Source organism: Mytilus californianus, unplaced genomic scaffold (genome assembly GCF_021869535.1).
Source record: "Mytilus californianus isolate M0D057914Y unplaced genomic scaffold, xbMytCali1.0.p SCAF_7, whole genome shotgun sequence".
Taxonomy (NCBI): Eukaryota; Metazoa; Mollusca; class Bivalvia; order Mytilida; family Mytilidae; genus Mytilus; species Mytilus californianus.
This window is the reverse complement of record NW_026262723.1, coordinates 79,851,123-79,923,211: the sequence shown is the minus strand read 5'-3', so window position 1 is coordinate 79,923,211 and position 72,089 is coordinate 79,851,123. Positions and strand designations below refer to the sequence as shown.

At 32.7% G+C, this 72,089-nt stretch overlaps 1 protein-coding gene across 2 annotated transcripts; it reads right to left on the bottom strand.

Annotated features, from left to right (window-relative positions):
• Positions 1 to 15,686: 15,686 nt before the first annotated feature.
• LOC127708775 (choline O-acetyltransferase-like) lies at positions 15,687 to 70,559 on the bottom strand. Of its 2 annotated transcripts, none has more exons than XM_052213893.1 (14): positions 70,433 to 70,559; positions 66,854 to 67,022; positions 53,399 to 53,593; positions 47,352 to 47,470; positions 40,483 to 40,536; positions 31,320 to 31,500; positions 29,445 to 29,622; positions 26,392 to 26,704; positions 25,048 to 25,179; positions 24,151 to 24,273; positions 23,260 to 23,398; positions 21,644 to 21,706; positions 19,633 to 19,770; positions 15,687 to 18,034 (listed from the first exon to the last, which is right to left on the bottom strand). In XM_052213893.1, the coding sequence occupies exons 2-14, from the start codon at positions 66,932 to 66,934 to the stop codon at positions 17,642 to 17,644; spliced, it is 2,109 nt and encodes a 702-aa protein (XP_052069853.1). In that variant the 5' UTR covers positions 66,935 to 67,022; positions 70,433 to 70,559; the 3' UTR covers positions 15,687 to 17,641. The 2 variants fall into 2 exon arrangements, with proteins under 2 accessions (XP_052069853.1, XP_052069854.1); XM_052213894.1 differs by having other exon boundaries at positions 70,319 to 70,434.
• Between the last annotated feature and the right edge of the window lie 1,530 nt (positions 70,560 to 72,089).

The window sequence follows — 72,089 nt, the reverse complement described above, 5'->3', positions numbered from 1 at the left end:
CATTTTTGGGGGTGCAAAATATAGATGCAAGTTTCTGTTAAAATAATAATGTTGATTTAAGTTAACACCAATGGCATTGCTGAAGTCAATTGTCCGTTCAATGGCAAAAATAAAAAGATCACACCAAGCGAACACTTCCGTTTCTTTTTTTGAATTAGATATATACCACAACATAATTTGAAGAAGACAGGCTGTTATTACAACCAGGTTCAGGGTCAATTGTATATTGCACAGAAAGAATGTTGTTACTATGTTATTTACACATTTGTTGACTTATTTGTTCAAAAATTCAAAATAACAGAGAACTGTGAAAATTGTATTTTTTCCAAAGATTGAATTGTTTTATTCTAATCATTGAGACCAAATACCAGTTCTTTATTTATTGTAAGACAAATGTGCAAACAGTAACACTCCTGGAATTCTTGATAGTCTTAACCAAATTCAAATTCATTGAAACACAAATTTATAGCTATTAGAAAATCTAAGAATGTCATTCCATAAATAAAATAAGGAAAGATATTATTTTCCAAAACAAGAAAATGAAGCTATATTAAATGGCATAATAATTTATTGTGGTAAACAGTTTAAACTTTAAAATGCCGCTTAAATCATTTAACTTCTTCAATCCTGGAGTTTCTTTGATTGACCCGGCATTATTCCGATTTTATAAAAAAAATTTGTAATGTGATGTTTTTTTTTTCTATTAATAACTCTTAGTTAGTAAAGTTGTTTTAACATGAATTTTCATACGGTTGAGATTTCCGGTATTCCTAGGCGTGGATATGGGGAATGGCACAAGGACATCACTAAATCACCTTGTGTAACACGCAAATAAGACACCCAGAACCCACCAAATGATCTTCAAAATAGCAAGAACATTCCACAAGTAGTCAACAATGAGATGCCCCTCATTGATAAATGCAATCAAATCCAAGGACACAGCACAATTTCAAAATATCTAATAGAGAAGTACGACGGTTGCCACATGTGAAGCAGGATCTGCTTACCCTTCTGAAGCACTGAGATCACCCCCATGTTCTTAGTGGGGTTCGTGTTGCTCAGTCTTTAGTTTTCTATGTTGTGTTTTGTGTACTATTGTTTGTCTGTTGCTCTTTTCTTTTTTATCCATGGCGGTGTCAGCTTATTTTCGACTTGCGAGTTTGAGTGATCTCCCTATAAATGGCTTCTACCAGACAACACAAATTTTATACTGACAGGACACATCATTCACTGTCCAAAAACCAAAATCATTCCTCTTGCCATTCATTTTTTGTGCTGGTGCTTGGATAATGATAAATAGTTCTCTGTTCATGATTCGCCAACATCACCACTTTTGAATGCTAATTAGATTTGTAAGAAAGCCATTGCTGCGTTGAAGATCCATTGGTAATCTTGGGCTGTATTCTCTTCTCGGTTGTTTTCTCTTTCACACATTTCCCGTCTCATTCTCTTTTCTATATTGTATGGCGAATAAAGTATTTGTCTAAGTTTACTGTATATTCAGAAATTTTTGTGAGTATTTTTCATTTTGACTCTGCGATGACAGATCCAAATGCCAAATTAATTATTTGGATTTTAGTAAAACGTGCACAGACAATCAGATTTATAAATACAAGTTTTTATCATCTCAAATGAAACTTCAATTCAAGTTTGTGACAACATGCGTATACACATACAAATAAGCATTTACTATACAAGCAAAAACGTAATTTTGAAATATTTACCCAGTGGCATTATTCACAATTAAAAACACTCCACAGTAATTTCTGAATTAACAGTATACATTACTTATACCATGTGTATTTGTATGTTCCGCTACATTAAGTTTTAAATTGTCATCTTTTTGTAGTTTTGTTAGTAGCACATGTTTTGATTGCACATTTATGGCAACATCATTGTATTTTCAATCGCAGTTCATTCATTTTAAAAGTTGTCATTCATAGTGGACGATTTTTCCAGTTTTCAAAAGTTAGATTTTTTAAACTTGTATAATACAAGTTACTGGGTATGCGAGTTTGTTGCATTTCAAAAAGAAATACATCAAACTAACTGTTATTTACTTAATGTAAAATATGTCAGGAGAAAATGGAATTCATGTACTTTTTTACGGGAGAGAGGGGATGGGTAAAAAGTAAAATCACAAAAATACTGAACTCCGAGGAAAATTCAATCGGAAAGTCCCTAATCACATGGCAAAATCAAATGACAAAACACATCAAACGAATGGACAACAACTGTCATATTCCTGACTTGGTACAGGGATTTTCAAATGTAGAAAATGGTGGATTGAACCTGGTTTTATAGCGCTAAACCTCTCACTTGTACGACAGTCTTATCAAATTCCGTTACATTTACAACGATGCGTGAACAAAACAGACATTATAAATAAAATAGTCAAAATATGGGTACAGCAGTCATCACTGTGTTACAATATCAAAACAAACAATTATTTACAAAAAAGGACAAAAGCATCTATCAAATTAAAAACTACATTCATTGCTTTGCGTGTCTGACGTCAGAAAATGTAAACGTCACATAAGAAGAAATTTTGTCATTCAACGTTTATTCAAAACAATTTTATAATTTCACATGGGGAATGTTGGTATACAGGGTTAAAAAATCAAAAGTTATGTTAGAATTAATTTCAGAAATAGACCGAGATTTAAAATTGTCCAGAAGTTCTTTAGAATTTTTAAGAATGCACATATGGTTAATACAACTACGCGAGTAAAATAAATTTGTCGTTTGTCGTTCAAAGTATTTTCAAATTTATAATAGAACAATAACATAATGACATATAATAGAACAATAACATAATGACGGGATCTTTTAAAGTACAGAGTCACGTTATAAGAACCACAGAAACACAAAAAGTCGCATATACACCTTATCGCTATTCCCGCTTGACCCGAGAATCTGTCCCGCTCGAACTTTTGACGTCATACAACAATCATTTTTCCATTGTGGCGTCAGACATTTTCTATTATGACGTCAAAATTTTACGGGAACTTGTGTGATGTCCAGTAATGGCGGACAAATAGCGATAAGGTGTATACAAAACACACCAGCAAAAATGAAAGATAATACAAACACATTGACATTGACATTGACATGTATAAGTACCTAGCCACGTCAAATGGATATCACAGAAAACAAACCAAACAGTAAAAGTAATATTAATAATAGAACAAAGACAAATGAAAGAACAATATAACACGTTGTTAAGATGATAAACAACGTCAGTAATTGGCCGCAAGTTTTATTATCCTACATCGCTTTGATTCGCTGCACAAATAGGTGTCATACTTGGCTCACGATTGTTTTCCAAATAAAGTTAGGAGGGAGGTAGGTGGTCTTTACAAAAGATGCGAATTCAGTTTGTTTTATCCTACATCTAACTTTACGTGGTACCTACGGGAAATTGAAAAAAAAAGTTTTGGAAAAAACATTACCTCACTTGGATGTTAAATGGTTGTTCCCTAAAAGTGTCAATCCATTGTAAGGGGTTCAATAGTTATCAAAGGTACCAGGATTACAATTTAATACGCCAGACGCGCGTTTCGTCTACATAAGACTCATCAGTGACGCTCAGATCAAAATAGATATAAAGCCAAAAGTACAAAGTTGAAGAGCATTGAGGACCCAAAATTCCAAAAAAGTTGTGCCAAATACGGCTAAGGTAATCTATTCCTGGGATAAGAAAATCCTTAGTTTTTCGAAATATTCAAAGTTTTGTAACAGGAAATTTTTAAAAATGACCATATAATTGATATTCATGTCAACACCGAAGTGCTGACTACTGGGCTGGTGATACCCTCGGGGACGAAACGTCCACCAGCATTGGCATCGACCCAGTGGTGTAAATAGTAATCAAAGGTACCAGAATTATAATTTAATACGCCAGTCGCGCGTTTCGTCTACATAAGACTCATCAGTGACACTCAGATCAAAATAGATATAAAGCCAAACAAGTACAAAGTTGAAGAGCATTGAGGACCCAAAATTCCAAAAAGTTGTGCCAAATACGGCTAAGGTAATCTATTCCTGGGATAAGAAAATCAACATAGTGCATTGGTATCCAAGTCAATTGAATGAAAAATGTAAAATCGGTAAAGTGTAATTCTGGCTTTATATTTTATGTGCAAATACTTATATAATATATATTGATATATACATGTTGCTGTCTTATTTTTGGCATATATCCCATCACAATAAACACAATCCAATGCCAAAAACATGTAAAAAGCAAAATCACAAAAATACTGAACTCCGAGGAAAATTCTAAAAGGAAAGTCCCTAATCAAATGGCAAAATCAAAAGCTCAAACACATCAAACGAATGGATAACAACTGTCATATTCCTGACTTGGTACAGGCATTTTCTTATGTAGAAAATGGTGGATTGAACCTGGTTTTAAAGCTAGCTAAACCTCTCACTTGTATGACAGTCGCATCAAATTCAATTATATTGACAACAATGTATGAACAAAACAAACAAAAACAATAGGTAAAAATGTCACAAATAGGGGTAAATAATTCGGTAGGTCACATTCGTGAAAAGGGAACGGGATTGTAGTTACGACATAAGGAAAATATCTGATATCATCTGTGAAACGGATATTCCATAACGGTCAACCAACTCGTGATGGCGTCCGTAAAATTTAAAAAGTGATGATTAAAACTTCACCATTTGGAACTCTTGGTTTAAAAATGAAAATTCACAATTGGGAAGCTGGAATCATCTCTTTTGTCGTAAAGTTTTGTTTTCAACCGACCCTCGTAGTCAATTTCTAGATATAAGTCATAATCAAATGGCAAAATCAAAAGCTCAAACACATCAAACGAATGGATAACAACTGTCATATTCCTGACTTGGTACAGGCATTTTCTTATGTAGAAAATGGTGGATTAAACCTGGTTTTATAGCTAGCAAAACCTCTCACATGTATGACAGTCGCATAAAATTTCTTTATTTTGACAACAATGTGTGAACAAAACAAACAGACATAATAGGTAAAATGTCAAAAATAGGGGTACAGCAGTCAACATTATGTCATAATTTTAATCACTATAAAAACAAACAATTATGGCAAAAAGATAAACAAAAAGGCATATATACACAAGGCACATAAGCAAAAAGGAAAGACAAAAATACAAAAATTTACCATAGCACAATGACGGGTATAAGTACATTATTATCGAAAATAGACTAAACAGTAAAAGTAATAATTTAAAATCCCTCGATCCTTTATGGGTTGATTTGGCATACATAAATAAAATACAAAAAATAAGTAAGCAATGAACGAGGTTGTTAAATGTAATATATGCTTTTTTGTATTTCTTTGTTAAATATTTGTTTCTTTTTGTTGTGATTAAGATTGTGACACAGTGTTGACTGCTGTACCCCTATTTTGACATTTTTACCTTTTATGTCTGTTTGTTTTATTCACGCATCGTTGTCAATATAATGAAATTTGATGCGACTGTCATACAAGTGAGAGGTTTAGCGCTATAAAACCAGGTTCAATCCACCATTTTCTACATAAGAAAATGCCTGTACCAAGTCAGGAATATGACAGTTGATGTCCATTTGTTTGATTTTTTTGTGCTTTTGATTTTGCCATTTGATTAGGGACTTTCCGTTTTGAATTTTCCTCGGAGTTCAGTATTTTTGTGATTTAACTTTTTACAAAGACTAATAAAAACGACGTCATGTTTTCCAGGGTTCCTAATGCCTTTTGTTTTTCTGTCCTGTCGTTTCATCACCACTCTCCATTTCTGGCGGAGCTTGGGGAAATTTATGTCACAGTTTGAGCATCCAGGCATACAACAGCGTTGAGGCATAACGATATGAATTATAAGTCAATATATGGCGGTGTACACAAAGCGGTTACCAAGTGCAACGTGTAAACATGCGATACAAGCGCCTTGCTAACTACCGTTGGTAAACAAACTTCATCTGCCGCGCAAAACATGAGGGAAACCATTCACGAAAACAACTAATATAAAGATGAATAGATCTAGTACTATCTAAGAGTACTACCAGTTTCTGAAAGCTAGTTTATAATATAAATACAAGGTTGGGTACCAGGGTGAGATGGATGTATACTATACAAAAATTCTGTAACAAATCGTTTCATGAATGGGTACCGAAGAGGCATCGGAGACTATTAGCTTCTTTCTTTTGTCATAAACACTGAAAATATATATACAACTACTATCTGGTGAACTGTAGCAATATATTGATTTATTTCACATTTGAACATTGGAATTTATTTTAAATAAAATATATGTAGTTCATCCTGTTTGCCAAATCTTCACTCAAACTAGAGGCTCTCAAGAGCCTGTGTCGCTCACCTGATTCTACTTTGGTTTTGGAAATCATGTAAAAATAGATTAAAATCATAACAGATACCCTAATCATGAGTGAGGCCAAATTTGGTTTAATATTGGCCCTGTAATTTAATAAAAAAAATCCTGGTGGCCATCTTGAACAGTAAATCGGCCACAAAGTAGCAACACTTCATCAGCACCTCATAAGAAACATTTATGCCATGTTTAGTTTCATTCTATTCAGTGCACCTCTAGAAGAAGCATTTGTATGTATTTCCCTTAGGGTCTTATGTTAAAGGAAGTCCACCCACTGGCGACCATCGTGGATGAAGGAAAGGCTTCAAAGTAACAACACTTGGTCAGCACTTCATAAGGAACATTCATGCCATGTTTGGTTTCAATCCATTTAGTGGTTCTCTAAAAGAAGACAATTGTATGTATTGTCCATAGGGTCCTTTGTTGAACATTGTCCCAAGCTGGCGGCCATCTTGGATGATGGATCGGCTTCAAAATAACAACACTTGGTCAGCACCTCATAAGGAACATTCATACCATGTTTGGTTTCTTTCTATTCAGTGGTTCTTTTAAAGAAGACATTTGTAAATATTTCCCATAGGGTCCTATGTTAAACTAAGTCCCCCGCTGGCGGCCATCTTGGATAATGGATCGGCTTCAAAGTAACAACACTTGGTGAGCATCTCAAAAGGAACTTTCATGCAATTTCTGGTTTCATTCCATTAAGTGGTTCTCTAAAAGAAGACATTTGTAAATATTTCCCATAGGGTCCTATGTTAAACTAAGTCCCCCGCTTGCGGCCATCTTGGATTATGTATCGGCTTCAAAGTAACAACACTTGGTCAGCACCTCATAAGGAACATTCATCCTATGTTTGGTTTCATTCCATTCAGTGGTTCTCTAGAAGAAGTTCAAAATGTAAAAAGTTAACGACGACGACGACGGACGACGGACGCCAAGTGATGAGAAAAGCTCACTTGGCCCTTCGGGCTAGGTGAGCTAACAAGGATGCATTTAACAACACCGTCAAATCAATGCAATGTAATTTGCTTTAAAACTATTTATTATCATCTAGTAAGTCTAGTTTTGTACGTACATATATACATTCCCCCCAAAAAATTTGGACATACCTCATGTACATGGATATATATAACTAGAGGCTCTCAAAAGCCTGTGTCGCTCACCTGACTCTACTTTGGTTTGGGAAATCATGTAAAAATAGAAAAAAATCCAGATACCCAAATAACGATTGAGGCCAAATTTGGTTTAATATTGGCCCCGTAATTTAATAAAAAAAAATCCGTGTGGCCATCTTGAACAGTAAATCGGCAACAAAGTAGCAACACTTCATCAGCACCTCATAAGGAACATTTATGCCATGTTTGGTTTCATTCCCTTCAGTGGTTCTCTAAAAGAAGGCATGTGTATGTATTTCCCTTAGGGTCCTATGTTAAACTAAGTCCCCCGCTGGTGGCCATCTTGGATGATGAATCGGCTTTAAAGTAACAACAATTGGTCAATACCTCATAAGGAACATTCATGCCATGTTTAGTTTCATTTCATTTAGTGGTTCTCTAAAAGAAGACATTTGTATGTATTTCCCATAGGGTCCTATGTTAAGCTAAGTCCACCGCTGGTGACCATCTCGAGTATGGATCGGCTTACCGCATAGTCAGCTATGTATATATGCTTGCAAGAGAAAAGTAAATTTATCCTACATGTATATACATGATATAGCTACAAAATATCATTATAAATGACCTGAACAAATGTGCAAGTGAGATATTTAAATGACATGGTATCTATTCATCTGTAAACTTTATAAAATCTTCAGATTAATATATGTGCCTGTCCCAAGTCAGGAGCCTGTAATTCAGTGGATGTGTTACATATTTGTTTTTCGTTCATTTTACTTCGGGCCAAGTGAGCTTTTCTCATCACTTGGAGTCCGTCGTCCGTCGTCGTCGTCGTCAACTTTTTACATTTTGAACTTCTTCTAGAGAACCACTGAATGGTATGAAACCAAACATGGCATGAATGTTCCTTATTAGGTGCTGACCAAGTGTTGTTACTTTGAAGCCGATCAATCATCAAAGATGGCCGCAAGCGGGGGACTTAGTTTAACATATGTCCCTATGGGAAATACATACAAATGTCTTCTTTTAGAGAACCACTGAATGGAATGAACCCAAACATGGCATGTATGTTCCTTATTAGGTGCTGACCAAGTGTTGTTACTTTGAAGCCGATCCATAATCCAAGATGGCCGCCAGCGGGGGACTTAGTTTAACATAGGACCCTATGGGATACATACAAATGTCTTCTTTTAGAGAACCACAGAATGGGATGAAACCAAACATGGCATGAATGTTCCTTATGAAGTGCTGACCAATTGTTGTTACTTTGAAGTCGATCCATCATCCAAGATGGCCGCCATCTGGGGACAATAATGTTTAACAAAGGACCCTATGGACAATACATACAAATGTCTTCTTTTAGAGAACCACTGAATGGATTGAAACCAAACATGGCATGAATGTTCCTTATGAGGTGCTGACTAAGTGTTGTTTCTTTGAAGCTGATCCTTCTTCCACGATGGCCGCCTGCGGGGGGACTTCCTTTAACATAAGACCCTATGGGAAATACATACAAATGCTTCTTCTAGAGGTGCACTGAATGGAATGAAACTAAACATGGCATGAACGTTACATATGCTGTGCTGATGAAGTGTTGCTACTTTGTTGCTGATTTACTGTACAAGATGGCCACAAGGATTTTTTATTAAATTACAAGGCCAATATTAAACCAAATTTGGCCTCACTCATTAATAGGGTATCTGTTATGATTTTAATCTATTTTTACATGATTTCCAAAACCAAAGTAGAATCAGGTGAGATACACAGGCTTTTGAGAGCCTCTAGTTATATATATCCATGTACATGAGGTATGTCCAAAATTTACAGATCCATGTATTAGATACTAGAATGTGGGTTCTTATTATTGTGATAATAACCAAGTCGCATTATTTCCATTGATATAAAACTTTCTGAATATACAGTAAATAAAATAATATGTCAGGGAGCGTCAACCCAACAAGCCTGAGATGGACTTTGTTCCAGCCAAACAACAAATATAGCACTTAGCAAATATTGTGCATTTACATACTCAGCTATTTGTTTTATAGTTGCTTAATAAGTATTGACATTTGTTTTTTTTTTCCTAGACATAGTAAATTTCATTTGAATTGAAATAACAATTTTTTTCTCAATTTGTATTTCTTTTCAGACTTTTTAATATGTACAGGTAGTAAAATATATCACAGTAGTTATGTGATGGTTGTTTTCTCGTGATCTTAAGTTTCAGGGTGAAATATTTGTCACTGTGACATTGAGATGAAGAACTACAACAAAAGTACTATTTGTTGTCCTAAGGTTGTGTAAGGTGTGTCATGATGCAGTACATCACATCCCGCACTTTTTATTTTTCATAGCTCCTGCATTTTTTATGTGAGCAGTTTTCATCACTTGACTTCTGTTAGGTAATTGGAATAAGTTGGTCTTGGTGCTCTTTAAGCCCTGTCACTTATGGTCATCTACGTTAAACTGAATCAGCCTACAAACCTAGTTGGGGTCAGATTCCTGTCAGTGTAACTGTATAATGTTTCCCTAAAATAAATGTGTTGTTTCCTTTCCTTTCGGTCAATAGTTCGAGGACTTTAATACATCCATTGATTACAAATTTTTAGGTTTAAAATGTCCTTCAAAAATTCAGAAAAGTGCTTTTTTATAAATTGTATCAGCCATCCATGTGATAAAAGAATATTCCATTTACAACAAAAACACTGTTCCATGTATTTGCCATTATCAGGACATACTTAGATACAAATGTTAACTTTGATGATGTACAAGTCCAAAAGAGAATGTAGCCATTATTTTGTATGTATTATAGTATAGACTAAGTTATTTGCTTGAACGTCCAAGGGAGGGGGGAGAGCATTTGAAAAATCAGTTATGCTACCCCTTTTATACTCACTGGCTATGTCCAGAGTTAAATATAACAATAAATTGGTACATGTTGGCAATGTTTTTAATATTGAGAACATTTAAACCATTTAGGTTTCAACAATTTACATTTTCAATTGTTTTTTAGCATATTTTGTCATATTTGTGCGAAGTATACAATTTCCTATAAAATAAGGAGAATTTATACTCTTAAAAGTCAGCAATCGCGCACTGTAGTCATACTGCATAAAGAAACAATTTTAAGATTTTTTTCTAGGGTTCATTTTGTTGATTCTGTCGTGCTCAGCTGCTGAACTTCATTGTATGACCTGAAATTAAAAGGATACATACACGTTTCTGAACTGCTAGGTTAATATAAAATAAATACCAAGAACATACTTTCATGCACAGGAAAAGTGCAAATTATAATAAATATTTCATGTAATAAAAAAGACAAAATGTTACAATACAGTTATTTAACATTAAAATTAATGCCATATTAAAAAGTCTTCAATTATCATCACACTGTTGTATATTTGTCTAACGTCACAGTACCCAAATTGCACCGAGTACCCAAATTGCACCTATTCAACAAAAATAGCTGCGGAAATCTTACAAGTTTTCTTTGAGACTAAACAATTTGTATTTTTATGATTTGGCATTATACACGTGTTTGAACATAGGTTGACATATTTAAGTATACACAAAAAGTTCACAGTATATATATATCAACAGATGAAGCATTCCCTGGAAATTAAATCTACGGAAACGTCGCCATGCGACGTTCTCTAAATGTCATCTTTTAAAAATGAGCAAATTAAACATGTTAAAAGCATCCATTTCTTAAAAAATGAATAGTAAGCATGGAATAATATCAAATATTTCAAAATATTTGAAGAAATAAAACAAAACATCTGTTACTCGATTTTTAAGGATGTGAATTTAAACATGGATGCAATTTGGGTACTCCTCATTACAGAATCATGGATCGTTTGGGGGTCGGTTCAAACCCATTTTTCTATGATTCAATATGGATTCAAAATTAAATTAGTGTAACTATATAGTAAATAAGGATACATCTACAAAATAAACACAGAATGGAAATTTTTGTCTGGATCATAAAAAAACGTAGGTGAAAAATCTGTCAAAATCGTTGCAATTTGGGTACCCTCACGTTAGGGGCTGACAATTTTTTTTTTAATCATTTTTGTTTTAAACTGAAAATAAAGAAAATAGCCAAAGATATTTATTTAACTACGTCAAATTCGGTCTATATTGCATATTCCATACCTGTCTTAGGTCTATCAGCTTTGTAGCCAGAATTTACAGGAACATTCCTCATGTCTCTGGCAAGTCTTGACGATTGAAGCTGCTCAACGGTTTCCTCATCTAATTCTGCTCTCCAATTTTCCAGTTTAGTTGAGGCATCTCTAATCAGGATTTCAACTTCTTCGAAATTATTGAATAGAGCTGCCCCGTCAATGCTTAGCAAAATCTGATTCAGTTCATTCTTTCTTTCAGACATTTTTTTTTTAATTCCGTTTGTAAACAGGGAGGGGTTATTCAATATAAATAATAAAAATAAACATGTCAAAACTCGTTGGTGATGAAGATTTTAATTTTTAATATTAAAAAATGATTTTGTAATATTAGAAAATGATTTTGTAATATTAGAAAATGATTTCTTAATATTAAAAAATGAATTTCTAATATTAAAAAATCATTTATTAATATTAGAAAATGAATTTCGAATATAAGAAAATACTTTCAAATTTGTAATATTAAAAAAGGAATTTCTAATATTAAAAAAGGAATTTCTAATATTAAAAAAGGAATTTCTAATATTAAAAAGGGAATTTCTGATATTAATAAATGATTTTTTAATATTAGAAATTGATTTTTTAATATTAAAAATTCACATTTTTTTAATATAAGAAATTAGTTTTCTAATATTAGAAATTCAATCTCTAATACTAGAAATTCATTTTCTTAAATTAGAAATTCATTTTTTAATATTAGAAATTCATTTCTAATATTAAGAAATAGTGATTTTTTTTTTTTAATATTAAAAAATGATTTTCTTATATTAAAAAATGAATTCATAATATTAGAAAATGATTTTTTAATATTAAATGATTTTCTAATATTAGAAAATAGCTCTTTTTGTCCTCTTTGGCTTGCCATACATCAAAAAGCACCAGTACCATTAGGTACTAAACCACAGGTAAGCTGACGCGACAATTATTACACACCTATATCAAAAATATTTACTATTGGATATCCCTAATACAGGCAGACACACGACATGTTTCTTAAGATTGGTACCTTGAATATGTGTGTTGCAAAATATAGCTCTAGGTCCAGTAGTTCTGCTTAAACAGGAAGCGAAATGATTTAGCTGAAGTTGGTACCTTTTGCCTGTAAAACTGTGTTTGTTAAGTTATCTTTAATGTATAACGCTGTGACGTCATAAATTTATCATACTGAATTATGTTAATGAAAATGTAATTTTTAGGAAATATGAGCGACGAGAAGATAATTCATAAAGAAATTTACCTTACATCAACATAATGGCAAAACACGGCTCGTAGCAAAAACCTTTTTGTGTGCAATGAAATTCTGTTGCTCATAATCAAATTCTAAATTCACCACCAGATTTGGTTGGGTTCGTCTTGCTCGTTCTTTAGTTTTCTATGAAGTGTTTTGTGAACCTTTCGTCGTCCTTTGTTTTTTTTTGCGAGTGTTGTCAGTTTTTTTTTATTCCGCCTTTTTTTTGCAGAGTTATGAAGTTCGGCTACATGTCTGAACCGGTTTTTTTTTAAATATAAGCTGACTGACAACAAAAACCTATCATGATAAACCCGTGGATTTTAGTTTTCCTATTGTCAATTGCCCATTCTTGAGTAGTAACATAACCTCTGACCAAATCTATGTTGTTTACGCATCCTAAGATATGAACAAATAAATATACAAAACAACATGTTAAGCCTATCTTTGGGACAGCCTGCAAAGTTTGATATCAAGACCTTTGAATGGGTATGCAAAGTTTTTTTTTGCGAGTGTTGTCAGTTTTTTTGGATCCCGCCTTTTTTTTGCAGAGGTATGAAGTTCGGCTACATGTCTGAACCGGGTTTTTTTTTAAATATAAGCTGACTGACAACAAAAACCTATCATGATAAACCCGTGGATTTTAGTTTTCCTATTGTCAATTGCCCATTCTTGAGTAGTAACATAACCTCTGACCAAATCTATGTTGTTTACGCATCCTAAGATATGAACAAGTAAATATACAAAACAACATGTTAAGCCTATCTTTGGGACAGCCTGCAAAGTTTGATATCAAGACCTTTGAATGGGTATGCAAAGTTTTCCTTCTTTTGCAAATCATCTTCAGTTTGAGAGTAGGAAACAAAAGTGCAATATTCTCGCAAAATGTTGAAAAACATGTCTCTAGAAAAAAGTAAAATAACAAAAATACCGAACTCAAAGGAAATTCAAAACGGATAGTCTGTTATCAAATGGCAAAATCAAACCCTCAAACACATCAAACGAATGGAAAACAAAAGCCATATTCATATACTTAATACAGGTATTTTCCTATGTAGAAAATGGTGGAATAAACCTGGCTTTATAGCCATCTAAATCTCTCACTTATATGACAGTCGTATAGAATTCCATTATATTGACAACAAAGTGTGAGCAACACAAATAGACATAATTGGTACAAATGTCAAAAATTGAGGTACAGCAGTCAACATTGATAATCACTGTAAAAACACACAACAATGTCAACAAAGAAAAACAAAATGGCATATAGACACTCTATAGACAAAGCACATAATCAAAAATGAAAGACAAGAATACGAAAATGACCATAGCATAATAACACAAGTGCGGGATGTATATATACCGAGTCACGCCAAAACAATATTACCAAAAAATGGACTTGACAGTAAAGGTTAAAAATATGCAAAGACAAAAAAAAGAACACTTTAACACGTAATCAAGATGATAAACAATGTCAGTACCTAGAATCTATACTTCAAGCCCGTCATATTTATTTTTTTTACAATCTGAGTAGCAGCTGCTACCTCTTGAATACCGAATGAGTTTGGAAATGTATATCCCATATGCAGATGAAGTTGGTATATTTTTGCTAAGGTGGGGAAAATCATAATCTCAAAATTAAAATCGTCTCGTTTGTCGTAGATTCTGGTACTGAGATGACCGTTGATGTCAAATTCTAGATAAAAGTCCAAAATTAGGAGAAAGAAGTCGTGTTTGTTGTTTCTTAAATTTCCAGTTCTGGAGGATATATTAATGGAACCCCATCAGAAAAGTTTAAATTGTTAATGGAAAGAATATCAGCAATATATCTGAATGTTAAATTAAATGATCTGGTTTCTTTGGTTCTTTTGTTTTGACAAGTTTCTTAAGGGACACCGACACATGAAAATAAGAAGAGGTCGGCAATTGTTTTAGTGCAACTGTAGAATACAATATGAATGAATTTTGAAAAAAAAGCAGCATTTTAGTTGATACCTTTTTTGTGATGAAGAACGTTGCTGATGTTGATAGCATCGAATCCTTAAGTAGAAAACTGAACTGGAAGGAATTTCCTATTTTCATCTTGTAATGGTTTCGATCTTACTTGTTAAAAAAAGACGGAAAAGAGCTACATCAAAAATTATACCGTCCAGCCTGTAAATTAAAGAAAATAAATTTCTGCATTCCATGTCAAGTGCACAATTTCTCAAACATTTTTGAAAATTAACAGGCAGTGAAAAAGAATAGTTCTAGTGTAATGTAAACCTAGAGGATGATGAAGATGTGAAAGAAGGTCATCAAAGCTCCCAGAGGATGATCTAGATTTAGAAGACTTTTTTACATTTGCCCGATGGTAATGCTTTTCCCCATGATTACGCTGAGGTCTTACGTTAGTGTAAAATAAGCTCGTCACATATATATCACTGCAGGCTCGACTTGAGAAATTTCTTACTCCTTTGATGTTATCATTGCAACCATATGGCATTGCAGAACCTAGTTCCCTTGTCCACTTATTTTCTCTATTTCTAGTATTGTTTATAATTCATAAAATTTCAAATAGGTAATTCTTGATTATAACCCTAAAATTTATGTAGGAATTGAACTGTATCAGGGTTAGTGAAATCTTGATTTACTATATTCATTGACATAAATTTTGGTGAAAAAATCAGGTATACAAAGTGTTATAGTTGCCTAATTAGAATAATTATAACATTAGATATTAGATACATTACTCATTTAACAGAATGAACAGTAATAACACTAATTAAAAGGGCAATTCATAATACATAAATAAACATCCACGAGGCATTTTTTTTATTAATAAATCTAATAAATAACATTGTCTAACAATATACATTGTATATCGAATATGAATTGTTCACCATCCACCAGATAAACCCATAAAATTCTGTAAACTACAAAATCCACATTCATTTGCAATAATTAATATCGATCACAATCCAAAATAATTATTTAAAAGAGGGACGAAAGATACCAGAGGGACAGTCAAACTCATAGATCGAAAACAAACTGACAACGCCATGGCCAAAATTTACATTTAAAAGTTGCATGCTGCAGTCAAATCGATACTTAAATTAAAAGAATCAGAAAAAATGTAGTTTTGGTTAGAATAATCTTTTTCGTGGGTTATATACAGATATGCAATGACAGTTATGACAGATCTATGAGTTTGACTGTCCCCTTTTTTTAATTCACTGAAATGGCGAATTTACCTAAAATTATGACTTTGAGTTGAATCTTACATGTTTGGTCATTTGGTAGGAGTACAAAAGCGGCAAAGTATTCTTCTTCCTTTGTCCCAAAAACTTGCAAATCACACACAGATCTTGTGTTTTCATGTAGGTAAAAATGTACAACAAAGCATGTATAGGCAAATTTAGATAATAAGAAATTCTGAATCGGTAACCTTTTGTCTTATTTGTTTCGAAAATCACAAATTGTAGCACATAAATCAATGATCATAGTTTAGACAATCACACATACCAAATAATAGGATTTTCAAATTTCACTGTACACAATTGTTAACTATAGTTTGATTTGTTTTAAGAAAACTACAAAATCAATATTATTTAAGTTAGCAACAGATTAACCTAACAAGACTTTTGCCTTTTGTCTTTATATTTAGTTTACCAGAAATATGTGTTATAAAAAAAAAGACCATGCATTTAGTGAGATGGTATGTTGTATGCAATTTGATTACCCCTAAATTGTATCAAACATTGAATAATTTGTATTTTATTTGCTTTTCTATTATATGCTATAACATTTAACATACTCCTAAGGGCAATGTTGACCTTACAGGATTTAACTATTCTTTGTATGGTTATTTTCGTTTGAGAGTTCTTAATAAAGGTAGTTCCAGAAAAGCGCTTCGTACGTACCAAAACAATTACATGTAAGAGTTATACATTTCGGTGTTTGTCAAAGAGCAACTTGACTGGAAGCTATTATATATTGTGTGTTATTATCTATTCTATTTGTAACCATTGTACTCCGTATTTGACGTTATATGTCATATAATAGAGAAGTATATTAAAAATCTTTCTTGTTATTTAATACACCATAAAAAAGTGTGTATCTAATTTGTGTTGTGTCGTAAAGAACGGAAGAGGATAAATATGCCTATTAATATGTACTTATCACAGTCGTCAGTAAATTTAACGTAAGTCCATTAAACAACAAAACATTCATCAGATGGAAAATCACAGATTATTATAGTATAACAAAGAAATATCTACATTCTCTAATGATTGTAACACTACAAGTCGTAAAACCAATATTTTCGTCTTAGATAAAAGAAAAATTGTAGGTTTGCATTTTTTAAAGCCTTGAATGCATGTATTTTTTTTTCTTATATGCTATTTAAAAATTAAACCCCAGTAATATTGAAGAATCTGTTGTTTTCTGTAAATAGCATTCGTATGAACGCTGAACTCATACTTACTCAATACAGAAAATATAAGATTCCATTGACGAGAAGTTGAGTGCAACTTTCTTTGTCTTATGAATAATTCAAAACATTAATTCTGATTGATTACTCAAAATGGACATGTCCCTGCGTCTCTTTTCATATTTTATCAATAGTGAATACTGGTACATTGTATTTTCAAACTTTTTTTTAACATTTATTAAATCATTTTTTACAAAATCCCCTATTAACATTTAACAAATACATTTAGTATCAATGATGCTATGGTAGACAATTTATGCTTTCATTTCATAACTCTATTTTGGAGTCTTAATTTCATTACTTGAACTTCCAACTCGTTTTGATCTGGATAAATGTCTAGGACTTCTACTAGGAGATCCATGACAATCTCCATTATGTAATCGAGTAACACTTCCGTTACGCATGTCTGTAGTATTTTGAGTATGATGTGAATTTTCTTGTACGGCCTGCAGTGGACGTGCTGCTTCCGACGTTTTCAAACAGAGTTCCTGCATTTGAAGGAAACTGCTTTCTAATGTATATGCAAAATAATCAGATCTTGTTTCCGAATGACTTTTAAAAGATGTGATGCAAACAAGAATATTGTGAGGGTGTGGATTGTAACACACACCGTATCCATCCGGTACAACGGGTCCATAACACATGAATGCGTCCATAGTAGTTGGAACCTGCAATCAAATATTCTTAGGTTTTGATATGTATGAATGAATTGCTATATTGTTTTGACGATGTTTTATTAATACCACATGTGGAGATATAATTCAATGCCAAACTGATTGTCGATTTTCTAAGTTTGCGAGTTAAAATCGTTTTTCCAAACAATGTTCATAGAAGATGTTTGACGCGAGTCAATAAGTACGAAGTAAAGCGCTATGTGTTTCTAAAAGGTTCACTAAGGAAATATATATCGACATAGTGAATTGGATAGTTTTGAGCAAATGAACAGTAAACCATATTAATTAAAATTGAAATACAGATTTATGAAAGATTAATGAATTAAATATAACGTGAGGGTACCCAAAATGCAACTATTTTGACAGTTTTTTCACCTACGTTTAGTTATGATCCAGACAAAAGTTTCCATTCTGTGTTTATTTTGTAGATGTATCTTTATTTACTATATAGTTACACCAATTTAATTTTGAATACATCTTGAAGTATAGAAAAATGGGTTTGAACCAACCTCCAAACGATCCATGATTCTGTAATGAGGAGTACCTAAATTGCATCCATGCTTAAATTCACATTCTTAAAAATCGAATAACAGATGTTTTGTTTTATTTCTTCAAATATTTAGAACAATTTGACATTATTCCATGGTTACTATTCATTTTTTTTTAGAAATGGATGCTTGTAATATATTTTATTGGCTCATTTTTAAAAGATGACTTTTGTGGACGTCGCATGGCTCCAGACGTTCTGTAGATTTTACTTTCTATGAAATACATCATCTGTAAATATATACTGTGAACGTTTTGTGTATATCTAAATATTGGCTACCTATGTTGAAAGACGTGTAAAATGTCAAATCATAATAACACCAATTGTTTAGTCTCAAAGAAAACTTGTAAGATTTCCGCTGCTATTTATTCTGAATAGGTGCAATTTGGGTACTCTGACGTTATATAAGTGAGAACATACATGTAGCGTCTACCTTCTCTGTTTGCATGTCGTCAACACAAAATACAAATCGACCACAAACACAATCACTCATTATGATTTTTTAATATACACATACATAAACATTTCATTTCAAAACGTCAATGATTTAAACCAAAAACATTTGAGATTTTAATTTTGTTTCAATTTCATCTGAAGAAAAGGGTTCAACTTTTTCAAATCTGTAAAGTAAGTGATCTCAGTTGGTTTTTAAGTTATCAGTCAGTATCAAGATTTTTTATAACAAGAAGAAATGTATATTTCCTTACATATATCTTAATGTGCCCCGAAATTGTCAAGATATTTGCCATGCTTGTTGAGTTTCTTTGCCCATAACAATCTATTTCAATGTACCCCGCATCTGTGTTAATCAATTCACGGATGTATTGTTGTTATCTAGTAATAATTCCGTTCAAACCTTATAACAGTGGCCTTCTTGAACTTTAGTGAACTGTGATCTTTTAGTCAGTATCGGAGAAATCATTGTGACTTTGAGATGACGAAGAGGCTTCAATATGACTTTGAAATGATGAACACCATATGATAGTCAGTTTATTGTGTAGTGTACTTATACACCTTATCCCTTCTTTTCCAAAAAATATTTTACCTGACTCGTTGATAGTGAAAAGTGGTTGGCAATCCTAAACCCGTCATCAAGGAATAATTCTGGAACAGGACGTCCTAACTCTACTGCCATTTCTCTTAAACCAAGAAGGTGGCAATCTGTTCCTTGGCCCAAAATATTCTGTAAAAAAATATTAAATCAGTGAAAGGTGATAAAGGATACAATAATGTTGTCCAACGTTTTGTTTAAATACTGTCCTTTATCAAGGAGTCTTGCTTCGCTAAGTGCCTTCTTTACATTTTATTTGAAATTATCAAAAAATATCCCAAACGAAAACCAACATCTTAATATGTTGCGCTATTACAAGATTCGATGAAAACTAAAGAAAAATGATGAATACTCCCCCTAATTGGGGATTAAGTGATGCAATTGAAAACAGATGTCCCATTCTTAATGCGCATAGTACTTTCAATATTTTATACCGAACAATATTCAATGAACTATTATAATGCATCAATTCTGATATTTTTTTTTCTTCATTAAAACACTTAATTGCAAACTAACAAGAGAGGCGAAATATAACAAAGAGACATTCAAACTCATAAGTCGAAAATAAACTGACATTCCATGACAAAAGAGGAAAAAGACCAAATGATAAACAACAGTATGCAGAACACATTTACAGAGCAACATGAACCCCACCAAATACCTATGTGGTCTCAGGTGCTACGGAAGGGTTGGCAGATTCTGCTCCACATGTGACACCTGTCGTATTACTCCTTTAATATACATTATTATATAAGTTATATCAAGTAATTAGACATCACGTAATAGCGGATTGGCAATTGACTCTTATCGAACCATAAGACATCGCCAAATTCAAGACCATCAGTCATGTAAAATTTTCCTACCCTGAAACCTGACCGAACGTGAAATTTTGAAATTGAAACAAGTTTTTTATGACAAAGGATAGATGAGACTGTTACCGGTATAAACAACACTAACATAGAAAAATTTAAAAAGCTCAAAAAACTACACTAATAACTAAAGCAAGAGCAACACGAACGCCTCTAAAACAAAACTAGGTGTGATCTCATGTGCTCCAAAATGTTAGGCAGATCCTGCTCCACATTGTGTACCCCTCGTGTTGCTCATGTGGGTAAAAACCCGGTGATAAGTCTAATGCGGTAGGTCACATTACGGGAAAGAAGGACGGGATCGTGGTTACGCCTATTGAAATATGTCCGTCGTCATCTGTGAAACGGACAACCAAGTGGTGATGGCGTCCATAACATTTTCGAAGGGATGATTTCAACTTGACCACTTAGAACTCGGGTTTAACAGCTTCCTTGTGAGCAGCAACCTTCTATCAATGAAATCATGATAGGAAACACAGGCCCTGGAATATCGTATCAACTGGGAGAATGGAATGTTGCTACATAGATATGGAAAGTTCATAAGTGGGAAGCTGAAATCATCTCTTTTGTCGTAAAGTTATGTTCTCAACCGACCCTCATTGTCAATGTCAAAATATAAGGCAGACTAATCTGCATCTTTTGTATCATTTATTGCAAGTTCAATGGGATAGATACGTTCAACATAGTCACCAAACTTTGATTTATTTACTGAGAGGACACCTAATATAATATATATATATAAAAAGCTCCTGTATGCAGTCAGCTTCATATGAATAAGGAACAAGTCGGCATGAAGAGGAGCACAGTTGGTTCCCATGGAAATGCCGATTGGTTGATGAACAACACGTCCTCCAAACGTAGAAAATATTTTGTCAATCAAGAAATCAAGCATCTTGATAATGTCAGTTTCAGTAAAATTTTTGTTTGAAACAGTCATTTTTCTTCTCAGCTTATTGTTTTAATTTCCCCTTCTGGTATATTCTCCTTTTGTTTTAAGATATGTTAGGCCTCCATTGAAAAACCTCAATAACTTCCTCAAGGAGAAGGAAACAATTGATGAAAGAAAAAAACAAATCTCAATAAGATTATGACATTATACAAAGTCAACAAGTATATTTAAATCTTAATTTACATACCTCAGTCATGATTTCGGTTTGTTTTTGCATAGCTTTGCGTAAAAGTACCATTTTCTCCATATCCTGTTAATAAATAAGTGTTAAATGTAGAGCATTTTTAAACATCTGCTTTCTAAAACTAAGTATAACAAAAATAACCGAAGTACTATTTTGCAAGAATGAATATTTAAGTTCGAACGTGGTCTGAATATATCCCGTACCGAGTAGTCTCTGATGGAATTTTAATTTGAACATAGATGCACTATATGCTTAAAATTCAGGAGCACCAGAGTTTATGCTACTCTCCTAGGGTTCGTTATCCGAATCATGTTTAGTGATTGCTTTTTATCGTTTCTACTTTTATTCCATTTTGTCAATCCCCAAAATAAGTCAGCGTAAATTCTTGGAAAAACTATTTTTATTGAACCACATGTTTAGAAAAATTAAAAATAAAACAAACAAACTTGTATGTCATTATCGATAATAGAAGTGAAAGTGTATTTACTGTACCCGACAGTTAAGTTATAAGTCGACTTAGTTATCTCTAAATTGAAGATTATTTGGAACTAATACAAAACATAGCACAATACCAGCCAATTATCCTTTCTTTTTTCCGTTATAAGTTTTCCATTTATTTTTGCTTTATACAAAAACATAATGAGTGGCACACAATAAGCACTGACAATAAATGTCCAGATTATAAGCTATTTGTTGAAAATTCATTGAAGCGAATTATACCACAATGAATCTTTAATTTGAATTCATTCATACATGTGTACCTAGTAGTATTAATATATCTCTGAGAGTACTTTGTTTTTGGATCAGAATATGTGTTTATCCACAAAGCAACGAAGACTAATAAAATGCTATTTTTTTAAAGAAAACTTGTAACATGTTTATTGCACTTTTACAGTATGTAGGATTGTGACATTGTCGTAATGCGGAATATCCTATCTTTCAACACTAAGTCTATGTAAAACATCGAAATGTCCTTTTATAGAAAAAAATGCATTTAGTATTGACGGAATGCAGGAAAGATGTAAATGACTGTAGTATTTCTTTATTTCCTTCTTCTGACAAGTTTGGCAGCCGTAAATTACAATAAGAAAGTGTTCACATAATTTTTTTAAAGTCAGGGTTAAAATATTGCTTAGAATATATTAAGTTAAAAAAATGAAGAGACGTTGATTATAGATCAATGCAAAATTTAAAATGAGAGAAGAATAGTTTCAGTTCCTGGTTGTTGAGTTTTCTTTCTTTAAATTCATAAACCAGTGCATCTATTGGCATTTATATTGTTGTTGGATTAACAGATAACTATTCATGACATTACTATTCTCATCGGTTAATGGCATTTCAAAAAATGTTCTGTTGTAAAAGTACAGGTTTTATTTGTGTTTTTATATTACTTTCTAATGGTACAAACAAAGGAATAACCACCGTGAAATAAATAGAATAAGTAGACACTTGAAAGAGCTAAGAATCTAGCTTAGTTTTTATGTCTAGTTATATCATCACATTTTTTTCTATAAGAACTTCATGATTGTGTTTTTTTTTAATACATAGACAATTAGGAAATGAACTGAAATACTTTGAATGTTGTCAACTGAGGTGAAAGTAAATGTTTGCATACTCACAGACACCAACACTTCTCCTATCATGGCTTTAACCCATTCAAGCGCTGCTGGAGAATTGGCTCTTATGTTATCAACTCTGCCAAGTCTGAAGCGACGAGTTGATGCACTTTCATAGGTAGACACAAGTTTTTTGTGAATTCTGAAGCACCAATGAAACATTTGTATATGTTTATAAATGTAGATGTTGAATATTGATTACGGTATAAAAGTATAGTATATGTAATCTTATTTCAAGAAGAAATGTAGGGAAGTGTTAAAGTAGTCCCATTTTATTTTTTCATTTAAAAACATTGTTGCGCATTGTTGTTTGAAAAAAAAGTATTTACAAAAATACCGAACTTTAAGGTAAATTCGGAAACGGGAAGTCCATAAAAACTGACAAAATCAAACGTTAGACTTTATCAACCAATGGAACGGATGGAAAACAACTAGCATATTCCTGACTTGGTACAGGCATTTTCAACAGAAGATGGTGGGTTAAACCTGGTTTTATAGCTAGCTTAACTTCCCACTTGTATGACAGTTGTGTATAGTTTCGTTACATAAACAAAATTGGGTGAGCTAGCCGAACAGACTTAACAGGCTTATGTGACAATAATTAAATTAGGAAAATTGTGTAAACACATGCACCACAGACGTACAACACAACTGACTGAATGCAACCAAACATACAAATAAATCTAACAAAGACGCAAACAAAAAAGTTATATATTGTTGGTTTTAGTTCTTTCTTTACTGGTGGAAATGGAAATATTGTCATCAACTCGAATCGGGTGACCAGATAATGAAAATCTAGAATATCAAACAACACTTTGCATGCAAGTTTCGGGACACAGTCATTTTGATTAATTTAATCCGGAAATATGAAAATCGCACACTCCTCATACTTACTTGTAAAATGTTAATTGTAAAGATAGTTGTATAAAGGAATCTGGACTCATACTCATTGACTTTGGGAACTCTTTTCCAAATTCTTCAAATCTTAGTATGTAAAGATCAAGATCCTCTATTTTACTGCAAGAATAATATTTTATAAATGGTAAATGAGTTCCAATATTTAATATAAAATGAAAAAGGATTTTTAACCTAACTAATTTGAAAAAAATATAACATTATTAGTTATTTCACTAGTTTGGCGATTTTTAATGCTTGTATACTTATATACATTCCCATAAATGTCTTCCATTTGGGCGGAGAAATCCGTGCTTACCTAGCTACATGTATAGAGTGCATCATACTTTTGTGCAAATTAACAAAGGGTGACTCGAAAACGTATCACATAATACCAGTACAGATATTTGTAGACAAGCTCATAAACAACTAGTTTTTTGGTATCTCTTTTCACGTTCAATTATTGCCATGAGATATTGGTTGCATGTTTTACGCACAAAGTCAAAATATCGAATATCAAAATTGAAACCGCTCTCACGCCATCTGGAGGTTAATGAGATTTACGTTAAGGTTTACATAAATAATATGAAAAATTCACATTGTAAGGGCTCTCACATTTTCGTTTCCAATATAAGTAGCCACTGGACGTAAAGCAAACACAATCAATCATCCCATATAAGTTTTAAATAAATTTATGTCAAAGGTTAGCATTAGCAATATCTCGGCAAATTCGTACATCAGAGTTGATATTTTTTAGGGAGTTATGCCCTCAAAATGTAAATATTATTAAAAATCAACATTGTAGGCACTCTCACATCAAAAACTATGAATGACTTTTAATGAACTCTTATCGTGCTCTATTTTAATCAAAACATTTATTGTAAAGTGACCTCTTACCTATCTAAACGTTTTGAAGCTACGTTAAAAGAATCAACGATTTCTGGAAATACTTTCCATTGTAATTTCCTTGGACTAGCGAGTTCACAAACGGAATTCATCCGGACGAGTCTTTTTGCTCGCACCTCTTCCCTGAAGAAATCAAATTGATAATAAGTACAAATATATGATGTTGAAATTTTAACAAAATTACAACATAAATTATGTCCTTAACATGAAAATAAACTGAAGAAAAAATATCAGAAAGTATTAGAAAATATTGTACAAATTAAGTATTTTTAAGGCATACATCTGCACAATTTAACTCGCGACAAAATGAAAAGCAATGTTGTTTTATGTCACACAATTCAAAAATGAGGTAAAACCATCATTAAACATGATCATTTTAATTGGGGTGAAATCTGTCAAGTTTGAACCATTGCCTTATTTCTGGATATAACGATAATGTTCGGTTTTCTGTTGTGATATTTTCACTGAATCTGAATTTGCATGACGGTTGCAGCAGGCATATCAGTAGATGCTTATATTTTAACGCGCCAGGTGTCGTTCTTCATGCGATTCCCTCATACTCTTCGCTTAGTTAGTATATTACAAAATAGGTTTACGAGATTTGAACATCGATTAACTGGTGTCTCTTATTTAAAGTGTTAAATAAAAAGAACTTATACAACAATAAGGAGATGTGATTAGTAAACTCATCATAGATACATGTACAAGGATTAAAATTTTGTACGACAGTCGCGCGTTTCGTCTATAAAAGACTCATCAGTGACGCTCGATTCAAAAAAGTTAAAAAAGCAAAAGAAAGTACAAAGTTGAAGAGCATTGAGGACCCAAAATTGCTAAAAGTTTTGCCATATACAGCTGAGGTAATCTATTCTTGAGGTAGAAAAGCCTTAGTATTTCGAAAATTCAAATTTTTGTGAACAGTTAATTTATAGTTATGACCATATCAATTATGATTCGTGTCAACACAGAAGTGCTGACTACTTGGCTTGTGAAACCATCGGGGAGAAAAACTCCACCAACAGTGGCATCGACCCAGTGGTTGTAACAAAAACACATCATAGATACGAGGATTGAAATTTTGTACGCCAGGTGTGCGTTTCGTCATCAGTGACGCTCGAATAAATAAGAAATAAAAAGACCAAATAAGGTACGAAGTTGAAGAGCTTTGAGGACGTACAATTCCTAAAAGTTTTGCCAAATACAGCGAAGAAAATTTATTCTCAATGAGACAACTCTCCACCAGAGACAAAATGGCATAGAAGTTAACAACAATTGGTTACCGTGCGTCCTTCAACAATGAGCAAAACCATACTTGTACACAATACCAAAACTTACATATAACTAAGTAGGTGTTCTATCAATTGAACAACTGCTATTCCTTCTGACGGCGAATGTTCATAGTTCAGTCCACAAGCACCATCCTCAGATATCACAAACTGCATAGTTTTATCGTACCAACGGTTTGCACCATTTAGGTTTGTTCCCATGCCATGCAACATTTGGAAGGCAAGAGAAACATCATCTCTTATATTTTTATTTGTTTCATCTATACTGTTCTGATGATTAAATAATAATGGAATACCTTTGTCTAAACACAGTACAAATATACACCTTTCTATTGCATCTAAGGAATCACGATTTGTTGAATCTGTTCAAAGAAGAAATAAAAGCCATTTATTACAGAAAAAAAAATCAGATACTATTTGTCTTTGTTTTGGTTAATATGTTATCGCCCTTGGTGTGAACAAAATATTGTAAAATGTTTTGCCAGTGCAAATGTGGATACTAAATTTTCCGAGACTATGGATTCTGCACAACACTTTAAATTTATAAATCCATAATGTTTTATTTATATTTGAATAGATAATACTGAAATGATTTACTTATTCCTGATTTTGGTATAAAATGAAAAAAGATTTTTTTCTGTTTGAAAATTGATGTATATTTTAAGCAGATGATACCGTTGCTGATTTTTTAAATATTCGATAGGTGATACAATTTGATTATTATTTTGTTGATAGAAAGTACAAACATGTCAATATGTCTCGTAGAGCTAGATGTTTTGGTATCCGCGACTTTACCTTTGGGAGTAGCATACGGGTCTATAAAGAGACGAGGAGCTATTACACCATTCCAACCAAGTTATGGAAACAAATATACGGATGGAATCTACGGTCCAATTTCTCTAACAGAGTTTAATTTATTTTGTTGAATTGCAGCTGGGACCCAATGGCGAGACATGAATAGAATGACGACACTTATATTTATTATACTTCATGTCAAAATGCCAGATTTTGATTGGTTAATACGAGGGTGAAAATTTACTCTATCCCATGGCAAATACTCTATTACCCTTCACGGAGACACTTGCTCAAGTGTGCGCTTTAATAAATACTGATGATTGTTATGTAAGACGTCATAGTTTATTACTTTGAATTTGAAATTTAATAGACAGTAATAACAGAACATTCAGTATAATAAATTAAATAACACATATCTGAGAGGTTGATAGAGCAGATTGTTACCCCGAGAAAAAACATTGTCAACTGAGGCGAAGGCAAGGTTGACAATGTCTTTTCGAGGGGTAACAATCTGCTCTATCACCCTCTCAGCTATGTTTTATTTATATAATATTCTATGATACGCATAAGTGTTTTAATTATGCATTTTGAGATATAATATCTTGAACAACCTGTCATTCTTATCATTTAAAAAAAATTCTTCATAGGAAGCGTATATTATTCTTAACTACTCGTGTATAGTTGCTAAAGGATTCGCAATACTGCTGTATAGAACTGTTGATGTGTTATCAAAGCTTTTGTAAAGTTGTTTAAAAATGTTATAACTAATGGTATTACTGAAATTTACGATTCGATGAATTTACAAATGTACAATGTAAAAAGTAAATTAACAAAAATACCGAACTCCAAGTGAAATTCAAAACGGAAAGTCCTTTATATTATGGCAAAATCAAAAGCTCAAACACATCAAACAACTGTCATATTCCTGACTTGATACAGACATTTCTTTATGTAGAAAATGGTGGATTAAACCTGGTTTTATAGCTAGCTAAATCTCTCACTTGCGTGACAGTCGCATAGAATTCCATTATATTGACAACAATGTGTGAGCAAAAGAAAGACATAATAGGTAAAAATGTCAAAAATTGGTACAGCAGTCAACATTATGTTATAATCTTAAACATTACAAAAAGAACAAACACCTATGACAACAAAGAAAAACAAAATGGCATATTGATACACTATAGACAAAGCACATATGCAAAAATGAAAGACAAGAATACAAAAAATGACCATAGCACAACAGGGTATAGTCGTCAACATTTTTATATAATTTTAATCACGACGGGTGCCACATGTGGAGCAGGATCTGCTTACCCTTCCGGAGCACCTGAGATCATCCCCAGTTTTTGGTGGGGTTCGAGTTGCTCAGTCTTTAGTTTTCTATGTTGTGTTTTTTGTACTATTGTTTGTCTGTTGGTCTTTTTCTTTTTTAGCCATGGCGTTGTCAGTTTATTTTCGACTTATGAGTTTCAATGTCCCTCTGGTATCTTTCGCCTCTCTTGTACCAAAAATGTACTAAACAGTAAAGGTTAAAAATGTACAAGGACAATTAAATAGAACACTATAACACGAAATTAAGATGATAAACAACGTCAGTACCTAGAATCTATACTCCAAGACCGTCATATTTATTTGTAAAGTTGATACGGAATATTTATAAACAAGGTTCTTGGTATCTTCCAATGAACTCTTTTGGAAAACGAACGAAACGTTCTTGGACATAACCCTGGCTCATCAACTTTCTGCTCAGACACTGGTGACGTTTTATAAAGTCTTGAGTAGCAGCTGCAAGCTCTTGAATACCGAATGAGATGGGAAATGTATATCCCATATACAGTTGAAGTTGGTAAATTGCTGCTTAGGTGGGGGAATTATAATTTCAAAATAAAAATTGTCTCGTTTGTCATAGATTCTGGTACTGAGATGACCGCTTATGTCAAATTGGAGGTATAAGTCTAAAAATGGGCTGAATATCATTCGCTGCTATCATCAATCACAGTAAGGTAAATTGTACTAAATTAAACACTCGCCCAAAGCCTTATATTGTTTTAGTAATCATCATGATGAAAAGCTTCAATTCATTATTTTGCTTCTTTGCTCTACATTATTGTGTTAAATTTTGGCACTGCTTTTAAGCGTACACAGCTTGACAACGCTAGCACTTGAATATCGATAACCAAAATGCCTTGTTTTAATTTTGTTGGCTGTTATATCACTTTCAAAAACATTGAAAAAAAAATTATCTAGTCTTCCTAATGATGAAACTTAACATCAACAATGTAATTTGCTAGGAACAAATTTTACCTTCCATTAGCTTTGCCCTTGCTATCGACCATTGATCTCTGTAAGCCGCGGTAAGAATACCGATTGGTTCGGCTTTGGCTGCGTTTTCCTCCGCCATTTTATATATTCTGCCTAGCTGAGTGTACAGATCGCCCTCACTCAGTCTGGTAAAATTATTTATAACATCCAACACAAAGAACTGTGAAAATTAAAGAACAATAGACTTGGTGCCTAGTTTATATAATGCACGATCTATAAACATTTCTTCATAAGGTATCCACAACCCAAGCGAGATAAGTATATTGCTAATTTGACAAATAATGAAATAAAACAAGAAATTTTCCATTATTTGAGTTTTTTTAAGAATGATTTTGAATGAATTTGCATGCGCTAGTATTCGGCAACCAACAGTAATGATGTACAGGAAAAACAGAACATAATGGCGTGACGTAATGGTAAGTATTATCAATTTTCAGGATTGATATAAAACAGTTGATCTTCAAAACAGTCCATCTACATGCCATTATACTTTATACTGTTGTACTAAATACTGTGCTTCAAATCTAAATGAAGCCGACGAGGAAAGGTATCACTCGATTGACCAACGCTTTATTTATTAGCATGGGTTCAAATCCCACTGAGGGAAGAACAAACATTTACAAACGCAAATTTGCAGATCTAACAATTGTTGAGCTAAATGTAACACACTGTCATTCTGTACATTACATGAGTTTGCTTTTCAAATTATAAACTTAGTCGAGAATTAATGTCTCTTGAAATCAACAATATTCACTGTACTGTAGAGAAGCAAACAGTTTAATTGTGAAATGTATTTATCTTTTTCATTATCATGTCAGTAAATCGTTTTCAAAACCAAGCTTGAATATTACTTTATCTGAAAATTTTAGTTTTCTGAAATCGAAACGTCCGCGTTCATCTATGATACATATCCTCTCACAAGTATTCACCATGTTTCTACATAGATATAAGAAGATGTGGTATGAGTGCCAACGAGACAACTCTCCATCCAAGTCAAAATTTATAAAAGTAAACCATTATAGGTCACAGTACGGTCTTCAACACGGAGCCTTGGCTCACACCGAACAGTACATGTATATAAATCTAATTGAATCAAACAATCACTGATTTTTTCACTAGTTGAATAACAATATCTGTCCCTGGTTAACAGCAGTGTGTCGTAAAAATTGTACGTAACGCGTTCATTTTTATATATAGATATTTCGTTTTTATATATACACTTGCATCATAAGTACATGAAATAAAAACAATCTTTTAAACAAACCCCATTTTTATTTTTTTTTTTTGCTCATTTGAAGGAAATGAGATCCTGTTGCTGTTCCAGAGTCATATGAATGTAGTTTTAGTTCTGTACATATCGATCATAGTTATGTTGAAAAGTTTATTTGTGCTCTTTTTTAATACAGACAATTTTCACAGAAAAGGTACAGAATGATAACGTCAAATTACAACCTATGTTTAAGTTTCCATGCACACCTTTCAAATGATTTATCCGACATGTTTGCAAAATAGACAGAAAATGCTTTGCTCATAATCTGCTTTACTCTTTAAGTTAATGTTAATAATGATACAACCCTATTTTACATTTAATTATTTTCATGGCTATTTATTTTCGTAGTTAGATTTTTGATTTTATAGTTATCTCACATTTTACAAGCTTCTAGGATGCTTGAATTTTGGTGGAAATGAGTACCCAAAGAATAATAATGAATCCGCAGTATTAAAATTTATAACCAAACTGAAGAATAAAAATGTTAGGATTCATAATTTATTTTTCAAAAACAAAGCTACCCAGATGTACATATTTAAGTAATAATAATTATACAACAACATCAAGATATTTTGTCATAGAATTACCTGATTTTTGCATATAACAATGATATGTTCAGGTTCTGGCATTAAGTTTGTATGGTTTGATATTAAAGAATCTTTCTTCACACCAGGGATTCTGTATGATGTAAATAATTTGTAATATTGTTCCATGCATAGTGGTTGTCCCTTTTCTTTGTGTCTAGCTCTGTCAATAGGTAATCCACGTCTGAAATAAATGTATACAATGACAATTATTTCCCGAATGTGACCTAACGAATTAGACTTATTACCGGGTTTGAACTAACATGTGCAACACGACGGGTGCCACGTGTGGAGCAGAATCTGCTTACCCTTCCGGAGCACCTGAGATCACCCCAAGTTTTTGGTGGGGTTCGTGTTGCTCAGTCTTTAGTTTTCTATGTTGTGTTTTGTGTACTATTGTTTGTCTGTTGGTCTTTTTCTTTTTTAGCCATGGCGTTGTCAGTTTATTTTCGACTTATGAGTTGAATGTCCCTCTGGTATCTTTCGCCTCTCTTTTTTTTTGTAAATGACGTTTAAGACTGTAAAGCTGTATGCATGTCCAAATAGGGATGATTTCAAACTAAACAAGAAATGATTGTAACAGGATGCTGTTACGAAGTCTCCCAAACTTCGTAATTCCCAGGGTCGCCTGACATTGGACAAAGTCCAGTGAAAATTGGTTTGGTCCAGTAAAGTTATATGCATTAGTGATGCCTGGGGACTAACCCTGTTTATCATTCAAATTATCTTGGCATGACAAACCAGAATATATATGGTTTAGGGGTGGGGATCTCGACCATTTACAAGATACTAGAACATTGGGGGTGGGGGGAACCCCTGGGAACTGACCCTAAACGTCATTCAAATGTTCGAGACATGACGAACAGGAATATATATGGTTTAGGGGTGGGGATCACGACCATTTACAAGATATTAGAACTTTCTTAAATAGCAGGGGGTCGGGATGACCCCTGGGGACTAACCCTGTATATCATTCAAACCATCTTGGTATGACAAACCAGAATATATATGGTTTAGGGGTGGGGATCTTGACCATTTACAAGATATTAGAACTTTCTTAAATAGCAGGGGGTGGGGGTGACCCCTAGGGACTAACCCTGTATATCATTCAAACCATCTTCGCATGAAAAACCAGAATATATATGGTTTAATGGTGGGGATCTTGACCACTTACAAGATATTAGAACTTTCTTTAATGGCAAGGGGTGGGGGTGACCCCTGGGGACTAACCCTGTATTTCATTTGATGTGCTTTACCATGACAAACCAGAATGTATATGGTTTAGGGGTGGGGATCACGTTCATTTACAAGATATTAGAACTTTCTTAAATAGCAGGGGGTGGGGGTGACCCCTGGGGACTAACCCTGTATATCATTCAAACCATCTTTGCATGACAAACCAGAATATATATGGTTTAGGGTGGGGATCTTGACCACTTACAAGATATTAGAACTTTCTTAAATGGCAGGGGGTGGGGGTGACCCCTGGGGACTAACCCTGTATTTCATTTGATGTGCTTTATCATGACAAACCAGAATGTATATGGTTTAGGGGTGGGGATCTCGACCATTTACAAGATATTTGAACTTTCTCAAATGGCAGGGGGTCGGGATGACCCCTGGGGACTAACCCTGTATTTCATTTGATGTGCTTTATCATGACAAACCAGAATGTATATGGTTTAGGGGTGGGGATCACGTTCATTTACAAGATATTAGAACTTTCTTAAATAGCAGGGGGTGGGGGTGACCCCTGGGGACTAACCCTGTATATCATTCAAACCATCTTTGCTTGACAAACCAGAATATATATGGTTTAGGGGTGGGGATCTTGACCACTTACAAGATATTAGAACTTTCTTAAATGGCAGGGGGTTGGGTGACCCCTGGGGACTAACCCTGTATTTCATTTGATGTGCTTTATCATGACAAACCAGAATGTATATGGTTTAGGGGTGGGGATCTCGACCATTTACAAGATATTTGAACTTTCTCAAATGGCAGGGGGTCGGGATGACCCCTGGGCACTAACCCTGTATATCATTCAAACCATCTTAGCATGACAAACCAGAATATATATGGTTTAGGGGTGGGGATCTTGACCACTTACAAGTTATTAGAATTTTCTTAAATGGCTGGGGTTGGGGTGACCCCTGGGGACTAACCCTGTATTTCATTTAATATGCTTTATCATTTAGAACATTTTCAATTAAAAAGATTGTGTTTATCACAAACGGTTTTCAATTTATAATCATTTGAAAATTTAAAAAAATAAAATCCCATAGGGTTCTATAGTAAAACCCTCCTTTATTGTCCTAGATATGTGTTGCAATCGCTTGGCGAATAATTCGTGTTTAATAGGAGACAAGTATGTTGTACTCCTCACACAAAAACTAACCCAATCGATTTGTGGGAATGAATGCATGAAGTCGGCACTGCATAGGTTTTACGGTCACCATCAGGAATTGGTGAACCGATACGATGTGTCTTAGTCTTAACCCAAGCGTGACATTTTTCACGGTTTTTACCCTTTAGATACAAGAACAAGCCTCTGATCTGTCAATGTACTAATGGTGTCCTATCCCCGATCGTGTCAGTTTGACAGTGTTGATTCGCATGGCGGATAGTGTCATAAGCAGGCGATGCTTATCCTGTAGACAACTGTCACGAACGCGCCTTTTGGAGTTCGTGCGATTTCCTAAGTTTTTGAGTTTGTTTTTACTTTGATTTGTATGTTCGTAATGATTTATGAGATTACAACATCGCTACCCTACTTTTGCCTCAAAATTATGCCTTAATTATTCATATCAACCCAAATGTGTTGGCTTTTTTAAACTGCCGTTTTTGTCCGTCCCTTAACATTTCAGTTATTGAGAACTTTCAGTAACATACTAGTTGATATGCATATCAAAGGCAATATTCAAAATAAAAAAAAAACAAACTATTATCATACATACCGAAAGTTTCTTTATTTTATATGTATTAATTTCTTTTCTTTACATTTGAAACATGTACATTTCGCACAAGAAACGATGTAAGGTTGATACGAATTGCAGAAATGTTTTAATGTAATCCCAGACTTTTTATTGTCGTCTTTTATATGTTTGTACCATTTATTGACCGGTATAGTAGCATTTAAATGGATATTTCGGAAGAGAAATTGATGCAACTAATTATACTATAAAATACTAAAGACTTCCAAAGTCGGAAATTACACTCAGTTTTAGTAACTATAAGATGTACATAATGACCAAGTTTATGTCAGCTGTACACTTAATTAAGGTCAGCTTGAAAACTTAGAACATCCTTTATGTCTAACTATACTGAAATCTGTGCAAATTACTGAAATAGCATTACCATGTAACATTGTACTTCAAAGAAAACATACGAATCTAGGTCGCAGTAATAATAAAATAACTAAAAATATGTAGGATAGGGGTTCCATATTACATGAAATATTTTTCAGTCGTGCATTTTTTGTTATCGCAATGATATTTACACATTTTACAGTTTCCTTTACATTTCGTTTTTGTGAAAATAACGCAAGGCTATTAAATTCTAAAAGAATCACCGAACATCGTGCTAATTGGAATATCCGAACACGACAAAATACCGTGAAATATTCTCAGTTGTAAATATGCCTAAATTCTGTTTTTGATCATTCGCTTAAATGTTTACCATGCATACATTTTTGTACGATACATCTAATTCTCAATTAAATATATAACTGTTTTCCAATTATTATCAGATACATGCTTGATTTTTTAATATACAATCAAGTAAAAAACATTCAATACATACAGCTTAAGAAGAAAACCAAATCCGTCTCGGATCAAATTTACTAGAGGGTTGAAATATATTCATGCATTACTGATTAAGTTCAAGTTACAGTAAATGTCACAAATATTGCTAAGATTTTGCATACAACTTTGGCTTGTTGAACTATAACTGAAAATCGAAAAAATAATGCATTTATCTCTTTTATCATCTGAAATATTACTGATTGAATTCTTTCAAAATAGATGAACATTTGTATTGAAAGCAAATAAAATCGACGAAAAAACTTCTTCAATTTGTCTTAAAATCATCAAATCTCTAATTTCTAATACATAGATTTTTCATCTTTCAAATTTAACCAGATTACCCATTGTGTTATGCCGTATTATCCATGGCTGTCTCAAGGTGTAATACCACCATTGATTTTCCCCTATTAGTCTTTGTTAAATTTGCACTTTTCAAAAAAATGTGCAGAATTTATCTTTGTTTCAAATAAAGAAATACTTGGCATGAGTAAAGTTTTATCCTGTCCAGTACTATAGAAAAAATTTCACATAACATTTCATTGCATATAAGAAAATAACCATCACTGGAAGTTAACCAATCAAATTTTTCCCCTTTTTTAACCTGTGTACAAGCTTTAGTAACCATGTAACCTCAAGTTTCCAAAATATTCTATAGAAACCCCAAATAAAGAAATAATGGTGCTTTGAAATACCCAAGATATATGTTTATGACTCAGAAATGTTTTACTGCAATGAAATGTAGGATCAATTACCTACAACTGTCAAATTCAAGGGAATATTTTTTTTTCGACCTATTTTCGTATGCAACCGGATGTAACGTACTATGATTTGGTGGTATTACACCTCAATAGATATAAGAAGATGTGGTATGAGTGCCAATGAGACAACTCTCCATCCAAGTCAAAATTTATAAAAGTAAACCATAATAGGTCAAAGTACGGTCTTCAACAGGGAGCCTTGGATCACACCGAACTGCAAGCTATAAAGGGCCCCAAAAATTACTAGTGTAAAACCATTCAAACGGGAAAACCAACGGTCTAATCTATATAAAAAACGAGAAACGAGAAACACTTATGAACCACATCAACAAACGACAACTACTGAACATCAGATTCCTGACTTAGGACAGGTGCAAACAACTGCAGCGGGTTTAAACGTTTTAATGGTACCAAACCTTCACCCTTATCTGAAACAATAGTGTAACATCACAACAAAGAAAGACACACTATAAAATATCAATTGAAATGGCTTAATTCAATCAAAAGATATATTAACACCAGTGAACACACACTGAACAAATAAATTTGATCTATGATACAATGTAAATACAAAATAAATAAACTAAGGGAAGAATAATTAAAGTAACATGTTATACCGCTGTGAAATGTTAAACAATTTAAGAAAAATAATATGCTGAACAAAAATATCAGCCACCAATGCAAGGAAGATGTAAAACTGATTTTTTAGAATTGTGACAGCAGATCAAACAAGAGTGTGTGACTTTCATAAATTTTCAACTGTACCATGCAACAATTCTGACCCTTATGTACACATTTTTGAGTGTAAATGGAGTACAGGAAGACATTTGATTGGACTTAAGTTCTCAGAAACAATTCCAGGAAAACCATTTGAGAAACTTGAATGTCCAGAATCTTTGTTGATTCTGTTCCGAAGTGGGATTTTTACAATTGACAAAACATCGTTGATCCTCAACATTTGTGAATCCCATCGAGCAAAACTTTGTTTGAATCGGAGAAGAGGGAAAGTACACTGTACATATCCAAACCACAATGACAAAAGTAGAGCAAAAGTAGACCGTGGTGCCAACCCATCTGTTTGTAAAGAGGTGTGGCTAAAGACTAGACAGATAGTGCCGATTGGGTCAGGTATGACTCTAGAATGCAACCATATATAAATGTAAATGGGAGAATTGTAATCCATCTTAGTTGCTTTACCAACAAATATGTCAATAAGATCTCTGTGTCGTTTTTTTATTAATGCGTAAAACAGTATTCAAATCATGTCTCTCCCTTTTTACCCATGGACCCAACACTGCAGTCTTTCTGTTTGTCAAAAATGAGTGTTAATAAATTACATGTTTATAGATAGATACATTGTGTGTTTATTTCCTTTGGAAAATTACCACATGCATTTTCAAACATAGATGTACATTGTACATTACTCATTAGACATGTAAAATATATACATGTACCAACATATATTGTACATGTATTTGTAAACAAGTGTATGTGTCCTGACTCCATAGGACATACCCCCATTGTGCTATCAAATTTCAATGTTTGGTGAACCATGAAGAACATGATTTATGTAGGGTCAAATATATCAGAATAAACGTGTACTAGATCACTGTGTAGCATCACCACCGGGTATAGGTACATGTACCCCGGAAGCAAAGAAACATTGAAAGCAAACATGTTAGTTTGAAGTTTTATCTGTATATAATTAACATTTGACCAAAAGTTCATAGTAAAAAATGTACATGTACATGTGTACTGCCTCAACCAAAAACTTTAACATAAAAATGTAAGTTTGAAACTGATTTTACCTCAACCTCATGGTAAACAACATGTACATGTACTTTAACTAAAAGAAAAACGTAAAGCCCAATAAGTGAAGGTCTGACACAAAGGGCAGAAATTACAACGCTCCTCTTACATTGTAACCCAGACAGGACACATAAATAGGATAAAACTGTTTGATTTTTATTTACATATAGATATCAGTCTGACTAAAGCTAGAGACTTTTGCCAGACTGATTTTGAAATGTATCTTGAAATTAATATTTCGGGAAAGGTTGCATCAAATACATGTATGTTTCATGTAGACTGAATAAGTATATTGTTTATGCTTATTTTGAATTACACGTATTCCAAATCAAATCACAGGAAGCTGTTTTGTGGGGGAGAAGGTCAGTTTGATCATGGGAACTGCTTTTGAACTTACAATAGTAGCATATATGTTCAAAATGTTGTTTTTTTATCTTTTGCAGAAATTTGTAAACAATGTTCAACACAACACAAGAGGACTGTGTCAAGCCATTTAGAAGTCAATTTCAAGGATGAATTAGGTAAAACTTCTTTTGTTAGTTGGTTATAACTACTCAAACTACAAGAGCTTTATATGCAGTAAAAATACCCCAAAAAATGAAGATTGGTTTTGTTGAATTATATTATAATGGGTTGTACTATTGGAACATGCTAACAATTTTCAGGCAAAATTGACGAGATGGATTTGGCTATTTTTTAGGTATTTTTTGTCATAAAGCTCTTCAACTGTTTCGGTATTTATACATCCTCGGCTTTCAAATATTCGGCTTTGAGCGTTCCTGATGAAGGTAAATCCAGAAAAGCGCTTCGAACGCATGAAATTATTTAACGTGTTGTTTTCATTTTTTTTCAAACTTTCCACCATCCTGTTGGAAGAAAATTTGAAAAGAGTGGTAGTATGCTTAGCATGAGATGAAATGCAGCCAAAAGTTAATAAAATATATTTACAAAAAGTAATGGTGGCCTTACGCTGTTTTCTGCTCTTTGGTCGGGTTGAAAGAGACATTCCCAATTTCCATTCTCAATTTTATGATATAATATAGTATATTGTTAGCTCAACTTAGTGAACTTTTGCTATCAATTGGCGTCTGTTTTCCAGTTTAAAATTTTTCTTTGAAACTACTGAACCAAAATCAACAAGACTTGGGGTAAATGATTTTTAGGGTATCTACATATAGTTTAAAGTATGTGATTTTTATTCCCGTCATTTAACATGACTGTAGCCACTATTATGTAATGTGTATCTTTTGTGTTTCCTTATCTGATCCTGCATGCGGTGCAGCACAAGTATGGTGAAATAGTTTCATTGTGTAACATTGCATATTCCATAATGCCTCTAATAAATGGTTTTTTCGTTAATACTGTGTCATTTGTCATTTGTTGCAGCATATTTTGCACATCTTATGTGTGGGTATATGCTGACACCTCTCTGCTTGTTTCCCAATATACTCCAATGTCCTCTCATATGGGGAATTTTGGGAAGAAAGTGTTTTTTCTTCGTTCGCTTATGCATGTGTACTGATATTTTGCATGGTTCAACATTTAAACATTTTCAAACGGTTTTGGCCTGTGAAAAAAATGGAAGGCATGTATGGTCAGCTTGAATGAACAGAGATAATACAGTCCATACCAGCTTATGGTTACTAGGGGTTCTGAATGTAAAGGACTTTTGTCTCAATGCACATTAAAATTTCAATATAAAAAGAGTGTGTCGCTGACCTTTTTCCCTATTAAAATGCAATGAAATTAATAAATTTCAGCTTTTTTTGTAGGTTATAAAAAGAAAAACGCGTATTTTTGATCTATTTTTTGGATAATGAAACTATAGAAGCAGATCAATTTCTAGGATAGAATGGCTTTTCATAAATAATTCCAAAATATAAAAGGTTCACAGACCTTATTTTCTTGAAAAATGAAGAAAATATAAATGTGTCCATTAAATTCAATATAATTATCTCCCCTTTATTTTGAAAAGAATTTTTCTGTAATTTAAATACATGTATAAAATTCATTAAAAATATTATGCTTTCAACTGTTTCATGTTGTTAACAGTTTCATAATCAAACTTGAGAATTTGCTGTAACCAAGTGAAAAATTTATAAAAATCGCCCAAATCCATAACTATGACTATTCATTGAGACAAATTCATTTGCCGAGGACAATTTTTTATATTTTGTAAATAAAGCTATAGCAATAGTAAAAAGACCAAAATTAAAAGAAATAAATATCCTCGCTATTCGTGGGAAGACTTTGAAGTCCTGAAAATTTGCAAAATTTTCAAAATTTGAAATTTGACCTTTTGGTGACCTTTCTGCACTTAAAAGGAAATTTGAAAGGTCAACTATAGCATAATCACTAGTATCACATTGGTTCATATTATTGATAAAACCATACAAGAATGTCTACAAACTATTCATTTAATGGATATCAAAGGCCCATTTTATCAAAAATAGCTTGCTTTTAACCTTTTATCTTGATAGAAATTCTATTTTTAGTAATAGCCCTACATAAGGCAAATTCTGAAATTTTTGAAAATAAAAAAATTCTGAAATCATTACATGACTAGATCTTCCTTGTAACAGAGTATGAAGGTGATCTTGTAACCTTGGTTCTTTGCATGGATTTATCTGAGACAGGCACTTGAATCAAAGAATACTTCTAGGTCGATGATATCCTGGATGCCAAGAGTCTAACTACAATGGTATCGACCAAGTTGTTGTAAATTTTGAACATACCGTTTGTCTTAAAAATTTACATTCAGAAGACATAAAATATGCGAGATAATTGACAACTTACGCATCAATGATGGTTTTGTAATCCAAGATGCCAGAAATCAATCTTGAGGCATACCTGAAAGAAAAATTTATTGCTGTAAGTATTTCGCAGCATAAAAACATTAATTTATTCCAAAAGAAAAGGTACATGAAAGTTCGATAAGGTAATTTTAAATATAACTACTGAGAAAACCAAAACGGTACGATATGCGACTTTACATCCCAACTGTTTGTCTTGAGCGTACCTGATAAAAAATATTAAAAAAAAAACGCTTATGCTGTGCACGAAAATCGGATCATGCGATTTTTTTCTACATCTATATCTATCAAATTGCCGAGACGTGCATTCAAATCTACTTTGTTTAGTTTCTTTGATATTTTTCTTTGTCATTTATCCTGACTTGAACGAACCAGGAATAGATTTGGTACTTGCTGTTAAAAATTAAGACACAAAAGGAGTGGATGCCCAACAGTGCAGAATTTAATATGTCGAGTAAAATTCTTGATAAGTTATGTTTAAAAAATCGACATTAAAAGTGCTCTTGTAATACGGATCGGTCAAAATTTCTTCCAAACGGAAACCAATAAATATAAAGGATATATTCGAAAGGGCCTAACTTTTATACCGTCTTGGTGGTCTTTAGTGTGGGAGGTCGTGTGCTCGTATAGTAAGAACAATGAATTGTTAGTTTTGCGTCAACATAATTTGTCCAGGTCGGGGTGTGAACTGTTACCTTCAAGTTCTGAGTTGGCACAATGTGCAAGTATTGGTCTGAATATGCCGTATTTATTAAAACATATGGTTTCAACCATATCAGTTATTTCAATCCCACACAGGCAATAACACAATATGTGTGCAGTGGAAAATCTACTAGTATCATGATATTTAAGGTTTTGTTTATGCACGTAAAATTGATTCGAATGAGGTATAGCGGAGCAAGGTATTAAAACTTTAAAAATGTTAGATCTTTCTCTTGGCAAATTGTAGATAAACCACGATGTAAAATGAATTATATCGATTCACTAAGTATCCGCAAAGGAAACTTGTTTTTTTTCCTGCTGAGGTCTGTGTAAATATGAAAATAAGAAAATGTGGTATGATTGCCAATGAGACAACTCTCCACAAGAGACCAAATGACACAGAAATTTTCAACTATAGGTCACCGTACGGCCTTCAACAATGAGCAAAGCCCATACCGTATAGTCAGCTATAAAAGGCCCCGAAATGACAAATGTAAAACAATTCAATCGAGAAAACTAACGGCCTAATTTATGTACAAAATAATGAACGAAAAACAAATATGTTACATATGTCGACTGCCAAAAAAAGAAAAAAAGGACAAACTTGATTTTTCAGTAAAATGTGAAAAAAAAATTATTGAGAAAAGCCCATGGTGATATTTCTTTCACTATTAAAAGAAGTTTCTGTCAAAGTGTTGTGGAATTCCATAAAGTTTTTACAAAGTTATTAATTAAAGGTATATTTTCACTTGAAATGGTATCACTTTATTATGAAGAAGCTTCTAAGAGATTTCCTGAAATAGAGGTTGTTTAGGCTATTGGTGTGGTAAAAACTTTAACCCTACTCTTTATATGAATATTATACAAATATATCATGCTGACAAGGGGTAATTGCCAAAAATACCGGTTTAGGGGTAAACAAATTTCCAGAGCTGTAAGGCGAGGGAAATTTGTTTACCTCGAAACCGGTATTTTTGCTAGCAAATACCCCGGCACATGAAATTCCCTAATGACAAATACACCGGCAGAGAAATGAAAATCTCAATATATAGAAAATGACAAAAATACCATTTCTCTCATCCAATTAAAATACAGCATTATAACATAAGGTGATTTATAAATAAAAATCCATTTATCAGTAAAATATGGGTAAACTTTTTTTCGGCTGATGATTTTTTTTATCATGATGAAGCTTTCTGAACATGTTTCTTAAACTGCCATGAACGTTTGACAAAGTTTTTAATGCCCTATAAAGTTTTAATCTCGGAATATCATTAATGTTTACGACACCGGACAAAAATGTAGAACAAACTAATCTGAATTAGTGTTGCAAACGCATTCAGGACGACAATAAGGAATGTATGGAGTGTTTCTCTTCCACACACATATTGTGATATGTCGTCAATTTGGGCCAATTGTTTTTCATTGAATATTTAACATACAAGACCTCATAAAAGTATTATATTCAGAAGTGGGTTGATGTCACTGCTGGTGGTGGTTTCCTCCCCGATGGTATCACCAGCCCAGTAGTCAGCACTTCTGTGTCAACATGAAATATCATTGATATAGTCATAATTATAAATAAGCGGTTAACCAATCGTTGATTTTTTTTCGGCATACTAAGGATGTTCTTACACATCAATATATTTCCTTAGCCTTATTTGGCAAAACCTTTCGGAATTTGGGTTCTCGATGCTCTTAAACTTCGTACTTTATTTGACCTGTTTAACTTTTTTTATTGGAGCGTCACTGATGATTCTTTTGTAGGCGAAACACGCGTCTGGCGTACAAAATTTTAATCCTGGTATCTATGATGAGTTATTGGTAATGACAATATAATTTGAAAATGTTTATTTTAGAATTTGGTATCCGTTTTTTTTTATGAATGAGACTTGTAGTGGGAATACGCTGACGTGTTCTCTTCTTTATAAGAATTATTATGTGCAGTATTATATACAGGTAATCTTGCTATCGATTAAATGAAATAGAATGTGCATTATCTGTCTTTGTTAAGGATCAGAACTTAGAACTAATTTAACGCAGTTCTTTAGTTTATGAGGAAAAGAAGATATTTCGATTTCCGTTTGCCTGTAATAAACCAAAATCAACATTCAAAAGTGTGTTCTTTTTAACTTGTTAAAATAAAACAAACTGATCTATAAAACATTAAACGGAAACATCAAATAGTCATTAACTGTCACTTTTTTGTAATTTACATTTTACAAATCAATTTGAAATGGCTTTGATAGTTTTTAAATCTTCCGTTTTTTTACCATAAATTTTCTTTCAATTCAATTAAACTCATTTCTTAAAGACCCAATTGACGCTTACAAGTAGTTTATTTTCACCCTAATGAAATTTTACTCCATTGGTTCCAAAGTAAAACTGTGTTTCGCAGTTTATAGTTCAATTTAATGATATTTTTTTTTTCGAATATTTCGTTAAATTCGATAGACAATCTTTTGAAAATCTCGATGTATATTGATATAAAATTTGTTGTCAGACGTCGTTTAGGGGAACAATTTGCGTGTCATTAACAAGCGTAATAAACTGTGCACATAACATTGTTATCCGTCTCGGATTCTCATAGTACATTACTTCTTCTCCAGGAGAAACAATTTTTTTTTAGAATAGACGGAAAAATATCTTTTTTTGCTTATTGAAGATAAGATTACATCAGATGGAAATGAATGTTCTGAACCTTGTTACCGTGATCCTCGTAGCTCAACTAAAATTCATTATAATGCTTCACATGATGAGCATACTAAATCCTTAGGGGAGTTTTAATAAATATGTGCAACCATATTAAAAAGGAGAGTAAACCGCCGTTCTTTTCGATTCCGCACAAGAATCCTTTCACGCGTTTTAAAGATGGAAATGACCGGTATTGTTCGACGTATTAGAGTGAACCCAATCGTGATAACTAAAAGAATTCCCAAATGAGGTATAATGCTGGCGCGCTATATCAGGCTAATGAACGCGTTGAATAGATATGATGCTATTATCACTAAACGTCTGTGATTGAAGCTGATTACTGGTGTTATACACTTCGTTAGATACCAGATCAAATCAGACTCTGTCTCTTGGGGGCCCTGGTGTAAAATGAACAATGTTTGTGATTAACATCATCAGTATAACAATAGCCATTTATCTGGACCGAATACAATAGATAGATGACATGGTAACTTTGACTTCTGTAATAAATGTATCCCCCTGAAGACCAATAAAGTCATCAATCATCGTTTTAACATTAAAAAAAAACTCAAAAATGATTCATATCCATCATGAAGTCTTTTTATATGTGACGTCATCAAAGCTTTAATGGTGTTTTGAAGTCTGAAAGAGACCATTTCCTTTGAACTGGTATAGAGTTAAGGATATTTAAATGAATTGCAAGTGTTGTAAAAATGAAATGTTGTACATAAAATGCTTGCAGTTAAACACTAGTCATATTTGAAGTTACCGGCAATATTGAGAACACAGAACAAAACCCATTTACGTAGGCAGATGGAAGGATATAAACATACATATTTAAGAATGGATCAAAAACTCAAATGGCCGGGTTTTACATGTACTTTATGTTCATTAAATTATGGAGAATGGCCTTACAATGAACATAAAGATATATGTAAATTATAAAATGGGAAATCTTTTTCAAATCAGCTCCATAATAGAAAGTGTACAAACTTAAAGGGTGTGCAAACTTTTTGTAAAGATCTGGATTGAACACAAAAATTGGTTACAGCTTTTGAGAATTTTATTGAAAACTGTCTACTGATTCATAATTTATTCTAGGCAAACAGGTTTTTTTTTTAATTGTATATGGCTTTTAACTGACTAACTGTTTCTGCGAGTACTCTTTAACCGGAAATTTGTGTTTAATTTTTGTCTTTTTGTAAGTTGATTTGTGTGCTTCGTGTTGATCAGATGAGTCAAGCCTTTTACAGTTTATTTCTTGTGTTTGTTGTTATACCACTGTTCCAGATTAAGGGAATGATTTAGCTCTAGCAAACATATTTACCCCCTGTCCCAAGTCAGAAGCATGTTAATCATGCAGTGATTGTCGTTGGTTGCCGTTCAAATTTGATTTTTCGTTTACTGGTTGATCATATTGACTAAGGCCTCGTTTACTGTTTGATCATATTGACTAAGGCCGTTTGTTTTCTAGTTTGAGTTGTTGTACAGATTTTCATGTCAGAGCCTTTTATAGCTCACTATATGGTTTGGGTGTTTGTTCATTTTTGAAGGCCGTACAGCTTACATTTATGTCATTTAGTCTCTAATGGATATTTGTCTGATTTGAAATGATTCCACATCGCCTTATTTTTATAAGTTCCGGAATCTGGAAAACTGCAAAGCAAAAAAAAATCTCAGACAATTCCATAAAGCAGGTGCACAGGTCTAATTACACAAAATATATACCCTGTTATGTAAATTTTGCTGAAAAATTACTATGTTACCAAGTCTAAAAAAAACCTCAAACAATTCCATAATAGCAGATGCTTAACTTAGATATGTGTGCAATCGTCCGGTGAAGTTTAAGGATATAAAACTGTAGGAGGGAATTATTACATAATATAATATCCTAAAAATGTATGGCTTGTAGCTTAAAATTAAAGAACATTCAAAGTCGATGTATAAGATCTACAAATATATATATAACTTTGATAGAATTTCTTAAGCTACGACACTATAACAATTAGATTCTTCAGAAACCTTGATATAAATAGAAATGAAATGAATTCAAAAGTTCCTTAACTCATACAAAAGCTTTGCAAATTGGACGCAGACTGAAAAAAAAATTATTTTCATGGATTTTTTTTGGGTATTTAACAATAATCGCTGTTTACGATAACGAAAATATTTATATTGAACTATTATCCTAATTTTATCTGATGGACTTGTTTTTTTTTTAAGTGAGTTGCAATTTTGAACACACACCGACCTGTAAAGGTCGCCAAAACTGATAGACGAGTTTTTGTGTAATCCCGTAAAAGATTACTAATTATGCATAGAGCTATTGACACTAAATAAACCGTGTCCTACAGCCTGCAATATGATATCATTTTTTTCTGACGGACTTTAAAAACACAACACTATATTATTCTCATTCTCAAATATGCAATTCTTGTAAATTAAATGTATAAACATTAATTTCATCAGGAACATATATATTGACATATATAATAGATATACTGTTCCCAGATTTCATTCATTACTTCATTGTCTTAAAAAATGTTTGCATTTCGAAAGTTGAATTAATTACATCATGTTTAATGTTCAAATCATGTGGTATGCACTGAAACCCTGGTTTTCCCCTTATCAATGGATGTGTCACCGTTGAAGGCAATGACAACTGATCTGGTTGTCTAATGACCCTTCTGTCTGTAAACAACGCCTAAATGATTGACAGAAAGGTCATTAGACAGCCAGATCAGTTGGGCATGTTTTGAGTTCTGTTTTGTTCCTTCTGATTTGGCCTCTGTCCCACACATTACAATGTGTTTTGTCAATTATGCAATTTAAACTTTAGAGCCTAAAATGTTTTTCTACAGTCGATTCTTTGGCATTTCAGTATATGGGAAACATTTAAGGCGTGAATCTGTCTGCCATGGCATTCGACGACTTGATTAGCAGTTGACGTTGCGGCCGTGTCATCAAATTTTAAACAAATCCCGTCTGTCTGTACCGTTGTTCTAAGGACAGTAAGAAGATTTTTTCCGTGAAATTGTCTAGTAACAGCACGTTCACATATTCCTGCCGGTGATATTCTGATGACCTAATTCAGATTTTCCTTGCTCAGTCTCGGCAATATGGAAATGCAACATTTTTTTACTGATGTAAGTGTGAGTGTGGATTGAAAGAAATGTTTCACGGGGAATAAAACCCTTACATAATCATTCATGGGTTTCAAATATCGCTTTAAGAAATTCGTGCGACGTCAATTATACGGTATGTTTAAATGCTTCAGGTAAGTCAGGTTTTTCCGCTAAATAGAAAGCTATATGATAAGCATGAATAGTAGTAACTTAAAGATTTGTTAAAAAAAAATGACAAAAATTTGTGTTGCGTTTTGAAAGTCTGTCAGTATGTAAGACTTATAGAATGAAGGAAAGAAATTCTTTGTGCATGTAATACAACTCAATTTACCTTAGCTGTTGAGCTCTGTCTAAAAAATGCTGTTTAGGAAACACCATCCCTGGATTAGAGCTGATAGGCAGTGGTAATCGCACTTTCATGTACATGTCATCTAACCACCAATTGTATGCCTGATTTATAAAGTAAAATATCGTACACAGTTTTAGAAAATAAAACACACTTTGAACCTAAAAAAAAATGCAACTCATCATAACAATAATACATGCATATTGACAATGCATGTTATTTCAAAGACGACTATCTGAAAACTAAATTCATTGTCACATCATCAAATTAATCCAGTTTTTGTAAATCACTTTCATTTTCAGTTAAAAATACAATATCATCTGCATTCAATAATATATACACTTTATCATTATCAACATAAATACCAATATTTAGCCTTTTAATATCATCAATTAGATCATAAATAAAAATATTGAATAATAATGGGGATAATATACACCCTTGTTTTAAGCCACAATTTACGTTAAACCAATCTGTAAAATTGACACAAGACTGTACATTTCAATACAGTGAACATATTGCCTGCAACATTTTAAATTATCCCTAACGACTGTAGATAATAAAACAATAAATTCACATCTCCAAATTACATAAACACGTATTAAAACGTGTGAATTTTGATGGAAAAAAAAAACCAAGTGAGTTGAATAAAAACGGTTGCTGTTTTATTTTTACCTAGAAAATGACGATTCATTCTTCTAATATGCTTTCACATTAAACATTTCATCTTAAATTTATAGAACTACTAATCAGAAAACCAGCTTGCACAAATACACAAATAATATTGTTAATAAAACAAGTTTTATAATATTTGTAATTTGGAAATGTGTAGATTATCACAGACAGATGTTTAATACGTGTAAACGTAACTGAAAACAGAATTTTCATAATACACTAAACGTTGTAATACTAATACATCGAAAGCGATTTGTGGCCTGTCTTTGTCTTTTTCAATTATCAAGCTTGAATTAGAAGAATGGTAATGCTGACTGTGGCTTTAAGTTTAAAAGAGTAGACAATTATTGTCTGAAATTGTTTTAATTTCTTGTCAATATCCTATTTATAATACAATTATAAAATTTACATTTTCACTTATTTTCAAATATCAAACAACTGTAAACCGATAAACATCAGTAAATGTCATATTACAAAAATATATCGGTAATTAAGAAAAATAGATTACAATAGAGCACGAGAATTTTCTTATTAACCATCGGATGAATCGTGTTTATAGAGAAAATTAAACGAAAGTTTCCAATATCAAATATGCACTCCAAGTAATGGTACGGAGGTTTTGTAAATGTTTAGATTGAGTAGCGTAGCACAAAGACGCCAAAAGTTGTATTGTTTAGATGTTTCCTTTAACTCTCATTCAACTTCCTTCATTTTATAGAAGTTGTTTCCTTAACATATAATTTTCCTACAATTTTTGCAATGATCGATTGATACCAAAGCATTAATGTCAAGAGATAAAAATGAACACGCGAGCTTGTTCATGGAACTGTAAAATCTACAAGCTAGATATGAATATATCTTTCATATTTTTTTGCTTTAAGACGTTAAGATCGATAGGAATGTAGATGAAATCTTGTGATTCGCATTAACTAAATTAACTGTTACATTTCCCGTAGTTTGTATTAGGGTTCGTGTGACAGGTTACAAATATTTAGTCTATTTCATACAGACAATATTTATAACAATTACTGCTTTGGCCATTTTATGTATGATATAAAAATGGTCGTACGTTTAGTTCTGGCGAGAGAGAAAAACAATTTCTTATTAAATACTATCCAAGGTAGCTTTTTTTAAGTTGAGTATTTAAATCAAAGGTTCGTACGGAAGCGTATTAGGGCCATCCTTTTTTATTTTATTTTTTCAAATTGTTTTCATATCGACTTTAATCTTGGAATTATTAACTTTAATCTTGGAATTTCCAGCTTTAATCTTGGAATTATCAACTTTAATCTTGGAATTTCCAACTTTCATCTTGGAATTATCAACTTTAATCTTCTTGGAATTATCAACTTTAATCTTGGAATTATTAACTTTTATCTTGGAATTTCCAGCTTTAATCTTGGAATTATCAACTTTAATCTGGGAATTATCAACTTTAATCTTAGAATTTCCAACTTTAATCTTGGAATTATCAACTTGAATTATCAACTTTAATCTTGGAAATGACTGATATTTTACTTCTAGCCCATAGTTTATTGTATTTCTCCGAATACTTAATCTACTTATAATTATTTTCGCGGCTAAAAAGTGTTAAAGGAAAAATAGACGTGTATCTACAAACTTGTATAGCTTCACGTAGCTTAATATCCATGAAAAGGGGGGGTGTAACTTCCTATAAATGGGTATACGTGGATATGCCAAAAATATGGGTCATAATTTTGCGAGTATTTATATAAAAATGACACTACTTTTAATGACATTCTTAAGTTTATTTGATATTCATTGTTCTCTCATAACTTTATATTGGTTTGGGGTATGTTCTACACATCTTATATAAATATGTTATTGGAAATCTTATATTAATGGCCAATTGTGGTTTTGAATCAATCAGGGGCTTAAAGTCCCTGAATCTATGCATTTTAAAATTAAAATATTGTATACAAGTAAAGGTCATTCTTTGTATATTTTTATTTATAAATGTAGGTATCAAATATTAGTGAATGTTATATAAAATATGGGTACATTTTTTAAGGCAAAAATGGCACACCCTACCAAAAAATATCGAAGTATCCCCCCCCCCCCCCCTAATGTCAAAATTAAAATATCCATTTGTAATTATATATGCAGTACATGCATTTATTATATTATATTGCTGAATAGGCGGATGTGAATCGATGTTTACAATAGCAATCACCAACAAAAAGTAAAGTAATGCACATCAAACTGAAGTGCACTGTTTGGTCGAGGCGAGAGTCCAGTGAGCCAAAAGTCACGATGTTCTCAATGCAGAGATTCACTCGATTAATGAAAGTCGGACTAATGAGGTTCGAAAGAATAAAGTTGGAATTTCCAAGTTTAATGTTGACAATTCCAAGATTAAAGTTGATAATTCCAAGATTAAAGTTGGAAATTCCAAGATAAAGTTGAAAATTTCAAGATTAAAGTTGGAAATTCCAAGATTAGAGTTGGAAATTCCAAGATTAATGTTGATAATTCCAAGATAAAAGTTGATAATTCCAAGATTAAAGTCGACAATTTGAAAAAAATAAATAAAAAAGAATGGCCCTAATACGCTTCCGTAGGTTCGTTCTAATATACCAAATTTTAAACTTTAATAGAAACAACAACTGTAATCATTGTTTTTGTTTATTGTATATTTGTTTGTTTTATTTTTGTAACAATCGATTAATTTTTTTTGTGATATTGTGAAGTTTTTTTGTTTCTGATTTCTGCTTGTCTGACTAGTATGTAACCATGAATTATCTCAAAACTATATACATTGATTTAGCAAGTGATTATTTCAGATTTAAGTATATGCACTTAAACACCAGACTTAAATTTACATACTATATATAATAATCTCTGACCTAATGAAGAACCCTAGTATTTGTCTTAAACATATAATCATTTACTGGATAATAGAAATAATACTAGGCATTAACGATCCTCAATTTATAAAAGAGGAGAAGTAATTGTGTAATCTTTAGGAAAATGAACAATTTCAAAACAAATGAGACTTTGATTATAACTTTTGCTGGACTGCTTCAAAAGAATTACATCAAGCATGAATGCCTCATTATACTGGATCAATGAAAACAAATTCAATATCTACATTCAAAATCTTGGGTAATTGGAAGGCGATTGTGTTTGTCTTAGATGTTTGTGATATGTCTTTGAGCGTTCAGGATGAGCGTAAAACCAGAAAAGCTTATGGGACGCATAAAATTTATAAAGTCTTATGTTCATTTTATGTGAGAATCCTTCTATTAACTATATATGTATAATATTTAAGTTTTTGATGAGAATATATCAAAGATATTAAAATAAAAATTCATATGATAGATAAAGCTTTATATAATCAATAATGCAAATTTGAAATAAGAAGGATTGGAAGACCCATTTTCCCATTCACTTTATATGTACTTTTGTAACGTATGACATCTTACGGCACCATAAGAGACACGCAAGATTCGTGTAAAACTTGTTAGTTTATTTATCGTCAAGTTACAATCTTCGCCTTTGCAGCTTACTTTTGCATCTTGAGACATTATTTTCAAGGTATCCCTATTCTTTTTATTTTCCAAAATTGGGAATAATTTAAAGAAATTGCTATATCGAGGATAGAGCTTTATGTGAATATTCCATTGTCATTAATTCTGCTAATCTCACATGTGAATTATCTCTCTTCTTTTTGCTCTCTCGACTTTCTCCGCCATTTACCGGACCCTCACTTCCAACTGAATATTTGCGCCTTGATACTTAAAACTAAATTATTAAGTATGTCACATAACAACAGTTAATAGTCCGGGTGCATTTAAAACAACGTCTTGCTTCACGATAATTATAAAATCTGCATCAATCTTCATGAAATGACGATCTGCCAATTTGACAATTGGTGTAATACGTATAGATTATAACATGCCCTTTTCCATATTGGCCCTGGTATCATCCCGGGACTCCCATATCGGCCTCGAGGCTTTAGCCGAGGGCCGATATGGGTCGAGGGATGATACCAGGGCCAATATGGAAAAGACATGTTATAATCTATTTATCACATATTTAAGTTCTGCAGAAAAGAGAAAAAAGTTCAATTATAACAATTTAATGAAATATAACAGGTAAAATCTTAAAAATTTATTACACAAAAGTTTTATCACATTTTTAAATTTAGTTTTTATCATTTACACTATAGAAATTTATTGTCACATTTCCACTTATTTCGGAATCAGGGCACATTTGCTCTACAAAGTCTGCCGTATCGCTTTCCTCCACTGCGATGAAACGAGCAACGTTATTGTTCGCCATTGTCGTTAAGGACGCAATGACGTCACGTTATTTGGAATCAGGGCACAATAACCAATAACCTCTTGTTTGCCCCGGGCAATTTTGAGGTTATTACATATGCAAAACCCAACGTATTCGTAACAAATATGTGATAAACATATATTCATAGGCAAAACAAAGTATATTGAAATCGACAATACATTAAGTGAACCCAACTGAGTTTGTTAGTGTGTTTCTATATACTAATCGCCGTATTTGAATATCGAAACTAGACAACTTATGACCACGTGTTGTCTTATTTTTTTTATATTCAAATACGGCTATTAGTTATACTATAATTAATTGGAAAACATGAAAGAATTTCTACAGAAATAAAGAACAATAAACTAAAGTTAACCATTGATTCGCTTAAATAGGTGTACTTTAAGAATTAATTCTTGCGCATTATTATACAATTTGCACTTGGTGAACCTGTTCAATTATATGTAGAAGCTAGCTGATTGTCTTAGAAGAGACATTCTGATCATACAAATACCTGCACACAGGTATTCACAAAGGACGTGCACGTGTACTAATGTATATAGAGAGTACCTGTAGGCAGTGCTTTGGGACATAATAAGAATGATATATTTTACTGTACATTTTCATTTATGAACTATGTAATAATTGACCAAAACTAAGTTTGCGACTCCTACAAACAAAGATGACATGAACGACTAGGCTTTTCTATTATGGTCTATTTTAGGTTCGGATAATCTGAATAGTTGGATTTATTTGGCTTCCAAAACTTTTGGTCTTGAGCGTTCATATTGACAGTTATTATATAAAAATCGGTAGGGCGACATATATCATATTTTAAAAGTAAAGTTTGGTACACGTACAAAACGATCAAGCGATAACCGCTTACCCAGTTGTAATTGGTTTCATTGTTCACTTACCCAGTTGTCTTCAGTTTCGTTACCCACTTACCAAGTTATCTTTAGTTTCATAAATCACTTACCCATTTGTCTGGTTTCATTAATCACTTATCCGGTTGTCTTTACCAGTAATCTTTAGGTTCATTCATCACTTACCCAGTTATCTTTAGTTTCAGAATATTCTTTAAGTTTCGTTTGTAAAAATTCTCCTTCTCCTCCAAGTTTTCCAAAGTCTCGTACAATGTCTTTCGTTTTAGCATACTGAGATGGCGTTAAAATTGGTTGTGTGATTTCTATATATTTTTCTAATGTTCTACTGAGATCGGGAACAGGCAGTTTTGGTAATGGTTTCTGTAAAAATAAGAGATAAGGCAATCAATAACATATTGCTTATATTCCATTTACAAAACAATTTTGTAAACCGTGTACAACACGTACATATAGAATGTATGCAAGTTTTATATATACATCCAGATCGAAGTGCACACTTCCAATATTGTAATGTTCACTATTTTAATGGCTTTTACTATAATGTTTCAACAGTTAATTGTTCTAACCTTTAAAGGTAAATATGCAATAATAAAAAGCCCAAAACAACAGCAAAAAAGACAAAATCAAAACAAATCAAAAGTGTGCTACCCATAAGAAATGCTTTTAAGCTAGCTTTCAGTGACTGCAAGAGTTCAAATTCAAACACAATTAATTTAATAGTTGTTTTTTGTATTGTTGAGTATGTGCAACACCAAAACTCTATAATCTAGTGGTAATATATGATTCCTATGAACTATTCTTTTGTTTTTGATTATTGACTTTTAACATATGGTTGTTAGCCATTGTTTTTAAGCTCAGTTTTGCTCAGAGTTGATGAGCACATTTTGACCCCGTTATATGGTTTTGGTTAGATATATGATGCTATCTCATTTGCAATGACACCAAATCTCATTTTTATTTTTATTTTTTTATATCTTTGTTCTCAAGAAAAAAGTCTTCCTACAATCAAACAGAATGTGCTTTTCATGTCCCATCTTTGTATCCCTGTTCTATCCCTGATAAGATGAAAATGCATACACTGATGTTTTCTTTACGTTATAACGTGTGTCTTACAACCCTGATTTCTACAATATGTCCAAGGGTGTTTGATATGGAGCAGTAACTGTTTATAATTTCTTTCTTTTCAATCAGATATGATTGCTTTTTCAAATAACTAATCGAAAACAGAAGATAAAGTAATATAATAACCAAAATATTAATTTGGTTGCGTTCAACTCGATTCCAGTGATGAATTAATTTGAAAATTGCCACACGTTTTAGAATTATATAATAAGTCAAAAGTCATTCACAGTGTTTGTCCTAGCTTCTTAATGTGTTGCCTATTTAGAAATGATGTTTTAAATTTCATCAAAAAGTTCTCTGGAAATTATTGGTTATTCTTGATGCTGTCTACATTGTGTAATTTTATCTCATATCGCCCTTTCAGTATTGTTTCCTGTGTATTCTCTCCAAATCTTAAATATTCAGAACATGCAAACTGTTGGCGCAAATGATGTGTGGAAATCTCGATATCCTTGAGTGAGTGTTGCTGTTGACGTGGATGGTACTAAACAAAGAAATTAGAATGGAAAAGTTGAGTTTACTGTTCTTAAATTTTACGGTAGAAAAAACAACTCATCAAAGATGCTAGGATTAAAATTTTGTACGCCAGACTCGCGTTTCGTTTATAATATTAAACTCACCAGTGATGCTCGAATCAAAATTCCAACTAAAATAAACCCATGGACGAAAGGAATTGATTATTTTCCTCATTGTAACAAAACATATTTATTTCTTTTCGTCGTGCTTTATTTCCAGATTTTACCATGGATAATGCCACGGGTAGAAATCCTTTGACATTTTCTTTTTAAACCATAATTGAGGGGGTGACACACTTTTGGGATGTGGGATATAGGGGCTAAAAAAAGTGGGATCCGGGAAAAAGAAGGAAGTGGGATATGACCATAATGTGGGATCCGGGAAAAAGAAGGAAGTGGGATATGACTATAATGTGGGATGTGGGAAAAACCCACAAAAAAAGAAAAAAAAAGAATGGTGAAAATGCAAGAACTTTTTTCCTTGATGCGAGACAGAGTCGTTACTCCAGATACACTTGAATTTGCTGTTTCGTTCTCTTCAGTATGTACAGAACTTTTGAAAAAAACACATCAGTCATACTTCACGAATCCAGTTTCCTACTACGAACGCCCTGAAGGATTGGTGCCTTTTAATGCAGTTGTGAAAATGCTAAAAATCAAAAAAATCAAAATCACTCAAGCTAATAGAACACTCTTGGATGATTATAAGAAGAAATATCTGCAAAGCGTAAAACAACTCTCTTTTAGACAACAGAACACCAAATTCAAAGCAGGAACACTTCCATCGTATGCATATCAGAAAGAGACACAAAGTGTTGATAAAATAGACTTTGAAAAATTTTTGATTGATGAAAAAGAAACTGGTGAACAAGCATCACTTATAATGTTTCCAACTGGAAAATTGTTACTTCTGTCTGTTGAAGTGTGGAATCTAATCAACAATAAAAAAAAAGAAAGAAGGATATGCGACTTAATCAAATGCAAAACCACTATAGAAACACCTGTTGGATCGGACGATGTACGTGTGGATATGTTTGTAAATTCTCCAGGAAACCCCTTTATTTGTAAAACTATTAACTGTGTGACAATTAGCATAGACCATGTGGTGAAGGAACTATATCTGAATTCACAGATAAATGTTAAATCAAATCAAATAATATATCTGAACTTCTTTACGAGGAACTTATTGGAAAACCCCAGGACAAAAACAGCAGTGGAGACGAACAGGATGAAGACATCAACGCAGTTTTAGGGATAACACAATCTTCCGGGACACGACTAAGACGGACACCAAGTTATTTAAAAGACTATTTTGCTTAAAAAAAATAATCAATGATCATCAATCAAAGCTTTTTTAAATTCATTATTAGCCATTTCAGATCACTTTATATATTATCTTGTCACGGAAGATTGTTATATCTCCATATCTGTGTTGCTGTCTTCATCGTGTTTGAATTTACTGCTTTTTTTGTACAGGGGTTTTCCAGTAAGAGTCAATAAGTTCCTCGTAAAGAATTTTAGAAAAACTAACAGTGTTTCATTTGAATTCACATTTAGCTTCGCATTCAGAGATAGTCCTTCACCACATGGTCTATGCTAATTGTCATACAGTAAATATAGTGTTACAAACAGAGGGGTTTCCTGGAGAATTCACAAACTTCGTCCTATCTAAAAGTTGTTTGTTCAATGGTTTTGCATATATTTAGGTGGCATTTTCTATGTTTTTTTATTGTTGATTAAATTCCATACTTCAACAGACAGTAGTATCAACGTATCAATTGGAATAATTATTGGTCATGCTTGTAACCAGTAATTCTTGTTCTTCAATTCATATCTTGACTTACATCTAGAAATTGACAATGTGGGTAGGTTGAAAACAAAACTATACGACAAAAGAGATGATTTCAGCTTCCCAATTGTGAACTTTCCATTTCTATGTTGCAACATTCCAGCAGCGCCTGCATACGGAGTATATATCTCCTAATTGATACGATATTCCCGGGCTTGTGTTTCCTATCATGATTTCCTTGATAGAGGATTGCTGCTCACAAGGAAGCTATTAAGCCAAGAGTTCAAAATGGTGAAGTTGAAATCATCCCTTCGTAAATTTTACGGACGCCATCACGAGTTGGTTGACCGTTATGGAATAACTGTTTCACAGATGATATCGGATATGTTCCTTATGTCGTAACTACAATACCCTTCCCTTTTCACGAATGCGACTTACCGAATTAGACTATTTACCGGATTTGTAATAACATAAGCAACACGACGGATGCCACATGTGGAGCAGGATCTGCTTACCCTTCCGGAGCACCTGACATCACCCCCAGTTTTTGGTGGGGTTCGTGTTGCTTAGTCTTTAGTTTTCTATGTTGTGTCATCTGTACTATTATTTGTCTGTTTGTCTTTTTATTTTTGGCCATGGCGTTGTCAGTTTGTTTTCGATTTATGAGTTTGACTGTATCTCTGGTATCTTTTGTCCCTCTTTTTAACAATTGTTCATCAATTGTATCACACTTTGTGTCTGATATGAAGATTCCCTGCTTTGGGTTTTGTGTTCAGTTAAGTTTTGTGTTCTGTTAACTAAACGGGAGTTGCTTTAAGCATTGAAGGCATTTATTTTCATAGTCATCCATGAGTGCTTTATCACCTTTGGTGGTTTTTTTTCCTATTATCAAATGACATTGTTTCTTGAGGTTGTAGTAAGAATCTGGACCATTAAAGTATAGGTAAGGCAAATATGTTTTTTTTTCATAAGTTCTGTACATACTGTAGAACAATTAAGACAAGAAGACAGCTCTGGATGGCTCCAAATAGGGCATTATGGAAAACCAAAATCTGGGATTTTGGAGAATTGGAAAAAAAAGTGGGAAGTGGGAAAAATGATCTTAAAAATTCGAGAAGTGGGAAAAATTTCCTAAAAAAAAGAAGGATTTGGGAAATGAACACCCCTGTGTCACCCCCCTCATAATTATTCATTATGCAGACATATCCTTTCTCTATTGGTACTATACAGGTATACCTAACAACAAAATTATTTTCATTTACCTGTGTTTAAAGTTATTGCAAATGGATGGTATTTTTGTTCGAGCATATTGTTTTTCTTTAATTGTTTAACATTTCTTACCGATATATCATGTTACTTTTATTATTCTTCCCTTAGTTTATTTATTTTGTATTTACATTGTGTCATAGGTCAAATTTATTTGTTCAGTGTATGTTCAATGGTGTTAATATGTCCTTTGAATGAGTTAAGCTATTTCAGTTGATATTTTATAGTGTGTCTTTCTATGTTGTGATGTTACACTATTGTTTCAGAAAAAGGGTGAAGGTTTGGTATCATTAAAACGTTTAAACCCGCTGCATTTGTTTGCACCTGTCCTAAGTTATGAATCTGATGTTCAGTAGTTGTCGTTTGTTGATGTGGTTCATAAGTGTTTCTCGTTTCTCGTTTTTTATATAGATTAGACCGTTGGTTTTCCCGTTTGAATGGTTTTACACTAGTAATTTTTTGGGGCCCTTTATAGCTTACTGTTCGGTGTGAGCCAAGGCTCCGTGTTGAAGACCGTACTGTGACCTATAATGGTTTACTTTTATAAATTTTGACTTGGATGGAGAGTTGTCTCATTGGCACTCATACCACATCTTCTTATATCTATAAACATTAAAAACCTATCTATGATAGCACAGTAATTCTTTTCAAACCGAAATTGCAGCCTTCTGTATTGAAAGTTGCAAAAGTGCCAAGATTAGTTAATTGATGGCAAATTTTTAAACGACACACATTTAGGGCTTGACTTTAATTGAAAGCAAAGCATTAATTTTCTAAATTGAAAAGCAATAAGGGAAGTATCTAGACTTTCTCTTCGTCAATTTTTGACCTTGTCAAATATGCATGACATTTCTAATAGACTTCTGTGATGAAAAAAACTGTTTATTTTCCCGCCAATGATACGCTTAAATTGTTTATTTAGATAGACTAGTATTTTATATTAAATCTGTAATTCAATGCGATGACCCATGGGAATCACATTATTGATTCGAAAAAGCTTTCAGTTGTATAATCTTTTGGAACCTTTCAATTTTTAGCTTCATTAACTTGGTATGAATTAATTGACGCAGGTGTCAGGGGTCTATATGAACCCTATATGTCACTTGCGGCTATTGCGCATGAAAAGCAATGGCAGATAGTTATTCGTCATTTCAATTAATTCAAAATATTGCTCTTCCAGATTGAAAATAGGAAACAAAAGTAATTATTTTATAATAAGCAAGTTATTACGTAAATCATAGGATAATTACATTATGTAAATCGTTCTTAAAAACAGTATCGGTATTGTTGTCCTGCGAAAATTTGAAATATTCGTTATTATTTGTTTAACAGCCATTTATCAGCCGAATATAGATTTCCGTCATTTTCAAACTTTTATTCTCGAGCGTATCTGAAATAATACTATTCCAGAAACAAGTGTCGTTCAAATACAAAATTCATCTGTACCGTACGTTTTCCATATATGAAATGAGGATTTCGGGTATGATTTTTAATGTCAGATGCTTTATGTAATCAAAGTTCATATTTTAATATGAATGATATGTGATGTTTGATATACGTACATAGACTTATGATCTAGATAGACAAGGGGAGGGGGAATTGCGTACTTTAAACTGGTTTGACCTTATCACATGTTGTGGCAGTATGACTATCTGGACCATGTGTTCTTCGTTGTTGTTTATACGTGTATTTGTTAGCATTTCATTATTTTGATAATTCCGCCTATCCTCTTTATGTGTTATATGAAAATTAACAATAAAAACGTGTCAAAAAAGGCCGGATCTGAGACGTCTCTAAACTCTTTAACAGACAATAAATCACCGGTACTCAAACACCAATACCAAACAAAAATTACAGAGACTCAGTCGAGATTAAAAATCATGTCATAAAAAGGATCCGAGACTGCTCATTTACTCTTTGACAGACGACAAATCACAGGTACCCATACAAGAATTCCCCCCAAATAATTAAATCTGCTGACAACGCTTTTCATATGTGTAATAATATTTTTGTAACGCCTATCATTTCCTATCATAATTTCCTTGACAGAAGGTTGCTGCATACAAGGAAGATATTAAACCAAGAGTTCCAAGTGGTGAAGTTGACGTCAGCCCTTCGAAAATTTCACAGACACCATCATAAGTTGATTGACCGTTATGGAATATATGTTTCACAGATGACGACGGATATGTTCCAATTGTTGTAACCACAATCCCGAATCTTCAAATGTGGCATCACAGAATTAGACTTATAACCGAGTTTGTACATACTTGAGCAACACGAAGGGTGCCAAATGTGAAACAGGATCTGCATATCCTTCCAAAGCCGCTTAGATCAACCCCAGTTTTTGTTGGGGTTCGTGTTTTTATTTTTAGTTTTATATGCTTTGTTTTATCTTCTTTTGGTCTTCTGGTCGTTTTTCGGTTTTTTTTTTGCCATAACGTTGTCAGTTTATCATCGACTTATGAGTTTGAATTATCCCTTTGTTATCATCCGTCTGTCTTTAATTGTAGCGATACTTTAACAGACTGAACTTCCCGTTATTTGTTTCGAAAGTTGAACTGCGAAAACGACGTTTTCTGATAATTAGGTCTAATAAATGGAGGGAAAAGATTGTTTCTGTCTAAAACCTTTGAAGAACATCAAGGATGAAAAATTGTACAGGGTAGTTAATGTTTCATGCCTTAATCACATTTCATTGAAACTTGGTTTTGTCCATGCTGTTTTTTCAAAAGAAAGACCTACCGTACTGAAGGGAAATAAATCCATAATAGTATATAATGTGTAAGTATAAGTGCTTGGAGCACAATTTCATGTACTTCCGTTGACTTACAAACAAATAAGAAAATACCATTGTCAAAATGATCGTTATAGGATTTATCTATAAATATATAAACAAAAACTTTGTTTTTACAACAATTTATTTAATGAATAACTTATGAAAATAAATAACAACAGAGCAACCTGCAAATTTTAATGAAAGTTACTTAATGTACAAAGATCATTTCTTTATTTGTGTGAAGAGCGCAATTCATATCAAGATAGAAAACAAGTATTATATTTAAATGGGCATCATACTATTACTTTTACAGGTGCATGCGTTCTTATCGGCTTTTTTTTTTTGGCGTTAGCCAAGTAAACAAAGATCACCAAAATAGATAAATTGAGCTAATACACCTTTTATTAAGTAAATTGCATTTGTATACGACAGTATTTTAATTCAATACTTTGTGGTGTACAATTTATTCGTTAAAGTATTGTTAATAACTAATTCTACATCTTTTTTCTTTCGTTTTTTAACATTTTATTTTGGTTACCTTTTGCAGTGTGTTTTCTACAAAATAACTCTTTTGACATATTATGTGCCCTTGAGAATTATTTTTGTTGTCGCAATTTTTTGGCTTCTTAGCTTTTTCCTGCTTTCAGTTCGGTAAAGTTGTTTCTTTTTAAAGAACAATTTTATCTCACTACTGTCATCGTGGCGTTTTATAGCAGTTTATAGCGTGTTTTTAAAATTACGTGTTTTAATAATAAGATTTAAGTTAAAGCTTCGAATTATTTAGTCACGGTTATTCAGTGGTTCATTGACCAGCTGCTTAAAATAAACTAAGCAAATAAGTAAATAAATATAACCACAAGTATTTTTTATTAAAATTGAGAATGGAAATGGGGAATGTGTCAAAGAGACAACAACCCGACCATAGAGCAGACAACAGCCGAAGGCCACCAATGGGTCTTCAATGCAGCGAGAAACTCCCGCACCCGGAGGCGTCCTTCAGCTGGCCCCTAAATAAATATGTATACTAGTTCAGTGATAATACGTCATACTAAACTCCAAATTATACACAAGAAACTAAAATTAAAAATGATACAAGACTAACAAAGGCCAGAGGCTCCTGACTTGGGACAGGCGCAAAAATGCGGCGGGGTTAAACATGTTTTTTGAGATCTCAACCCTCCCCCTATACCTCTAGCCAATGTAGAAAAAACAAACGTACAACAGTACGCACAGTAAAACTCAGTTTAAGAGAAGTCCGAGTCCGATGTCAGAATAGGAAACAAAAGAAAATAAACAAAATGACAATAATACATAAATAACAACAGACTACTAGCAGTTACTGACATGCCAGCTCCAGACCTCAATTAAACGGATTGAAAGATTATGTCTTCATCATATGAATATCAGGCACAATCCCTCCTGTTAGGGGTTTAGTTATATACCATCATAAAATATATGAGAAGTACATAACCCGTGTCATGCCAACCACTGGTTTTAGAATAAATATGTGTAATTCCGATGCAAAGACCCTATAAGTGAATCAATATTAAAGCCAAAATATGCAATCTTTAATGACCTGACAACAGTATCGTAACTATATCCCTTCTTAATAAGTCTGTTTAAAGGTTTTGTTAGCTTTTGAGGTGAATACTGACATTTTTGTGCTTTGTAAAGAATATTACCATAAAAGATTGGACGTGAAATACCCGAACGTATAAGATGTCTGCATGTTGAGTTATATTTACGAATGATGTCCTTATACCGATGATAAAATTTAGTAAATGTTTTGACTAGTTTATGATATCGAAAACTAACATAGATTAAAAATTAAAAAGAATAAATGAATGAACCAATTTAATCTAGAGAAAGAAAAAAATTTAAATTGTTTACGAATTTTCATATTATAACTTTAATGTCAGAAAGTGGTGCTGATTTGCAAGTAAATTAAATCTAAACTGGACTTACAGTGCTACAAGTAAAACAATTTATAACAATTATTATCCAAACAACCAAACACTTTATTTATCATACCGAAACGGACATGCTAACGGGGATAACGTATTGGTATGACGTGTCTGATAACTTGCACGTACAGCTAGACTATCTTTTTCCAAGGTACAAACAGGGAAAATTTTGATTTTTGATTCCAACTTTATAAAAATAATCTTGTTACTTGCATGAAGAATAGTATGTTTTACATAGAATATTGAACCTTTAACGTCTTTAATGGTCAGAGATAAGTTTGAAAAAGGCAGAAGTATACTCGTTTATGCCTTTGGGTGAAGATCTACAGTCAATCGCTTGCTTTTGGCGGTAGTTTTTTTTTCAACGTCATAGAAAACCTTATTTCGTCTTGTAAATATTTGAATCCTTTTGTGAATATTTGTCTCCCACAATGTCTTTAGTTTTCGTTCAATACCACGTTCATTTATGAAGAAGACAGAGAATGTGTCTACCCCTACAAAGTTCGAAATGAATTACCAGCACTTCTCAGTAAAAAATTGCGACTGATGACACTTATGTTGTCACGTGATACATTTGAAAACACATATATTGAAGATTCTGGTTTGCATTGAAAAATTACTGGATTTAATGACTTGTGATAGGGACAATTTATTCGAAATATTAACCAAAAAAAATTGCAAATATTGGATATGTGAACAAACACTCTGTGAAATAAACTTTTTCTAAATACGATACTTTTGAGAAAATTAAGGCAAACAAACCATGTGTTTACACATATTGACTAAGTTCAGTAACCTTCAAATCTGAAAAACTTATGAGTTTGAATTTCCCTTTGGTATCCTTCGCCTCTCTTTTATAAGTCGAAAATAAACTGACTACGCCATGGCTAAAAAAGAAAAAGACAAACAGACCAACAACAGTACAAAAAACACAACATAGAAAACCAAAGACTGAGCAACACGAACCCTACTAAAAACTGGGGGTGATCTCAGATGCTTCGGAAGGATAAGCAGATCCTGCTCCACATGTGGCGACCGTCGTGTTGCTCATGTAAGTACAAACCCGGTGATAAAGCTAATTCGGTAGGTCACATTAGGGAAAAAGGGGACGGGATTTTAGTTACGACGTTTTGACCATATCCGTTGTCATCTGTGAAAACGGATATTCCATAACGGTCATCCAAGTCGTGATGGCGTCCGTAAAATTTACGAAGGGACGATTTTAATTTCACTACTTGGAACTCTTGGTTTAATGGCTTCCTTGTGAGCAGCAAAACCTCTATCAAGAAAATCATGATAGGAAATACAAGCCCTGGAACATTGTATCAACTGGGAGATAAATACTCCGTATGCAGGCGCTGCTGGAATTTTGCTACATAGAAATGGAATGTTTACAATTGGAAAGCTGAAATCATCTCTTTCGTCGTAAGTTTTTGTTTTCAACCGAATCTCATTGTCAATTTTTAGATGTAAGTCAAGATATGAGGCTGACTAAACTGTATCTGTTGTATCCTTAATCTCAAGTTCGATGGGATAGATGCGTTCAACATAGTCAACAAATTTCGAATTATTTAGTGAGAGAACAACATCTATATAGCGGAATGTGAAGTTATAGGATACTGCTTACTTCTTTTCTTTGTTTCTAAGAAGTTCCTGTATAAAGGCAGCCTCATGAATAAAAGAACAAGTCGGCATGGGAATGCCGAATCACAATTCTGGTATTATTCGTATCTTTTTTATATATATAAATAATATGAAAAATACAAGTTCCGGTGACAATACCTATTTCAATCGACAGTTTAATTACTGTCTTAAGGGCATACGATACAGTTACAAGGGAGGTAATGACGTTTCCAACGTAAAATGTTATTTTTCACGACGTCAAACTGTGAATAATTATTTGAAAAAAAAAAAAATTCTCCTTTGATTTGTGTACAAATGTTTTCCCAAATAAAATGAACCATGTACCTTTTGAAACAATGAGACATCCAACTTTATAAGCGGGAGAATAAGAAAGAAACTGATTAAAGAGAAATCATATTCCTGAAAACACACACACCTTTGATTTGTGTACAAATGTTTTCACATATAAAATGAACATCCAATTTTATAAGCGGGAGAATAAAAAAGAAACCAACTTGCATCCACAAGTGAAGCTTACTTTGAAAGAAGATTGGCATCTTAGACATATGTTGATACATCTAGGAATTCTTCCAGTAATAGTGTATAATATCTGCATGTTGTATATAAGAACTCTACTGCAAGATACAAAAACATAACTGAGAAAACTTGAATATCGTTTGTTCACATTGACATTTTAATAAAGACACAAAACAAATGTTAAACAATTACATGTGAATTTAATTCTGTCTATTTAAATGCAGATTTTAACAAGCATGACAGTGTGCATTTATTTTTTCTTTAGCAACAAAATGGTAAATCAGATCTAGAAAATAAAACATAAAGAACCACTCCAGTGAAATAAAAAGAAAACAAGTGAGATAGCCAGCTCTATTTGTGACATGTTGACAGATAATGAATTCAAGAAAAATACGGAATATTATTCCATCTTCAATTTCTGGACATATCTTCGATTTCGTTACTGGTCCATGCCTAATTGTACGATCTCAGTACTTCCCAAATTTCTATCTATAGGCAATGTTATTTTTTAAATTACCGTCAACATTAATAAACCAAAATAAACCGAAAGAAGTACAGGCATATTCGTCAATAAGACATCAACTAAGGGACACAAACATTAAGTAACATATAGGGCTCAACATACATTCCTAAACTATAGACATGTGTTTATACAATACGTAAATCTCTAAATAGTCCCAAGTTTAAAAAGTTGTGAAAATTATAAAAGAACATTATCACAGATCTGACGTCATTAAATTCCTTAAAAAAATAACAAAAACATCAAGATATGACATATAAATCCAAACACTGACGAGGTTCTCGATAGTCGCATATATATGTGGCAATGTAACACTAAATATTATTCCAATTTTGGCCCTCTCCATTTCAACCTCGATCCGTGGAGTTACAAAAGTTTCATGAATGTATACACAATAAAAATATAAACATTCCACAGTAACGGTAAACTAGATAACAAAAAAGTACACCCAAAACAATTCGTATCAGAGAATACTCCTAGTTACTGAAAGCAATGGAAGCTTAAAGTTTTTAAACTGTTGAAATGAGATTATGCTGTTCTACAGTCTTATGTCGATTCATAAAAGATTTCATCTGTTAACGTCAAGTACAATGGCATTGCAGAAAGACATGATATTGACCAATTACCAGAAAAATTGCACGAAATTCTGGGAAGAAATAAAAAAGAAATATTTAAATCGTGTTAGCAAATTAATGTTTATCCAAAAGTTCCAGATGCAGTGATAAAACTTCAATGCTATAATTATTACCCTTATCATTAAGTATTTTAAGCAAACAATAAAGATGTAAAAGACACTTCCAATACTTCTTAGTTTCATAAATAACATTAAAACCAAATGACAATATCACTTTCTACTTTAAATTCCTACAGGTGGAATCAATCTCGATGTTTGTGATACAAATTTAAGTTTTTGACCAATTTATCTATTAATTGCTTTAACAAATTGATAATTAAAAAAAACATGTTCGTTGAAATCCAAGACGTCAGTGCAAACACGTGCATATCGAACCAACCGAGAAATGTACACTCGACACATGTACTCATTTTAGCTCATCGACAATATATTTCGAACTTATCATTTCTCAGGAAGACCAGAAGTTTACATTCTGAAAGGTAAAATTTTACAATTTCAATATACTTCTATGTGTACTGTAAGAAATAAGCAGTTCGATGTATAAGGGCAGTATAATCAAGGAGTACATTTGTTTTTTGAGTTATTTTGCTACAGTCCCCACTAACTAAAGAATAAGTCTAGTATTCTAAATCTGATAAAATAAACTTTATCATATGTACAGACAGGAATTTGTCTTACGTGGTGTTTATTGGACTCGATTTACAATGTACGTGATGTTCATTGGACTCGATTCAATCTTAAAATTAACTGGTCGAAATATGAAACGACAGAGGATGGAAATAAAAATTACCCACTGAAGTGAATGCATAAATGCAAAAAAAAACAGTATCTTCAATGACTAGATATTCATGCATCGGCTGACAAGACATACCTGTAAATTCCATTCTGGATATTGTTCCTGGTCAATGGATGCCACACGTTTAATGTACTCTCTTACATGTGAAGAAGACATGATTCCGTTGTTACAAATAAGCTACCTTTACACCATATATATGCTTTCAATCAGTTTAGGTTTGTTTTTTGTTGTACCATCGTTTAATCTAATGTAAAATAGAATAAAACAAAATCTATATATTCGCCATTAATAAAGATTGTTCGTATATCGAAATTTTTTTTATTGTAATTAGCAGCTATTGTATTGTGTACCCTCAAAACATGTAAGTAAACTTAGTTGTAAAATTACCATAGATTTTGTACTTTAGAATTATTATATTATATTGATATACCTGCACGTTCATATTTTTAGTGAAAGAAAACGAATAATCGACCAAAAAGATATATTTGTTTAAATACATACACGATATAAGCCAATGTTTCATCAATTTTTACTGTTGATCCTTACAAGCATTTGACAAAAACAAAATAAGGAAAGGGATGTGTATTGTGTATATCATACGCTAATAAATAGATATTAATCATTTACAATCATGAGATGAGAGTATATATTGTCTCAGTAGAGTTATGTTGATAAACTAAGAGTAATCTCAGTGCTAAATAAATATCATTGAAACCAGTCGTGATGATACTACTTGGAAACTGGATTTAAATTTAAAAACATGTAGGCTTACTATGATCAGGGGCGAATCCAGACATTTTTGAGGGGGTGCAAAACGAACTTTTCAAATATACTTTTTTTTTACTTGATTTTAATGTCATTATAGGTATAACAAAACAAATGGTAACACATTGTTTACAAAATTGATTCATTCTTTTTTTAGCGCCGCGTGGTTTTTTTGTAGGGTACTCCCTCGAGTGCGGGAAGTTGTGGGTTTGAACCCCGGCCTAGTCGAACCAAAGACTTGGAAATACGTCTTCGCTGATTTTCCGCCAAGAACGTGTCATTTAGGAGTAAGAGCATAGACTGGTCGACTAGGAGTTAGAAAAATGTGTCCGTGTTGGCTGACATGTCAACCATGTTTCCTTGTGGAAAAAAGCACGTTAAGATTCAGGTTTAGTGTGTCGGTTCAGCACAAAGCAGGGTTTATATTCTGACCATATCACATTATTATGATGCCCGAAAAGTGTAAACTATCATATCAAGGTATAAGTGTAAATATATAATACAAGTACATCAGTGTTAATCCATTACGTGAAGTCAGTTCTCACCTATTGTTGCTATTATAAACATGGTAGAAATTACATGAATTAAATATGCTATGCATTGGTGGGGTCTTGGCATGATTAAGAAAAAGTGAGTGAATTAGAAATATTTTAAACTAATCAAAGAACAAAAAAGGTCTACTGTAAAGTTTAAGGAAAAGGGCAACCAACTCATAATATTTACACAAGAAAGAGCAAGAGTCATATGAGTATAGAAATATAGTAACTTTAACATCTCCAGTCTTGTATTGGGGAAGGGGGTCTGTTTAAACACAATTACGTCTGATCGAAATGCATTCATTAAATGTATTATCCAGTCTTCAGACAGTGCAAAACACATTTTACTTTGTTCTATTATCCTTTTCGACCCTTTATTGCCAACAGAACCTAGACAATTGATTACATGTTAAATACAAGTATGTAAACGTCTTAAATGCTACTGAAATGTTTGATATTTGACTTCAAAAAGTAACTGCTAGTAGTCTACAGGGAGAGAGAACATTTTTTTGTTTATTCGCCAGCCATCAGATCTTGGGTTCATCCGAGTAAACAGTACTTCAGTACTTTGATATAAATTGAAATAAGTTTTCTACTGCAAATTACTGCAAAGTACACAAAATTATGATATTAAGGGCAAACCAAGTTAAGATGGTATTATGCTTTTAAAAGAATTATAATTTATGAAGTTAAATGTTTTGCTTTTCCTTATATATTTTCTATGGAAGTTACGATAAAAATGATAAAAAAAAATACTAAAGCTGTTTTATTCTTGAAAGAATAATTTTCTCATTGTCAATCTTACCTCGTCTCGTTTTTATATTGCTCAGTCCTTTATTTTCATTTTTAAATCGAGCTTTACTGTACGAGTAAATCATTTGGCGAAAACGTCAATAAGACAGAATCCAACAATATGGGAACAAAACTAAAGAATATGCTAGTTCCATCAAAAAAATATATATATGATAGATTCACTTTTTATCTATAAAAAATCAATGCTGCCTGTCTGTCTGCCTCTAATTAAAAAAAACACATACATAAAGTAATAATACTATAGATATATATATATCACATATCACAAGTGGTAAACTATTAATTTACACCTTTACATTTTTGCAAAGGTATACTTATACAATATGATTTATTTACTTGATATACATATCACAAATTACAGTAATGAAGCTATGTCATTACGATTGTGGAACAATAGTTTTAAATTATTGGTCTTTATATCATCATTAAAAATGATTAATGGATGTTTATAAAACATTCTCAAGGTTAACGTTCTGAAAGCAAGTTTACAATTTGTCTTTAACAAGAAAAGTTGATGGACTGAGAGAATGGATCAAAATCTGTATAATACTGTACTAAGCAATTTTCTGAAAGAAGTAAACATCACAGTATTTGCAGAATTCTTAGTATACCAAATTTCAGACAATTGCAGAAACATATAACATCAGCAGACTAATTAATCACGTAATAATTTTAACAAATGACAATCGTTTAACCTTATATAAACAGTTGTTCCAGTCTCAAATATTCGGATTCTTCAACAAACATATTCAAACATTTGCCATACCCATTTTCATTTATCTTATTCTAAACGTCTACTTTATTGACAGATGGCTTCGACGCTTAAATTTATTTTAGTCTATGCCTAGCAATAAATTCCTTTATGATAGATCATGGTTGAAAATAAAATGCCCAATTAAGTGACTTGTTAGTTTCGCTTCTAAGAACAAATACCATAATTAGAGAAATTTTATTCCAATAATCGTTTTCTTTTCCTTTTGTCACGATTAGCAAACATATGCTCAATAATTGATATGCGCTTTAAATGACATCCAAGGTAGATAAACCAATACTTACACCTGGAAACTCTCATAAGTTGTCGATTTCATCAAAAGTTTTTCGTTTATTTTTTTATTTTCATCGAACGAATCCTTCAAATTCTATAATTACGGCGTATTTGTTTTGCTTCGTTCAAAGAATCTTGGTTTTATGTAGGTGTTTCTCAAGTGTTGTAACAAGCTGATTAACAATACTTTAAGGTATTACACCGTCAAATTAATTAGCTCTTAACTTTTTCTATTCGCTGCGAGGGCTGGTTTTTATATACTTGGTTCTCCGAACCGAATGATTCGATATTCTACCTTTTCTCTCCAAGTTTGCATGACATTAAAATTATTATCACAAGTAAATTGTTTTATTCTTTTTAAAAGAAATAAAATAAGCTTACCAAAAGTGAAAATGTTAGTGACAGAAAAAAGTATATAACTCCAAGGTAAATAAAAAATGGGGCTAGTCCATAAAAACTGACAAAGAAAAATGTAAGACTTTATAATCAACTCACAGGACGAATGTTTCTACACAATAACTTTTACTCCTACAATGCCTTAATTCATTTATTGATGTTTTTTTTCTAAATAAGATAAATAAATTATTCCTGACAACAGAAAACATTGGTTAATCTCTTAAACAAAAACACAACAGGTACTTAATAGAAAAACAAAGGATATGACTATGATTCTTAATTCAATTTAAAACACAAAGAATAAAGATTTCTATAATCGTCTCGCTCGGCTTCGGTGATCTTATTTAAAATAAATTTTAGTTGTACGACTTTGCCCCCAGCAGAGTTATAGAAAAACTGTACAATAACGGGTGTTACACGGACACTTTTAAAAAAAGACTTTTTAGAAAAGAGTCACTCGTGCATTCAGTGAGTTCATAGGCACTATATCGTACACCTTGTGACCTAATTATCCTGTTTTATAAATATAATTTATATGAAAAGTGTTCATAAAACTTATAATTATAAAAGAGCTAACTATGTCCCAAAATGCTGAAATTTAGAAAAGTGTCTACGAAGTTACTGACTGCAAGAGTAACTGCAACCATAAAATGTTTCCGTGTACAAACCTCTCGTGGGTTTGCTTAGCAGTAAAGCTGAAATCTTTTTAATCGTCTAAATCTAACTATACGGAGGATTTCCCCTATTCTATCCATGTTCAAGGAATTTGCATGAGTCAAATTGTGGTAGAACCAAATCAGTCTCAACTTCAATAAACATCCACCCATTTTGGATATAGGGATGGAAAATGACAAAAATATAATTGTATCACGTGATCAATACTTGGGTCTACTCGAATTTCACATTACTGTAATGAGCATGAAATTAAACAAACAAAAAAAGATTTCCAAAATAAGTGGATCACTAAGTTGAAAACGAGACAAAAAAAATATTTTTCATTGAATGTTATTCCCCATAAAACAGAGAAACAGTTTTTTTATATTAAGATATGTTGTTCTTTATTTTATTGATTTTGACAATATTAATACATGTTGTATTTACATACGTCTACAATTCTTAAATGTGTTAAATCTGTTATTCATATTTTTGTTGTTTATTTCCTTTTTTTTTCTTTTTGGGGGTGGGGGGAGGGATATGAGCCCGGGAAGTGGGCAATTCCCCCTTTCAAAATGGGGGACGGATGAGGCAAAAAATATTTCTTTGTTTGGCTTTGTTTTGTTTGAACATTTATTTTATTAAAATATAAAGTGGCTACGAAAGAGGACATTAACTGATTTCTAGACTATTATGATAGACAATATGATTAAAGGTCTTTTTTTTTACTGGTCACTTTAAGAATCCCCCCCCCCTTTTCTCAACTTTTCAATCCATTCCTACTTCACTGATATGTATCAAATGAATAAGCAATAATTTTACTCGCACACACCTGCTATCTGATAGAATTGAGAAGCGCTAACGCAAAATCCCTAATTAAATAAAAACTAAATATCTCCAAACATCGTGGTACATAAACCCGTATGCAATTTTTGGGTGTTCAATCTTTTTAATTATGCAATCGTCTTAACATGTTTAACCCTGCCACATTCTGTTTGTATGTGCCTGTCCCAAGTCAGGAGCCTGTAATTCAGTGGTTGTCGTTTGTTTATGTGTTACATATTTGTTATTCGTTCATTTTTTGTACATAAATTATGCCGTT

Excerpts from the sequence above, each read along its gene's own strand:
- LOC127708775 (XM_052213893.1), bottom strand. The coding sequence starts at position 66,934 with ATGTCTTCTTCACATGTAAGAGAGTACATTAAACGTGTGGCATCCATT. Across the intron at positions 29,623-31,319 it reads TTGTTATATGCAAAAATCAG|TTCTTTGTGTTGGATGTTAT; the intron begins GTAATTCTATGA and ends TAATTTTCACAG. Across the intron at positions 24,274-25,047 it reads GCTTCAAAACGTTTAGATAG|TAAAATAGAGGATCTTGATC; the intron begins GTAAGAGGTCAC and ends TTATTCTTGCAG.